Source organism: Zingiber officinale, chromosome 6B (assembly GCF_018446385.1).
Source record: "Zingiber officinale cultivar Zhangliang chromosome 6B, Zo_v1.1, whole genome shotgun sequence".
In the NCBI taxonomy this organism is placed as follows: Eukaryota; Viridiplantae; Streptophyta; class Magnoliopsida; order Zingiberales; family Zingiberaceae; genus Zingiber; species Zingiber officinale.
Genome location: NC_055996.1, coordinates 128,756,811 through 128,828,899, shown reverse-complemented (window position 1 = coordinate 128,828,899; position 72,089 = coordinate 128,756,811). Strand labels below are relative to the sequence as shown.

Genomic DNA, 72,089 nt, shown 5'->3' with positions numbered 1-72,089 from the left:
CACGATTAAGATGGAAAGGAACAAATAATTGGAATAGTCGTAGTGTAATTAGGTATTAGTTTATCTTGACTAATAAATTACACTAGTACACTCTAAGTGTATTGAGTAGGACCATTTAAGGAAAGTTCTTTTTATACTGACTTAATAAAAGAACAAGTCCTTAGTTATTATGGAAGTGTGTGCTCTTAATTCTAATATAATAATAAGCACATATATTTAGTATTCATTTCTTTAACTTATCAAAGGGTGAGATTTAGCTTGATAAATCAAAATGCCCGATAAGTTGGGAAATGATATTACTTATAGTGTGTGTTGTTGATTATAGAAGAAACTGTGTCCTAGTAATCTAGGTTGATAATGTCCCCAAGAGGAGCTCATAAGGATTGTCATGTTAAACCTTGCAGGTGGACTTAGTCCGACATGACGATAAGGTTGAGTGGTACTACTCTTGGACTGAGATATTAATTAAAATGAGTTGTCAGTAACTCAATTAATTAATGGACATCCGACATCTTAAATACAGGGAGACTAACACACTCATAATAAGAAGGAGCCCAAAATGTAATTTGGGATTGGTGCGGTAGTTCAATAATAATTCTTTAGTGGTATGAATTATTATTGATGAAGTTAAGTTGTGTGTTCGGGGCGAACACGGGAAGCTTAAATTCATCGGGAGACCAAAACCAATTCCTCCTCTCGGTCCCTATCATAGCCTCTTGTATATAGAGAATTATACCCACCTTAAGGTAGCTAGTCAAGCTAGCTTGGAGCCCAAGCTAGGGCCGGCCAAAGCTAATGATGGAGCCAATTTTAGGTGGCCGGCCAAAGCTTGGGTCCCAAACTTAGGTGGTCGGCCACTAGAAAATAAAAAGAGTTTTTTATTAAAATTATTTCTTATGTGGATATCATGGTTTTAAAAGAGAGTTTGAAATTTAAATCTTTCCTTTTATAGCTTTCTACAAAAGATTTGAAATTTTTCCTTATTTTTAGATTGAAAGGTGGATTTTAATTTTAAGAAAACTTTCCTTTTTTAACCAGGTTCATGATTTAAAAGAAAGTTTAAAAATTAAATATTTCTTTTATAAGTTTCTACAAAAGATTAAGAAAAGATTTGATATCTTTCCTTATTTGTAGATTGAAAGGAGATTTTAATTTTTAGAGATAACTTTCCTTTTTGGAAATCATCCACATGTTTAAAAGAAAGATTTTAATTTATAAAATTTCCTTTTTACAAACCACCATGAAGGGAAAAATTATTGGAGAAATTTTTTATAAATTTCCAGAAACAAATTAGGAAGTTTTAATTCTTGTGAATAAAAACTTTCCTTGATGGAAAATTAGAGGTGGCCAGCCATTATAATTGAGAAGAGGAAATTATTTTTAATTAAATAAATTTTCCTTTTCATGGCAAAAGAATTAAGGAAGTTTTTATTTAAATTTCCTTATTTGCCAAGACCAAGGATTATAAAAGAGGGGGTAGAGCCTTCATGACAACTCTATTCTTTTTCTCTTCCTCTCTTCCTTGGTGTGGCCGGCCCTAGAAGTTTTCTCTTCTTCCTTTTCTTTCTTCTCCATTGGCCGAACCTCATCATCTCATGGAGCTTGAAGGTGGCCGGATTCTAGCTTGGAGAAGAAGGAGAGAAAGGAAGCATCCCTTGGAGCTTGGTGGTGGTCGAACCTCATCTTTTCATGGAGTTATTGTGGTGGCCGAATCTTACTTGGAGAAGAAGGTGGCTTGGGTGGTTCTCATCTCGGAAGATCGTTGCCCACACAACGTCCGAGATTAGAAGAGGAATACGGTAGAAGATCAAGAGGTTATTTGCTTACAAAGAAAGGTATAACTAGTAATTGTTTTCCGCATCATACTAGTTTTCTTTGTATAGTTATTTTTGGAAATACCAAACACAAGAGGCATATGATTCTAGAGTTTTCGTATTTGTTTTGAATTTGTGTTTCTTTTGTTTTATTTTTCGAATTTGTGATTCGATTGTTCTTTTTGGTTAAACCTAATGTTATTTTAGGAAATTAAATATTGAATTTCTATTAAAGGCTTTGTCGAGGCAGTGGTGGATGATCCCATACCCAAGAAGGCCTAGTGCCTTGCCATGTTTGACCTGGGAGCTGATTTTAGAAAGAAATATTTAATTAACTTTGTAACATTGGTTGGACTTGGATCAATAGTGTTAAGTTCCACTTGCGATCTAAGTCTAAACCATTAAGAACAAATAAGTTAAATTTGGAATCAATAATGTTAAGTTTCGTTTGCGATTCCTAATTTAACTTCTAAAGAACACAATAGGTTGTTTAGGAAAGGTTCGACACTTATACAAAATTTTTGTACAGTGGAACCGGTACGATCTTCCTAGGACCAACTAACAAGGAGACCTCCCAATAAAAATGAGAAATATGTTTGCCCTCCTAGGGCAAGAAAAAGAGAAGGGAACTAAGAAGATTGGTCGAGCTAAAGACCTTAAACAAACGCTTCTTGGGAGGCAACCCAAGGGTTCCTTTAGTATTTTTCAGTTTTAGTTTTTTAGTAGTACTTTTAGAGTTGTGTTACTTTTGTTTTCAGGTTGAAATTTTGCTTCCATGAGCTGGCCATGACTATTTCATGGGCATGAAAGCATTGGAGAATCAGGGAAGGAGTAGAACTATCCTTTGGAGCAAAACAGAGCTTGACCGTGTGTCAAACACAACTGTGTATGACCTGCAGAGAAGGAGGATGCATGGGTCGTGTCTCTAAGACATGGTCGTGTAAGGAGTCCGGAGAAGAAAAGCTATCCGGCCGTGTACCAGACACGGTCGTGCGATGATTCCAAAAGAAGAGGTGTGCCCGACCGTGTCCCACACACGACCGTGTAAAAATCCAGAGGAGGAATCTGGACTGGCTGTGCCATCCCACATGGCCGTGCAAGGCTACCCGAAGAGGAAAAGGACGAGGTCATGTCTCACACACAGCTATGTGAGATAGATCGAGAAGAAGATGGAGGTGGCCGTGCCAATTGGCACGGCCGTGTTGACCAACCCGACAAGGAGAAGGTCGGGGCCGTGTAGATCTACACGGCCCATGTAGAGCCATTTGCTTTGGCCGTGTCTAGAAGACACGACTAGACCTAGGCTGTGTTGGCCATACACACCCCTCATCCTCAAGATATTCCTCTCTCCCAAACTCCTCTCTTCTTCAATCTTTCTTCTAAATCTTCTCAGATCTAGACCTCAAACTCGTTTATCTCCACAAACTTCATCAAGATCTGGATTCTAAGAACACTTCTCTCTTCCCCTATCTTCAAGATCCTTAACTCCTAGTCCCAAAGATCTTGTCTTTCAAGATCTATCCTCACAAGAACTTACTTCTCCAACAAATCAGTACCTTTCCTTACTCAAGCTAAACAATATGTCTAATATTTTGAAGAGACTTCGTAAAAGAAGCGGTGGATCAAGTGGAGAAAGGGAGCCAACCAAAGAAAAAGGGAAGCAACCAGCAAAGGGCAAGGGAAAGAGGATAGCACGCGACGAAGGTAACGGCAATGAATTCAATATTATTTTTAGAAATGAAGATCATAAGTCTAGATTTGAAATTCTTGTCAATAGAAAGATTGTGTGTACACGATATATGGACCCAACTGTTTTAGACATGTTAGGAATTAAGGACGATATAGATTGGATGATTGAGTCCCTTGATTGGAACGATATTATGTATACACATCTACCTACATATCCTCGTATCATACTGGAGTTTTTGAGCTCACTAGATGTTCACTTTGCTAATGAAGATGATTTTGTTGGCAAAATAACTTTTAGACTTATGAACCAAGAGTTTCAGTGGACATTTAGTGATTTCAATAATTATTTTGGATTGTCTACCAGTAACTCTTGTAGGTTTGACTCAATATTTAATTGGAATCATTTCTGGAATTTGATTACTGGATTAGATCAATCTTATGAGCCCTCTAGAGCTAAAGCTTCTCATATGCAAAACCCTATTTTTAGATACTTGCATCGTGTTATGAGTAAAACTATTTTTGATAGAGGGGAAAGTGATGGAGTTATAAAGAAAGTAGAACTTTATGCTCTGTGGGCTATGTTACATAAGGTTGACTTCGATTCTGGTTTTCATTTTTTGCAAACATTGGTGAGAGCTAGGAGGGCATCCTCGGGATCAATTGTTTTTGGTGGGTTGATTACTCAAATAGCTATAAATTTGGAACTTGATCTAGATGGGTTGGAGGTCGTTCATGGCAATGACATGATTGATATTGATGCATGTCTTGCTATGAAAAATGATTTGTTGGGATGAGAATGGTTTTACTTTTCCTAGGAAGAATGGTTTTCCATTACCTCTTCCTTATCCCGAACGCACTTCTATCCGCGACCCTGCTAATTGGGTAATCACTGATAGAGATCCTGAGAATATTTCTTCCATATCCGGAGACACGGAGCCCCACCTTGAGCCATCGTCATCTGGACATCCGCAGCCTTTCGATCATCCAGAACCTGCTAGGCACTCTTTTGCCTATGGTACGGGTAGTTCCAGATTTGATTTTTCTGATTTTCGTGCATCTCTAGACTCGTTTCATGAGAAGTAGGATGCCCAACGAGTAATGTTGGAGGGTCGTTTTTCTTTATCAGATGACCAGTTTAGAGAAGTACAGAATCATTTTCAGTTCACGAGGAATTTTCAAGGTCAAGTGGCCGAATTTGTGCAGGACTATGATACTGATCAAGCTAGAATAAGAGAATTTATGTAGGGCATGAGTATTACTAGTCAACAAGTAGATGCCCTCTATGAGTATCATAGAATCCCGAGTGAGACTCCAGGTTTTCCCAGCTTTCCTATTGGACGTCCACGCAGACCTCCTTTCCCTCGTCCACCTCCACCACCATAATGATTCATCAGGACGATGAAAAGTTTAAGTCAGGGGGGTTTGTAACCTAAAAATTTTTGCACTTTTTTTTTGCACTTTCAGTTTGTTTTTGTTTTGCACTTATTTTGCTTTGTTTGGATTATTTTTGATAGTCATTTGGCTCTCTTTTGAAAAATTATGTGGCATCCCCATTGAAGAAAACATCAATCCTCACTTTTATGCTTACTTGTTCAAAAGTAAAATTGTTAGCATGTTTTCTATCTTGATTCATGATATTGTAAATTATGCTAGTATGTTTAGTGTACCTCTTTTCTCTATCTTGAGTAGCATGATGTGAGCTAAGTATCATATAGAAATAAGTTTGAGCTTTGGCTTAACCTTAAGGATCTTGCCTTCACTTCACTTTACTTGAAGTCTTGAATTTGAATAGTTGATATCATTGAAATAGTCATGATTCATCCTATTTATTTAGTACTTGGTTTCCATGGTGATTTCTCAAACTTCATTTTGGTTACTGGATGAAGCTCGAATCTTGAAACCTCATTTGGAAAAATCACAATATCCCAACTTCTGTTACTATGAAATTATGTGTTTAAGTGTTGCACAATGCAATCACTTAGTAAAAAAAAATGGTGCATGATGATGAAAAAAAAAGTGAGTTGAAAAAAAATGGATATAAAAAATAGTTGTCATAAGTGGAAACTAGCAAGTCACCCATTTGAAACAGAGTTAGGTTACTAGGGAAATAACTTCTATGGTTCTCTTGATATCGAGCACACCTTTGAGACCCTAGGTTGATTGAGAAATATGAACCAAGTGTGTGGAAGGTAAGTATCTACCACCAGAAACATTAAGAACTCAATGGGATGACGACTTGACTAGGACAAAGATTGAAACTTGAAGGGTTTTGAGTTACTTATTTGTACAATGCACAGGAGACTTATGCTTAAGTCATACTTGGTTTGTTTCTATGATCATGCTTATTAATGAAACTTTTAGATAGAGTTAGGAAAGTGCATTAAGGATTATGATGCATTATTGAATACATGAATCTTGATTGCAACATTTTTCTTGAGGACAAGCAAAAGTCTAAGTCTGGGGGTGTGATGTGCGTAGATTTTATACACTTGTTTAGCATGTTTTGACGTACATTCTTATATTTTGTACATGCTTTATCTATGCACTTTCATGTCCCTTGCTTTGCTTTTAGCATAAATATTTTTCTTTGTTCTGAGATATGTTTTTGTGCATTTTATGCTTTCAGGAGTCGAATTTAGAGAAGATTTGATGTTCGTGGCTGATTCTACAACCAAACAGAGGAAAAATTACTTGGGCACGACCTTGCAAAGGGGAATGGCCCTGGCCGTGTGGTCATGACAAGGCCGTGTTGCATCGGCAGCAAGGGAGAATGCCTGGGTCTTGTGAAGGGTGCACGGCCGTGCCACCTTCTTCAGCCAACCAGTGCATGACCGTGTAGCCTTTCCAGTGACAAAGATTGCCCTGGTCGTGTATGATTACATGACCGTGTAGCCTTCCAGAGCCGAAGAGTGGCGTGGTCGTGTGTGCCACATGGTCGTGCAACCCTTCCAGAGACAAGAATTGGTCAGGTCGTGTGGTTTCACACGGCCATGCAAGCAAACAAGAATGAAACATAGCACGACCGTGTAAGGATCACACGACCGTGTGACCTTGGCCGAGAGGAGGAACGCCCTGGCCGTGTGGATCTCACACGGTCGTGTCCTGGGCCATGTGGCACCCAAATGTCCTCCTCTATATATAGTGCTTCTTCCTCTTTAAAAGGGGGAGGCTCTCCCTTTGGGGAGATATGTTCTTGGGTGAATTTTCAGCGTTCGGAAGGAGATTTTTATCCAAGATTCGACTCCAAGAGCGGAGGATTGGTTCCGAATATCACTCATCGTATTGAGATAAGCATTCATTTCTATTCTTCTTCTTGATTTGGATCGAAATGCCTTGGATCTTCTTGTCTTCGATTTTGTCCTCATTCTCTATGGAGTAGATCCTTTGTTCTAGGAAGGAGGGAGTATTTGTGATGTAAATTGATGTAAGATTCATGGATGTGCCATCTTCTTGATTCAAGGATATTGTTATGTTTTGTATTGATCAATTTTGTATGGATTGTTATGTTTTGTGTCTAATTACCATTCTTAATTGGTTGTTTATATTTCTTGTGGAATCTTGCCGAGGAATTCGCTAAATCGTATGACCGAGGTGTCAGTTAGTCCTAGGAAAATCGTACCGGTTCTACTGTACAAAAATTTTGTACAAGTGTCGAACCTTTCCTTAAATAACCTATTGTGTTCTTTAGAAGTTAAATTAGGAATCGCAGACGGAACTTAACATCATTGATTCCAAATTTAACTTATCTGTTCTTAATGGTTTAGATTTGAATCGCAAGCAGAACTTAACACTATTGATTCAAATCTACCTATGTTATTAATTCCATTAAATATTAATTTCCAAAATTGACTTCCAGGACTGCATGACGAGGCACATGGCCTTCTTGGATATGGGAGCAACCACCACCGCCTAGACAAAGCCTTTTAAGGAAAGCTAATATTTAATTTCCTTAAATAACTCTAGGTTAACCAAAAGGAACAATCGAATCACAAATTCGAAAAAGAAGAAAACACAAACTCGAAAAACTAATTAGAAAAACTAGATCTAATGCCTCTTGTATTTGGAATTCTTACAAAAAGAAATAACTAGCATGATGCGGAAAACAATTACTAATTATACCTTCTCTTTGTAAACTAACGACCTCGAGATCTTTTGCCGTATTCCTCGCCTCGCCTTGGACATCGTGTGGGTGACGATCCTCCAAGTTGAACACCACCCAAGAGCTTTCTTCCTCTTCCTCTAAAATCCGGCCACCACCACCACCAAGGAGAAGAGAGCAAAGGGAAAGGAGAATGAGAAGGGGCCAGCCACACCAAGATCTCCAAGCAAGAGAATAAGAGTTGTGCCTCATGAAGCCTCCTCACCCCTTCTTTTATAATACTTGCCAAAGGCAAATAAAGGAAGAATTTTTACAAAAATTAAAATCTTCCCCTAGTTTTTCCTTTTCCCTTTTATTTTCCTTTTATTTCCTCTTGATTGAACCAATCACCAAATCAATGGTTTGATGGATCTTATCTTGGCCAGCCCCTTGCTTGGGCACTAAGCAAGGTGGCCGGCCACTTATAGGAAGAAAAGAAAAAATTTTAGAAAATTTTAAAAAGAAGAAAACCTCTTATAAAATTTTACAAGCTCTCTTTCCTAAAGTGGATGTTAAAAAGGAAAGCTTTTAAAAATTAAAACTATATTTTAAAATCTAAAACTTCTCTTCAAAAATTTCCTTTTTTAACATGAATAGAAAATTTTAATTTTTAAAACTTCTTTTCCTTTTTTCTAAAACCATGAGGATGGTTAAAAAAAGAAAAGTTTTAAAACTTTTAAAACTCTCTATTAAAACATGTGGCCTAATTCAAATAAGGAAAGTTTTAAAAAATTAAAATCTCTCTTATAAAACTTATAGTTTTCTACGAAGAGAAGATTTTAAAAATTCAAAATAACCCTCCTTGCTTGAATTATTGTGGTCGGCCCCTACTAGCTTGGTCACCAAGCAATAGGGTCGGCCCCTATAGAAGAGGATGTGGTCGGCCATTGCTTGGTCACCAAACAATGGACCGGCCCCCTTCTTGTACACCAAGAAGGGCCTTACATTTGGATGGACTTGAGGCTATAATGAGGCTACGACAGGGACCTAGTGGAGAAATTGGTTTTAGCCTTTCGATGAGCTTGAGTATCACGTGCTCGTCCCGAACATACAACTCAAGTTCATCGATAATAACTCATTCCACTAGAGAGTTATTATCGCACTACCGCACCAATCCCAAATTACATTATGGGCTCCTTCTTATCATGAGTGTGTTAGTCTCCCTGTGTTTAAGATAACGAATGTCCACTAATTAAATAAGTTACTATCAACTCACTTAATTAATATCTAGCTCCAAGAGTAGTACCACTCAACTTCATTATCATGTCAGACTATATTCACCTGCAGGGTTTAACATGACAATCTTTATGAGCTCCTCTTGGGGACATTCTCAACCTAGATAACTAGGACACAGATTCCTTCTATAATCAACAACACACACTATAAGTAATATCATTTCCCAACTTATCGGACATATTGATTTATCGAGCTAAACCTCACCCTTTGATAAGTCAAAGAAATAAATATTAAATATACGTGCTTGTTATTATATTAGGATTAAGAGCACACACTTCCATAATAACTAAGGTCTAGTTCTTTTATTAAGTCAGTACAAAAAGAACTTACCTAAAATGGTCCTACTCAATACACTTAGAGTGTACCAGTGTAATTTATTAGTCAAGATAAACTAATACTTAATTACACTACAACTATTCTAATGGTTTGTTCCTTTCCATCTTAGTCGCGAGCAACTATTTATAATTTATAAAGAACCGACAACATGATCTTCTGAGTGTGACACTACACTCCATGTTATCTACTATATAAATTAATTGAACAATTACATTTAACAAATAAATGTAGATATTGACCAAATATGATTCTTTTATTTCAAAAATAAATGTTTACAAAAGCTAGGTTTTTAGTATACATTCTAACACGAGGGGCGTCATGACAGGGTTGCCTTGCTAACGGACCTTTTAGGGAATCACCTTAGGGATAAAGCAAGAACATACAAAGAAGTAGGACGGATTGATATGCTTAATTCTATATCTTAAGGTGAATTGATTAGTGATGCATTTCTATGCCGTATGACCGAGGAGCGTCGTGACAGGGCTGCCCCGCTAATGGACTTCATAGGGATCATAACTCTTTGATTACTTAAGGTTTAGATTTGAGTCCTTGACCGGTATTTTCTGTAGAAGATAACCGGTGACTTCTTACCAATACATTACAATTGAGAACAAGGTTTGGTAGATTGCATTACATTGATGAATATCACAAAGAAACCAAGACTCCTAGAACCTTATTAAAACTGAATTTCTGCATTTGACCCTTACATCTAATCTGTAAATGATCTTTTAATCTTTTGTTTAGCTAATTCACTTTTGAGACATCTTTAGTGATTATAACTAGTCCTGTCGATATGATATCTTTTATTATTACTGACGACGTGACCGTACACTTGTGGTTCGTAACAAGTAGTTTGCCAAGACTCGGCTAGGGCCCCATGGAGTTTCACCTGACCACAAAGGGAAGAGGTGATGGCCGATAGAGGACTTGTAGTGAGGGCAGTTGGTGGATGGAAATGAAGGCATATTTGTTCCGGGGGTGTTCCTTGGCGCGCGAGGAAGAAGTCGGAGTAACCTGGGGAGCAGGAGGTAGCATAGAAGGAGGAGAGGAGTCCCCGGGCTGGTCTCCCACCAGGGCACTAGTCTGCTCTGGTACAAAAGGTGGGATCCACGGAGAGACCATATCCTCTATTGCGGGAGGGGGGAGGGGGACACTCGAGCATGTGTCTTGGCCTTGATCTTAGAGGGGGCTCGGGCAAGAGGAGGCCTCGATGGAGAAGCTTGGACTGATGGAGTGACACGTTTCCTTTTGCATTGAAGACGCAAATGCTTCTCTGGAGGTGGAGAGGGGGCCCTCTCATCCTCGTTCACCTCAATCTCCAAGGTCTCAGTTGTTGGTGCAACCTTAGGTCAAGGTTGACCTGGTTGACCCGACTCAAGTTGACCTGACTCGAGTTGTATTTTGATGTTTGACGAGAACAGAAGAGTTGTATTTTGATGGGAGATTGTTGGTGCAACCTTAGGTCAAGATTGACCTGGTTGACCTGACTCGAGTTGACCTGACTCAAGTTGTATCTTGATGTTTGACAAGAACAGAAACTTGGGAGGTTGTGGGTGCAACCCTTGGTCAAGGTTGACCTGGTTGACCCAAGGTGAGTTGACTTGGCACGGAAAAGTCCTAGCAGGGAGCTTGGCACGGGAAAAGTCCAAGCAGGGAGCTTGGCACGGGAGAAAGTCCAAGTATGGAGACTTGGCACGGAGAAGTCCAAGTATGGGAACTTGGCAAGTGAAAGTCAGAGAGGGCTCGGTAGCTCGTTCTCCGGACTAGGTCAGAGAGGGCTCGGTAGCTCGTTCTCTGGACCGGAAGTGAAAGACGGAGAGGGCTCGGTAACTCGTTCTTCGGACTAGGTCAGAGAGGGCTCGGTAGCTCGTTCTCTAGATCAGGAAGGCAGATGGAAAATCCTGGTGAGTGAAGCCAGGTGAAAATCCTGGTGAGTGAAGCCAGGTGAAAGTCCTGGTGAGTGAAGCCAGGCAGATGGAAAGTCCTGGTGAGTGAAGCCAGGCAGATTGGAAATCCTGGTGAGTGAAGCCAGGTGAAAACCCTAGTGAGTGAAGCTAGGTGAAAGTGAAAGTCCTGGTGAGTGAAGCCAGGTAGTTGGTGAAAGTCCTGGTGAGTGAAGCCAGGCAGTTGGGAAGTCCTGGTGAGTGAAGCCGGGCAAGGAAAAATCCAGATGGATCAAGGCTGATCGGACATCTGGTGTTGTGAAGGTCAAGTAGGTCAAGGGAGTGACCGGATACTTGGCACGAAGAGAAAAGTCTAAGTGGGTCAAAGGGATTGACCGGACACTTGGTAGGGAGTCTTAGCAGGTCAAGGGAGTGACCAGATGCTAAGCATGAGATACCAATAGGTCAAGGTTGACCGGATATTAGTTTAGAAGGCGTGGGACTTGGTTTGGGCAAAAACCAAGAGCTGGATCGATCAGTGGATCGATCCAGTGATCGGTTATCGATCGGTGCGGTGACCGATCGGTAACAAACAAGATGCTATCTTGTATGTTATCGTCTGCATACCGATCAGAAAGCGAACAGAAGGCAAAGAGAAAAGGAGGGGATCGGTCTGTGGACCGATCCACATGCACCCTGATCGGTCCACAGACCGATCAGGAGACGATCAGAGAGTTGGGCGAGTTCTCTGTGAAGAGTGCTGATCGGTCTGGGGACCGATCAGCATAGGTCCTGATCGGTCCCCAAGACCGATCAGGGAGGCCTCGGACCGATCAGGGTGGAGCCTGATCGGTCCAGGTATAGCCGTTATGAGTGACAACGGCTATCTCCGTCTTCTTCGCTGTCTTCTTTGCAGTGCAGGTTATAAAAGGAGATCGAGGGCTTCTACAGCAATACTTCTTCTTCTTCCTCTCCTCAGCTGCTACCTCTTGCTTCTGTAAGAGCTTGCTGTTGCTGAGCTTTGCTGAGCTCTTCTTAGCTGAAGCTTCGCGTGAGCTTCCTCGGCTGGGGTCTCCAACAGTTGCTGCTGTATTTGGCCCGTGAAGTTGCTGCTTCATCAACAGCCGACGAGAAGGCAAGATTGTTTGTTTATACATTCATATTGTTGCTTCTTCTTGTGTATTCTTGTACTCCTATTCTTGCTGGTGCAAGAAAGATTGTGGCGAGATTTCTCCACCCAGAAGGAGTATATATATTAGCCGGTTCTCCGGGGACTCATCCACCGACGGATTGATAGGCTTCGTCCACCTTACGGACACGCCGAGGAGTAGGAGTATATCTCCGAACCTCGTTACATTGACGCGTGTTGAGGTTTGATTTCTCCGCTTTCGTTTCTATTATTTTTATTTCCGCTGCGCTAACTTGATTTGTAGAAAGAAACGCGAAATTGGGGTCGGCTATTCACACCCCCCCTCTCTAGCCGCATCCGAAGGTCCTAACATCAGTTTCCCCGGATGGTTGGGAAGAAGTTTCTGCTGCGACACCAACCTGAGTGGTTGGAGGTACCTCATAACTTCCTAGAAGTTCTCACCCCAGTTCCTTCAAAATAGGAATGGGCAACTTGGAGGAATCAATAGAGTACGCACGGAACATGGCGGCTTCTGCAAAACAACAAGGAGATACCTCAGTTAGCGAAGACCTGGAGCAAAAGACATGAGATCTTACCAAAAGGAGCGCCTATAGACGCCCGGCTAGGGCTAAGCCTGAAAGCATATAGTATTCTCTCTCGCAATATCACAGAAAGTTGAAGTCGGACTCCTTCTAGTTTCTCCAAAGATGTGAGGCAGTTCGGCTGATGCTGGTGCTCTCACAACTCGGAGGGCGAAGGAAGATGGTAGCGTTATTTAGCGGGCCAAGTTGCAGACTCAGGTAGCTAGGCATAGAAAAAAACGGGACTTCCAGCCCTTATTGGAAGAAGGCATTCCCGCGAAAAACTTATATCCTATATGGGATTGTACCATGAAAACACCTGGCTCTGAGCGCTTAAGGATGTAAAAGTGGTGGAAGAGCTGAGGAGTTAGGAGAATTTGATATAAGATCAACGGGAGGGGAGGACAGATGATCATGAGGACCTGGAGGAAGGAGCTTGTAGGCATCGGAAAGTTTCAGACTAGAACGGATCGAATTAAGATCGCTTCTGTCTAAGTCAGAAAGAAAGTACGAAAACCAGGGCATTTCCTTTTCACTAGCCATTAGAGAGACCGAAATGGGGAGGGCAGATGAGGAAGGAAGAGTACTTACAGTGGAGGGACACGAAGAAGAAGGCGAGCAATAGAAGGCAAAAAAGCAAAGAAAGGTTGAAAGAGGACAAAGTAGTAAGAAGTAACGGCGGATAGCGTTTAGGGTTTATAAATCAAAACCCTTAGGAAACATCGAGGAACGAGCCAGACAAACAAAACAATGCAACACACGTTAGTCGTCAGATCAAGAAGCGAGAGCGATTTAGGGAAGCTTATGAAAAAAAACATGCGTCATACATTATGAAGAGTTAAGGTTGTGGGACACGTGTCTGTTGGAACCCCAAGGTCGTTTTGGTGTGATCAACAAATTAAATTAGGTCCTGTGTGTTTCTAACCTTGTGTCTAAGTGTGTAGCAGCTTAGGAGCACAGGTACTCGAGCGGAAGACGCAACTAGCGAGAAGGACGGCACACGGTGCGTCCGAGGGACGAGGTGCTGCGAAAGAGTACCCCGGTGGACGAGAAGGAAGCGTGCGGTGGTTCCGAGGGACGAAAGCCGGAGCGGAAGATTGCTCGGGGAGCAAAAGACGCAGCTAGCGAGAAGGTTGGCACGGGGTGCGACCGAGGGACGAAGACTGCAGATGATTACGCTGGTGGACGAGAAGGAAACACACAGCGATTCCGAGGGATGAGAAGCCGGAGCGGAAGGCTGCTCGAGAAGACCAGAAGTTGGGTTCGGGTGAGCCCTTTTCCGGATGGCAGAGATCACCCAAGCGAACGGATTCGGAGTAGAAGACCCGGACCGAGCCGAACCAAACCGGAGCAGTGGTCCCGAATAAAAAGTCAACACGAGTTGACTTTACTGGTCCGGGGCGCCCGGACCAGCCTTTTGACCAAGATCGAGTTTTGACTCGATCTGATTGTTGGGGGATAAAGTTTATCCCCCCAGGGCGCCCGGAACCCCTTCCAGGCGCCCTGACCAAGGCTATAAATATAGCCTTGGTCGAGAAGCTTTTAAAAAACGAACTCCTGTAATTCATTTCCAACGCTTGTGCGCTTTAGTTTAGAGTTAAGCTTCTGTTTTCTGCGCTTCATTGCTGTACGAGGCTTCTTCGCCTGAAGGAGATTGATAGTGGGCTTTATCTTCCATGGATTAACAATCACATCGGTTGTAACCAAGTAAATACTGGTGCCTCATCTTTTTAATGTTTGATTTACTTTCTGCTTATTATTTATGCAAGTGTTAGCTTAAAGAGTTCGAGGAAGGTTGTTGTTTGCTTTTTGTGTTTACAGGACAATCCAACAACCATCTCCTAGTAGACCCAACGGTCCTACAAGTGGTATCAGAGCCAAGACGCTTCAAGAAGGACTAACCACCGTCTAAAGCAACAAAACGATGGCCGGAGCTAGCGACTACCCACCAGCATTCGAGGGGGAGTTTGCCGTTTGGAAACAAAAAATAGAGGTATATCTAAACTCAGATATTGGTATTTTTCTAATAATGAAATCTAGTTATGAAGCACCAAAGACAATGAATGGAGAAGAACTCGATCTACGCCTCTAGAACAAGAAGCAACGTGACGAGTCAATGGCAAACGGTCGGGCAGAATTTCACATTCTAACCGTAATACCAAATGAAGATCTCAATAGAGTTGGAGAGTACAAAAGCGCAAAAGAACTTTGGGAAAAGTTCTTAATGATTCATGAAGAATCAGAAGAAGCCAAATCCGAGACTAAAGAAATTGCCGAAATAGCAATCATAGCAGAAGACCCACCTAAAGATGAAGAAAGCTCAACTGAGATGAGCATCAAGAAAGGGGAGAGTCTTCAGAAGAAAGTAATTCAACAGGGGGTGAACCAACAGCCGATGAGGTAAGTAAGGTATGACCTCTACCCTCAGAACAACTGGTTAATTCAATAGAAAAGTTGTCTGGAGATTATTGTGATTTAAAAATTAAATTATTGAATAATTCAATAGAAAAGTTGCCTGAAGATTTTTGTGATTTAAAAATTGAATTATCGAAAAAGTGTTTTGGTTTACCAATCATTTTGAAAGAATTTTGCAAATTAAAAAATATTTTGGCAAAAGAATTTTACAAGTTAGAAATTTTGCCGAAAGACTTTTGTGAATTACAAAACATTTTTTTGAAAGAATTATGCAAATTAGAAATATTATCAAAAGAATTCTTTGAATTGCAAAATGTTTCGATGAAAGATTCTTACGAATTACAAAATATTTTGATAAAAGAATTTTGCAAGTTAGAAATATTGTTGAAAATTTTCTTCGAATATTCTTTTGAATTACAAATTATATTATCAAATGAATTCTTCGAATTGCAAAATGTTTCGACGAAAGATTCTTACGGATTAGAAAATATTTTGATAAAAGAATTTTTCAAGATAGAAATATTGCCGAAAATTTTCTTCGAATATTCTTTTGAATTACAAATATGTTATCGAAAGAATTTTGTGAAGTAAAGTCTATAAAGTTAAAAGAAATAGCTTGTCGATTAAAGTATCTCAACAAACTATTAATTAACATGATACAATTCGTTGCATGTTTAATATTTGTTACTTTAAATCTGAAAAAGTGTGATTTAAGAAATTATGATAAATTAAAATAGAAATTTAAAATTTTCTGGTAAAAACATTAGAATAAAATAAAATTAAAAATAAATGCATAGAATTTTTTTGCTACATGTTCCAAAAAAAATTTTATGCATAAAGTTTTCTACTGAGAAAACTCTTAATTTTCATGACGAAAACTTAGAAATTTTCCAAAAGTTATTTTTAACTTAGAAATTTTCTCTGATATTTTGAGATTGCTTTTGTGAAAGTTATTGCAAAATTTTCAAAGTTCTTAATAACTTAGAAATTTTCCTTGACTTAGAAATACTTTCTAGAAAATCTTTGAAATAGATCTTTATAAATTCTCTAAGTGTCAATCCTTAGATTTTTCTTGCAACCCCAATTTTTTATGTGATCAAAGGGGGAGAAGAAAAAGTATAAGTCTAGGGGGAGGTAGAAAATTAAAAAATTTGAAATTTAATGTTTCTATCTTGAAACTTAATGTTTTTATCTTATTGCACATTATTGCAAAATAAACTGTTTAATTTTCATATCTATTATTAACCCTAGCTTAACTTGGGTTGATCACATCAAAAAGGGGGAGATTGTTGGAACCCCAAGGTCGTTTTGGTGTGATCAACAAGTTAAGTTAGGTCCTGTATGTTTCTAACCTTGTGTCTAAGTGTGCAGAAGCTTAGGAGCACAGGTACTCGAGCGGAAGATGCAGCTAGCGAGAAGGACGGCACGCGGTGCGTCCGAGGGACGAGGTGCTGCGGAAGAGTACCCCGGTGGACGAGAAAGAAGCGTGCGGTGGTTCCGAGGGACGAAAGCCGGAGCGGAAGATTGTTCGGGGAACAAGAGACGCAGCTAGTTAGAAGGTTGGCACGGGGTGCGACCGAGGGACGAAGACTGCAGATGAGTACGCTGGTGGACGAGAAGGAAACACGCAGCGATTTCGAGGGACGAGAAGCCGGAGCGGAAGGCTGCTCGAGAAGACCGAAAGTTGGGTTCGGGAGAGCCCTTTTCCGGATGGCAGAGATCACCCAAGCGAACGGATCCGGAGTAGAAGACCCGGACCGAGCCAAACCAAACCGGAGCAGTGGTCCCGGATGAAAAAGTCAACACAGGTTGACTTTACTGGTCCGAGGCGCCCGGACTAGCCCGGGGCGCCCGGACCAGCCTTTTGACCAAGATCAAGTTTTGACTCGATCTGATCGTTGGGAGATAAAGTTTATCCCCCCCAGGGCGCCCGGAACCCCTTCCAGGCGCCCCGACCAAGGCTATAAATATAGCCTTGGACGAGAAGCTTTTAAAAATCGAACTCCTATAATTTATTTCCAACGCTTGTGCGCTTTAGTTTAGAGTTAAGCTTCTGTTTTCTGCGCTTCATTGTTGTACGAGGCTTCTCCGCCTAAAGGAGATTGATAGTGGGCTTTATCTTCCTTGGATTAACAACCACATCGGTTGTAACCAAGTAAATACTGGTGCCTCGTCTTTTTAATGTTTGATTTACTTTCTGCTAATTATTTATGCAAGTGTTAGCTTAAAGAGTTCGAGGAAGGTTGTTGTTTGCTTTTTGTGTTTACAGGACTATCCAACAACCATCTTCTAGCCGGCCCAACGGTCCTACAGTGTCACCTCCCTATGAAAGGGCATTTATGATAGAAGTGACAGGAAAATCATAAGGAAGGATATGCGAGGAGGCGCGCCTTACTTCATGAAGACCATGCATCGAAGATTGGAAAGTCTAGGCGGGGGCCTCGGGAAATGAAGACGGCGACAGGAAAGTCGATCAAAATTCGACGCCTTTACACTGCCTCAAAATTAGAGTAAGGTTTAAATTTAAGGGTCTTAGGTAACGCACTCTGTGATTGCATAGCCCATCTCCTTCTGAGCCACAAGTGCTGCCATCAGAATCAAATCCTAGTCAAATACCTGGTCAGGCCTCCAGAACACTTCCTGATCAAACATCCAGAGTACTTCCTGGTTAGGCTTCTAAAATACTTCCTGGTCAGGCTTCTAAAATACTTCCTGGTTAGGCCTCCAGAGTACTTCCTGGTCAGGATTCTAGAGTACTTCCTGGTTAGGCCTCCAGAACACTTCTTGGTCAGGCCTCCAGAACACTTCTTGGTCAGGCCTCCAGAACACTTCCTGGTCAGACCTCCAAAGTACTTCCTGGTCAGGCTTCCAGAGTACTTCCTGGTCAGACCTCTAGAACACTTCCTGGTTAGACCTCCAGAGTACTTCCTAGTCAGGCTTCTAGAGTACTTCCTGGCTAGGCCTCCAGAACACTTCCTGATCAGACCTCCAGAGCAAATCTTGGTCAGGTCTCCGGAGCATCCCCTAATTCAGCCTCTGTAGCATTTCTCGGTCGGGCTTCCAGACTCTCGCCCCAGTGTGAGTTATAAGTGAGCATGCTCTCATAACTAACAACCTCTCCGTCGGGATTCCAAACTCTCGCCCCAGCGCGAGTTATAAGTGAGCATACTCTCATAACCAATGACCTCTCGGTCGGGATTCTAGACTCTCGCCCCAGCGCTAGCTATAAGTGAGCTTGCTCTCACACCTCTAGACTCTTGCCTCAGCGTGAGTTATAAGTGAGCATGCTCTCACGACCAACGACCTCTCGGTCGGGATTCCAGACTCTCGCCCCAGCGCAAGTTATAAGTGAGCTTGCTCTCACACCCAATGACCTCTCAGTCGGGATTCTAGACTCTCACCCCAGCGTGAGTTATAAGTGAGCTTGCTCTCACGCCTTCAGCCTCTCGCCCTAGCGCGAGTTATAAGTGAGCTTGCTCTCACGCCTCCAGACTCTTGCCTCAGCACGAGTTATAAGTGAGCTTGCTCTCACGACCAAAGACCTCTCGGTCGAGATTCCAAACTCTCATCCCAGCGTGAGTTATAAGTGAGCTCGCTCTCATGCCTCCAGACTCCCGCCCCAGCGCGAGTTATAAGTAAGCTTGCTCTCACACCTCCAGACTCTCGCCCAGCGCGAGTTATAAGTGATCTTGCTCTCACGCCTCCAGACTCTCGCCCCAACGCGAGTTATAAAAGAGCATGCTCTCACGACCAACGACCTCTCGGTCGGGATTCCAGACTTTCGCTCTAGTGCGAGTTATAAGTGAGCTTTCTCTCACTCCTCCAGACTCTTGTCCCAGCACGAGTTATAAGTGAGCATGCTCTCATGACCAACGACCTCTCGGTCGGGATTCCAGACTCTCGCCACAGCGCTAATTATAAGTGAGCATGCTCTCATGACCAACGAGCTCTCGGTCGAGATTCTAAACTCTCACCCCAGCGTGAGTTATAAGTGAGTTTGCTCTCAATACCAATAACCTCTCGGTCAGGATTTTAGACTCTTGCCCCCCTTGAGGAACTGGGAAAAGATGCAACAGTTGAAAACGAAATGGGGAAGCAAGTAAATGAGAGCCTGAGTCTAGTCAGTCAGACTTGGGCCTCCTTCGACTAAACTTGGGGGGAAGCTTATGATACGGTGCATGATGATGGTGTCCGATAAAGATGTGGCAGTCAGAAGTCAAGGGTACGTGGTAATCAAAAGTCAAGGGTACGTGGTAGTCAAAAGTCAAGGGTACGTGGCAGTCAGAAGTCAAGGGTAAGTGGCAGTCAAAAGTCAAGGGTACGTGGTAGTCAGAAGCCAAGGAGACATGACGGTCAAAAGGTCGGGAACGATGTCAGCAACCTGATTCTCGGTCGGATTCCAACAGATCGGGAATCCAGACCTGAAACACCTAGGTATACAGTCGGATGACACCTGACCAGAATTTGACGGGTTGGGCCCTCACGCCCTGGTGATACATAAACTCGATGCTCCCCAGTAAGTTAAAGTTCTCGGTCAACCAACTCTTGGCTAGCACCAGGACTATCTCTCGACAACCTCGGCCTTCCAAGGTCTAGACTAGGTATTATACCCGGCTGGTCATCCAGGGTTGCCCTATTCTTTCCCGGTCGGGAAAGAAAGCGCTACAGGACGACAAGGTCAGAGAATCGTAACCGCCTGTCAGAGAATAACTGCCAAGTGTCAAGGAATATTCCATAGGTCGATAGTCGCTTGTGAATGGAACCCTCTTTTAGGCCATCAGAGGATGCCATGTGTCCTCCCTCACCCGACAAGACCTGACACCCGACATTCTCTGACATCGGTCAGGCTCCAGAAGGTACGCAGTGTCATATAAAAAGGGAGGTCCTCTCCCTCACGAAGGTACACTCTTTCACACATTCGCACTTGTCATATACTTTTCTTCTGCTTCGTACACTGTTCTTCTGGGGGAAAGTACCTGACTTGAGCGTCGGAGGACCTACTCTGGGGACTTTTTCCCTGGTTTCTGGCTTCTAACGCCCGTGTGACTGTTTGAGTGTGCGCAGAGTTCAGGTACTGCCGGCGCATTTATCATCATCCATCAGTACCATGCAGGAGTCCATTTTTGGAAGCACGTACAAAAAAGGCATATGAGTCGCCCCTCCATCAGCGTCCGCAACAGCTTACCCGCCCCTCGTCTGACTCAAATTCCGGACACGATTTTCCTTCCTCTTCTCCCGTGCCAAATCTCTCTCAACGGTTGCCTCGCGTAGCCGTGAGTTGCGAGTTGCCCTGCGTAACCAGACATGTCTAGCATATTGGTTGAGTCAATCAATGTAGACAAGTCAACAAAGTTGGCTGAACCAATTCAGCCAATTAAATGACCAAATTGGTTGGTTTGGCCAAGCAAAGTCTCAGAAATCTACCAATAGCACGGTAAACAAATCAAGCCGAGCCCAACTTTCTAATATTCAAATTTATTTGATAAGATAATTAAATCAAGATAAGTCGAACCTATAATGAACTAAACTGTTGAAATAATTATTTAAGCTTAACTTGATTTATTTTTTATAAGCTTAAGTTTGGTTCAAGACTTAGTTCATTTATATATTATCAAACTCGCAATTCAAGTTTGTTTAAAATTTTTATATTTTAAACTTATTTGGTTGATTATTAACTTGATAATACAGACATATTTATTCATTTTGAAATTTTCTTTATTTATTTAACATATTGATAAGAGTCTTATTGATAAATATGCATGGTTCACGAATATTGTTCATAAACATAGTTTACGAGCATTATTCACAAACATTGTTGATGAATGTTGTCACGAATACTATTCACAAATATTAATAAGTTAAACACATGTGTTCAAACTTATTTGTTTAGTTTAACGAATTATTTAAATTTGTTTATTTAATTAATCTTGTGTATATTGAACGAACATAAACAAATTCTTATCAAACTAAACACCCAGCTTGATCACAAACATCCGATTCATTTATAGCCCTATCTCCATGTCTAACCGAGTTAAGTCAATTGGTTTAGCAAGCCAGTTAGCTTAGTAGGCCTTGTCAAACTAGACAAATTAGGCAAGCTAGGTAATCTAATAGGTTTAGTTAGGCTGAACAAGCGAATTAGTTTGATCAGAGCGATCTAGTTGATTAGGTCAAACAGGAGCCCAGAAGAATCAATCAGATTAGGCGAACCAATCAACTCAATCGGCCTAATCAAATTAGAGAAGTTGAACATGCTAGAAAATCTAATAGGTCTAATTAGGCCGCACAAATCAATTAATTTGACCTGACCAAACAAGTCGGTCAGGCGCACAAGAGCTAATTGTTCTGATCCAACAACAGGTCAAGCAAATAAAATAAATTTGATTATCATATAGACTTGCAGTTGATGAAGATTGCTCTCCAAGATTTCCAAATACATGTATCATCAACCCCACGGGCTAATATAATTGGTATTTATATGTGATGGCGCTGTAATAGCTCATAAGGTCAGTTCACAGTGCATGCAAAATTCATCACGGGTCACTTGACCCCTATATAAAGGGTTATTTTTATTGGGGCAATCGACCTCTAGACTTTTGATGTTTGACAATATACCTTAGTCTGGTCAGTTTGACCAAGGGTTGATCTAAACAGGACTTGACGTTTAAAAGAAAAAAGTCTAGTCAGGATTAGATGACTAACACGGGTAAGTCCTAACTGGAGATTAGACAAGGGAAAGTTCTGGTGAGTGAAGTTAGACCCTAGTAAGTGAAGCTAGGTAGTGGAAGTCGTGGTGAATGAAGTCGGACCCTAGTGAGTGAAGCTAAGTAGTGGAAATCCTGGTGAGTGAAGTCGGCCCCTAGTGAGTGAAGCCGGACCCTAGTGAGTGAAGGTAGGTAGTGGAAGTCCTGACCATTAAAGCCAGGTTCTAGTGAGTGAAGCTAGGTAGTGGAAGTCCTGGTGAGTGAAGCCATGCAATGGAAATCTTAGTGAGTGAAGCCGGCATCCCTAGGGGGAAGGTAATCTTAGGGAATATGTGATTGACTAGTTTTTGGTCGACCGCCTACAGTCGACCAAACCAGCAAATTATTAATAATGCTAACACTATTTTGTCTTTACCATTTTTTATCTATAGTGCTAACTCAGTGTTGTAGGCAAGTCTTAGTAGATCAGCTTGATCAAATACTAAGGTCAGAGAAAGTTCAAATAGGTCTAAAGGACCAGATGTTTGGCAGGTAAGTAAAAGTAAGTCACTGGAGGAGAATGACTCGGTGAGGACATGTCCTGATTGAGGGATAGTAGGCGTCGGTCCAGTTTAGGTCTATTTCGGATCCCTAAACTAAGACCTTGACTAGATCCTGGTCTCGGGGAGACAATGTCTAATTATTACTCAGTATTATTGTGCTAACACTTGTCTTGCAGGTTATTATTTGGTTTATTGGACTAACACGTTTTGCAGGGCAAGAAGAGCACCAAAAGCCTCGGGTAAACAATACCCAAGGCGCCTTCAAGCATTGGAAGGCGCCTTCGCATTGTTCATAGAATGTGCCTTCAGTTCATCGAAGGCGCCTTCCGCAGGATAAGAATCAGACCTCGTCGCGGATAAGGGCTAGCTTGTTCAGGATCAAATTTGTCAGGTTAGAGGCACCTTCAAGGCCTTTGGAGACACCTCCCACAACCTTTATAAAGGCTTTTCGGCCTAAGCTTCAATAACAACATCCATACAAGCTTTTATGTGTCCATTTGAGGATCCAACTGCTCTGGCTTCCTGCTGTGGCTCTGCTATGACGCTGCTGCGCCCGACTACTACCAAAGAGCCGACCGACACCGAGCCTAAGCTAACAATCTTCGAAAGTGTTGGGTAATAAATTTATAATTGGTGCACTTTACTACTTGCAAAAGAACAAGTGCAGGGTATTGCACTTGTTCCGTCTTTCTGTGTACTCGATTCCCTTTTTCGGAGGTATTGGAAAAGGTATTTTAGTGAATTATCCATTGATAGGTCCACGAGACCTGGGTCTTGAAGTAGGAGTCGTCGTAGGCTCCGAACCAAGTAAACTGACTGTGTTTGCTTTGTTGTTCGCTTGTTCTTTTACTTCGCTTTCTGACTTCCTTTCTCCGCTGCGTACTTTGCTTTTAGTTTTACAAAGAAAAGACAAGTTTTCAAAACCACATGATTCAACCCCCCTCCTCTCACGTGCGACTCGATCCAACAACTTTGTTAGGCGAAGCCCTCCGTGATTTACCTTCCTTCTTATAAGGTAGTTCTAAAAGGCCTCCGGGGTGAAGATTAGCAAAAGCACCTTTTGCTGCAAAAGACACGTATCATCACCATTTGATGTATCAAATAAATCCATATTTGATCTTGATCTCGACTAGCTTCCGATACCATTGTTCATGTCTACGTGCTATGTGTGCGACCCTATAGGTTTATACACGAAGGTAGTGTAAATTCATACACAGACTAAGATAACCATCTAGCAACAGTTTTTAGCCACCCAACGCGATAAAATTAATATCAGTCATAAACTGTAAACCACTATGAACCGATTACTGTGTAATTCAATCTTTTCATCTAAGCCTACATCCCAATTAATTCGGTATATTATGTATCATTATCAAATTAATTGTTTTACTTGATTTCCAAGATATAATAGACTCCTCTTGAATGATAAATCATTCCTCCCATGACCATGGATTTTGAGTCACTAATATCTCTATCAAGCGGCCAGGATGTTAACTCCTAATCCAAGAGAGCGATTAATCATCTATTGACTCAACACTATTCTCTCTATGCTTTGTCATACACCCAACTACCGTATTAATCACAATCCGATTAAAGACCACTTTTAACGACGTCAAAGTACATAACTCCATGCATAGAATAAATGAAGATTTCAAGTCAAAAGATCAGTTACACTCGTTCATAAGAGGAATAACTAATGATGCTTAATATGTGGTCTCCTCTTGAATGGGTCATGTCCAGTGTACTTCTAAACTCAAGGCACCCCCAAGTACAACTTGGATATCCATCCCTCGGTCTATCTCGACCTAGTCATACTCAGCGTTGATTTAGATATCCATGTCCCCTCTAGATATCTATCCGATTAAGGACTGTTTTCATATTAATATACTCATTAATCTATGGGACTTTATCATTAATCATATACGTATAGAAAAATAAATAATTAATGATAAATTCTTACTTTTATTAAAAAATTATCCACAAAATACATAAAAAGTATCTTGGCACATAAATACACACACTAACAGACCTATCACAACTCGATTGATAATCTAAGATCCGAGATGTGCTCTAAGAGTGTGGGGAGTCCAAATCTAACTTTATTTTTGGTTTTGAAGTCCAAAAAAATTATCAAGGTGCCACACAACCTGTGTCTTCAAGACAATTCATTTCAATCCAAAATTATTCTTTAATTAGATCACACATTACGAATCAAATGGCATATCCTTCTTATCTGTCAAAAATAATAAAATTTCAATCGTCGAGAGAATTAGAAAGGAAAAAAAATGGTAAATTGGCAGGTGCATGATTTGTGAATTATTAAAAAAAGTAGATACAGTGAGTTGGCAATTCTAAAAAAGCGAACGAATTGAGAGGACGAATAATGACTTGGCAACATTGAAAAAAAAATATGGAATCGTCATATCAGCGATCCCTAGAGTCGATTCCATAGATATGAAAGGAGGTAAATACTGATACACAGCTGAAAGCGTATAGCCGGGATGTTAATCCCAGGTAATGACACCCCGAGGATCGAATCCTGTACCTTTCGATCACGAAATCATACGCCCCCAGCTGTACTACGCCCTGGGGACTGACTTGGCAACATTGAAACTCGAATGGATAGGCGTGAACAATAACTTGGCAATATTGAATAGAAGGGCATGAACAAGAAACTTATCGATATTGAAGCGACGAATTGATACCTGGAACCTACAGATGTAGTAATCATCTCCGAATGCAGACCGCAAGTGCTCAAGTGACTTCCTTGTTGGATTCCGAGGGGTGAAGGCTTGGCTCAGATTCACCATCGCCCTCACCTTGTCCGGCCGGAACATACTCAAATTCCACGCGACCATTGAACCCCAGTCATGCCCCACAACAAACACATGATGTGCACTCACTGAAAACACAATGTCATGCCAACAGCAAGAATCGGGGCTTTGGGAGGGGAGCAAGAGAACAAAAAATCAGCGGAACAATTTGATCTTGGCCGAGGTTATCAATAAGCTCAATCAGATCGCCGACAATATGGAAAATGGAGTAATTGTTGTACACAAACAATCTAGTGTCGGAGATTTATGGGTATTAGTTGAATTTAAGTTACACTGAATTAAATTCAACTTACAGTTGAAATGAACTGAGCGGATAATCTTAGGCTGCCAGTAAGGGCTGATTTCTGTAAAGTGCAGAATGAAAGACCAGGTCTGCAGAGCGGAAGACCAGCAGAGTGGAAGACCAGGTCAGCAGAGCGGAAGACCAGGACAGCAGAGCGGCAGGACAGGTCTACAGAGCAGCAGACTAGAGCTGCAGTGCGGAAGATCAGAGCGGTAGACCAGAGCAGCAAGGTAGGTCTACAGAGCGGCAGACCAGAGCAGCAGATCAGAGAGGCAACGCAGATCTGCAGAGCGGAAGACCAGAGCGGCAGAGCGGCAGGACAGGTCTACAGAGCAGCAGACTAGAGCGGCAGGACAGGTCTACAGAGCAGCAGACTAGAGCTGCAGTGCGGAAGATCAGAGCGGCAGACCAGAGCAGCAAGGTAGGTCTACAGAGCGGCAGACCAGAGCGGCAGACCAGAGCAGCAGATCAGAGAGGCAGCGCAGATCTGCAGAGCGGAAGACCAGAGAGGTAGAACAGGTCAGCAGAGCGGAAGACCAGGACAGCAGAGCGGCAGGACAGGTCTACAGAGCAGCAGACTAGAGCTGCAGTGCGGAAGATCAGAGCGGCAGACCAGAGCAGCAAGGTAGGTCTACAGAGCGGCAGACCAGAGCAGCAGATCAGAGAGGCAGCGCAGATCTGCAGAGCGGAAGACCAGAGAGGTAGAACAGGTCTGCAGAGCGCCAAACCAGAACTGCAGAGCGGAAGACCAGGTCTACACTTGATCTGGCAAAAGACAGATCAGGCGAGGAGACTGGACACCGGGAAAACTGACCGAGGCTTGCAAGAGTCGCAGTTTCCTTGAAACAGATTCGCCCACCTCCGGCTGTGCTTCGAGGCTTACAAGGGTCGTCTGTTTCCCAGGATATAACGGCAGACCGTGAATCCGACCAAGCATTGGTGGTCATGATGAACTGAATGACATTCGATTACTATCACGGGCACTCCGTTGAGCAGGAGTTACTGTGCTGGATGAGCCTCCTTATAAAGGAGCTCGGATCATCAATGGCCAGAGTTAATGATCATATTAGCCGAGCAGTGAAACGCCGTTTCACTCATTATTACTCGGTCAGTTTTATTCTGCATTAATCTCGAATTTAATGCATCCGTTTCACATTTGCCCCGACCAGTCCGACATTCGTGTGCGCAAGTCGCGCGCGCACACAAATCAACTTGATTCAGTGCAAATCCGCGCCCTGGATTTGCACCCCCCCCCCTCCGCACCCACGCGTGAGAGAGAGCCTCTCCCCATGCATTTGTTCACAACCTCAATGTATGTGAATCAATATAAACCAACAAAGTGCCTTGAAACTTCCAATGTGGGACTAAAGTCCCATTCACAATGGAGCCTCTTTCCTATTCAATTTCTTCTCCATTCACTTATTCAACAGTAATCCCTGTGGTCGGCCGGGGCCTCGGTGTCGCCGAACCCGCGGAGGTCGGGCGCGACGGTGCGATACCTTAGCGCGGCGAGGCGGTGCATCTGGTGACGCCAAGTGTACCACAGCTCCGGGAAGCCGTGGAGGAGGAGGACAACCGGCTCGTCACCCTTTTCCGAAACGTGCATGTTGATGTCGTTCATGAAGACGGTGCGATGCGTGATGCCTTCGCCGAGTCGGCCGTTGTTCGGTGCGGAGGGGGCCGCAACGGCGAGGACACGACTACGGCAGCATAGGCAGGAGCAGAGGCCGCGAGCGAAACGCAACATTGAGGCGAACTTGCGGCAGGGACGAGTGCGCCATCAACTTAAACAGAACAAATCCTTAGCATCGTGCGTTCGGTTGGTGGAATTTGTACCGGAGTGAGTGGCAGTGAAGCAAGGAATGAAGGAGATGGCAAGATTATGGCCAGGAACATTCCCCCCCCCCCCCCCCCTCTCTCTCTCTCTCTCTCTCTCTCTCTCTCTATATATATATATATATATATATATATATATATATATAAGAAATGAGTAATTTTTATTAAAAAAACACTCAAAATATTTTCTATTTTTCATTCTAAAAATATTTTTACGTTTTCTATAATTTTAAATAAAACTTCTACATACTCTACCAATTTTAGTCAGAGCTGATTTTATTTAAAATTATTATAATATAATTAAATTGAATCAAAATTACCTGCTAAAGTTAGGATTTGATCAAAAGATTTTACCTACATATTATAATAACTCCATCTAATAATTTTGTAAAAGTAGCCCTCGGGAGTATATTATAATAACTCCATCTAATAATTTTGTAAAAGTAGCCCTCGGGAGTATATTATAATAACTCCATCTAATAATTTTGTAAAAGTAGCCCTCGGGAGTATGGTGCAGTGATAAGATATTCAGGTTGTTATTTAGATATCCGTGATTTAAATCTTAGCTATAACGGGGACACCCAATTAAAAAATACTGGACTCTTGGGCTGCTCGCTTAATTTTTTTTTTCATCTAATAATTTTGATAATCATATATAATAATTTTGAGTAAGTAAAAATAATTTTTACTTTACGTTTTAGCTAAAGGCTATAAGAGCAATCCAATCCTCTTAATCATTTTTTTATTGTACAGGGGATGATTCCTTAATATAGATGGGTGGAGATAAATGGTCCCACCTATTTTATTTTTAATTTAAAAATAAGATAAGATATTGTTTTAATATTCTTCAAATTTAAGACATTATATATATATATATATATAAAAAAAATCATTCAAGCAATTCGAAGAATAATTCATTATTCAAGATCCAATTTATTCAAATAAAACACGATTGATCGATGACTAAAAGAAGGGAAAATTCCACCTGATCGGTCAGACGAACCTTATAGGATACACAGGCGTCTTATCCGGGTAGAACAGACCGAAGAACTTCTCTATCTCCGCCGGACCTTTTTGGTTTTCATTGAACATGGCGAACAAGTAGGTCTCGATCGGAACCCCAGGCCTCCTCGGCGTCCCTTTGGACGCATGGTTGATCAAATTCTTGTTAAAGACGCGGGCGCTGTCGGCGTTCGCCCCGAAGCCGCCGTTCGACGGCCAACCAATCTCGGAGACCACCAGGCCCACGTTCCCTCCGCCGGCTTTCTCCAAAGCCGCCACGAGCGTATCCACCATCGCGTCGAACAAATTCTGGTACCCTAAGTTCCCGTCGCGCATCACCACTCCGGTGGAGTTGAACAAGGCGTAGGACAGCGGGATTTGATCCGGCTGGCTCGCGTAGGCATAGTAAGGGTAGATGTTGACGAGGAGCGGCGACCCGTGGGCGACGAGGAACTGCACGATGGGGTTGAGGATCGCTGCCGCCTGGTCGTGGAAATGGCCATTGGAGGGCGGGAAGGAAGCCCCCAACACGCTGGCCGACACCGAGGTGCTGACTTTGATGTGGTTGATGTTGCTGGAGAAGAGCGCTTTCTGGACGTTGTTCATGGCGGGGAGGATGAACTGAGCCAACGGGTCGGGGATGATCTCGTTGCCGATGTTGATGTAGCGGAAGTTGACGGTTTTGACGTAGGGTTGGATGTGGGCGGCCACCCATGCTTGCGCCGCCGCATAGTCGGCGGCCATCGATCGGATGTCCTGGTTCAAGGGCCCGATGGTCAGGGCGATGCCGGAGCCTGCCAGGGCCCCCAGTATATCGTGGTTGGGGTCGTAGATCCTCATGCTGCCGATTCCTTTGGATTTGAACATGGCTACGACCTCGGCCGGCGGCGGCAAGTTGTCGCCGAGCGTCCCATAGCAAACGCCGATGGATTCCACTCCTGTTGCAAAGAAAACATATCATTCATTTTACTCCTCGTATGTTATCTACTTTCCAAAATTCTCCTTCTAGTTTCACTATTACCATTTCACTACCCTACTTTTGAAAGTCCATTGCCCTTACTTATCCACATTTAGGAAAGTTATAATGAAATAAACAAACTAAGAGAGCTAGATTACTTGTGGAAATCGTAAAAATAGCTGAGACGATTAGTACTATGAGGCAATAAGCCTTTTGAGCGATCATGGTTCTGATCTCACTTGCAATCTTGAGTTTGCTGCGAAGGAATGCGAAGAAGGGATGATCTACATATGTTTATATAGGGGGAAAATGAATTGAAAATATTAATGATGGCTCGTTGCCTCTACGGATTCGATTGATTCTTTTCCATAAGAGAGGCAATACAAAAACAGCAGGGAAATAAAGGTAATAGAAGGGGAAAAAAATCATACGTTACTTTTTCTTTTATTTTTATCCATGATTTACCTGTTTTACGTTGGCTTGACAGGGGACGAACGAATCGTATATTCAATGCATGCAATCAAATAAATAGCAAGTACAAATTGTTTTCAATCCGTACATAAAATTGTCTCATGGATATTAGACAATTAGTCTTGATTTAGACAATTGAAAAAAACAGGAAAGTAGAAATGGAAATGAATGGGTTGAAACGGTGTAAAAGCCTTCTATTTGGGCGAAAATGAAAGGGAATCTAATATATTTTTTTATACCGAGAAATCCTTATCCTATTTTGATCATTAAATGGCCATAAAAAATAGTTTAGCAACCATTTAATAGTTTTTAAAATATTGTATCAACTACTAATAGTTGCTATTAATAAGATTATATTGGCCGGCACTAGGGGGCCGCTAAGGTAACGGATCTATCTTTTATTAATAAGATTATATTGGGTCCCGGGGTCACGGTACCGTAGTAGAATATTGAGATTATCATTCAAATATTCACGGTTTGAATATCAGCTATGACGTATTTGTAGAAATTTTTCCTCCAAATATAAGGGTATAATCAAAGTATATTGGGCCTACCGCGTGCGCTTCTCGATTTATCTTGGTGACCGGTGAGAAATTTTCGTGGGATCGGGCCGGTCATCCCTAGGAATAGTCAATGAGGCTAACTGGAACTATCATTTTTTTTATAATAAGTTTATATTGGTCTCCGGGGCTATAGTATCGTGATAGGATATTTAAATTGTCACCCAGAAATTTATAGTCTGAACTCCAACTACGATGTATTTATAGAAATTTTTCTTTCAAATGGAGGGTGCAACTAAAAAATGCTAGACTTCTGAGTTGTCTGTCGCATGCGCTTCTCGATTTACCCTGGTGGCCGGTAAAAAAATTTCGTGGGATCGGGTCGGTCACCTAGGGATAGTCAATGTGGTTAACTGGGATTATTACTTTGTTCCCGAAGCTATCATGTCACGGTAGGACATCCAAGTTGTCACCCAGGTACCCATGGTTCGATCTCCAGGTATGACGTATTTGTAAGATTTTTTTCTCTAATTAAGATTAACTGAGGTTATCATCGGTTCTAACTTAAAAGATGCTGATCTTTTAGTCTAACCGTCCTATGAGGCAATAAGCCTTTTGAGCGATCATGGCTCTTATCTCACTTGCAATTTTGAGTTTGCTGCGAAGGAATGCGAAGAAGGGATGATCTATATATGTTTATATAGGGGGAAAATAAATTGAAAATATTAATGATGGCTCGTTGCCTCCACGGATTCGATTGATTCTTTTCCATAAGAGAAGCATTACAAAAACAGCAGTGAAATAAAGGTAATAAAAGAAAAAAAAATCATACGTTACTTTTTCTTTTATTTTTATCCATGATTTATCTGTATTACGTTGGCTTGACAGGGGACGAACGAATCGTATATTCAATGCATGCAATCAAATAAATAGCAAGTACAAACTGTTTTCAATCCGTACATAAAATTGTCTCATGGATATTAGACAATTAGTCTTGATTTAGAAAAATTGAAAAAAAAACAGGAAAGTAGAAATGGAAATGGATGGGTTGAAACGGTGTAAAAGCCTTCTATCTGGGCGAAAATGAAAGGGAATCTAATATATTTTTTATACCGAGAAATTCTTATCCCATTTTGATCATTAAATGCCCATAAAAAATAGTTTAGCAACCATTTAATAATTTTTAAAATATTGTATCAACTCCTAATAGTTGTTACAATAAATTTATATTGATCCCGAATTATGATGCAGCAGTAAAGATATTCATATTATCATCTAAATATTTGTAATTTGATCGTATCAATTATGATAAATTTGTAAGAATTTTTTCTTTAAATGGGGTACACAACTAAAGGATGCTGAGCTCTTGAGCTGTCCGCTGCGAGCGCTTCTCGATTTATCCTGGTGACCGGTGGGAAACTTCCGTGGGGCCGGACCAATCACCCCAGGCTAAACGTTACCCAGCCTAATTAATTATTTTTTTACAATAAGTTTATATTGGGTCCCGGGGTCATGGTATCGTGATAGGACATTGAGGTCATCATCCAGATATCCATGATTCGAACTTCAACTACGACGTATTTACAGAAATTTTTCCTTCAAATAGCGGAGGGGGCGTAATCAAATGATGTTGAGCTTCTGGGCTGGTCGCCGTGTGCGTTTCCCGATTTACCCTGATAGCCGGTGGGAAACTTCCGTGGGGTCGGGTCGATCACCCTAAGAGATAGTCAATGAGGATAACTGAGATTATCATTTTTTTTACAATAAGTTTATATTGGTCTCCGGGGTTATACTATTGTAATAGGATATTTAGGTTGTTACTCAGATACCTATAGTTTGAACCACAGCTACGACGTATTTATAAAAAATTTTCCTCCAAATGGATGGTGCAACCAAAGGATTTTGGGCTTCTTGCTTCTGGGCTGGCTGTCGTGTGCGCTTCCCTATTTACCCTGATGACCTGTGGAAAACTTTCGTGGGGTTGGATCGGTCAACCCCAGAGATCCTCAATGATAACTGAGATTATTATTTTTGTCCCCGGGGCTATGGTGACACGGTTGGACATCCAAGTTGTCACCCAGGCACCCGCGCTTCTATCCCAGCTATAGCGTAATTGTAAGAATTTTTCCTGCAAATAGAGGTCATCAGGGACGGATCTAGAAATTAGAAGTGACCTGGGCTGATCTCAAATTGATTGAGTCAGCTAAGAACACCATAAAAGAGGTCCAAATTTACTTCGCGGGCATATTATCATCTTATCTTTTCGTATATTTTACCAAATTTTAAATTTTAATTAAATATATTATTTTCATTATTTAATAAACTGTTAAGTTATTTTACCGATAATAATATTTAATTCGTAAATGTTGAAAATTTAAGAGTGATCATTGCCATCGATGTTAGAGAGTGTGCCGTAGACTTTGAGCTAAAGGTAATCAGTCCACGAGCGTGACGTGAGGCCATACTTGAGTGTCTCGTGCAAGACCTCAATTCATAGTTGCTTCTGGTGTCGACATAAAGGCATGCCAGTGTGGACGACACCTCAATCCGGTCATGATAGTCAAGGGTAGTTATGTTGACGAATACGCCTCTGGAGGCGAGGGCCTGGCCACGAAGGGAGTGGACGTGGTTGTGAGTGCCAACAAAAAAATTATATGAGGACGAGTAAGCGAGGCAATAGAGGAAGATAATATCAAGGAGGACGGGTGAGGACGATGAACATAGTTAATTAATTTGAAAGTTCATTGTTCCATATGTTGATTAGAATAAATTCATACATTCAATTTATGTTTTTTTATTAATATAATAAAATTATTATATGATTTGATCGTTTATATGATGGATAGATTTTTTTAAGGAATTATTTTAAAGGAAACAATAATTAAAATATTATTTTTATGTGATTTGGTGAAGAAAAAAAAATGAAGTGATTTATGATTTTCTCACCTAATTTGTTTGGACTGACATGTTTTGATTTAATATTAATTAACTAGCCCCTACAGAAATGAATCATCATTTCACATGCATGCACCCCTAGAAGAATTACACCATTTGGATTAATGGTATACTTGGGCGGGGCTACAGCCCAGGGCTGCCCAAATATAAATCCGTCTCTGGAGGTCATAATCAAATGATGTTGGACTCTTGGACTGTCCGTCGGGCGCGTTTCTTGATTTATACTGATGGCTGATGAGAAACTTCTATCGAGACGGACCGGTCATTCCAGGTATAATTAATTAGACTAATTGAGATTATCATTTTTTTTATAATAAATTTATATTGGATTTATGTTTAACAATGTGTTTCTTGCATCTGTTGGAAGCTCACTTTGCTAGCTATATATGCTGTGCGTAGTGTTCAATTTCGCATTTCATGGAGTTTAAAGAATTCATCGTCAGCTCTCCAGGAACAACTCCCAACTGATCTGGATTAATTCCGGATGTTGGCGACTTGTGTGTGACATAGTTTCATTGGGAAATACTTTTGGAGCAATGAGTCGCTTATTTCAAGTGGTCAAGTCCCACGATAAGATATATGTAAGTAAATCAAGAAAAATATTTTGCCCTATCATAATAGCTCTTTGTATTAGGTTAGACATCCAATTAGGTATTTTACACCCGTTGAAAATTGATCATAAAACCTATTCGAGCATGTTGGTGCAATCTACCTCAAATCAAGATTGACCAAGCTCAGGTTGATTCGAGTTTAGATTTCAATATTTGGTCAATATATTATAAGATGTCAAGTAGGTTAAGGTTGATCAGATACTGATGGTAAAGAAGTCAAGTATGTTAAGATTGACTGAATACCAAAAGTCCAATAAGAAAGTCCAAGTGAAAAATTGGCAAGAGAAAAATTTAAGTGAGTCAAGGTTGACCAAACATTTAATGATAGAAAGTCAAATGGGGAGTCGACAAGAGGGAAGTTCAAGTGGGTCATGAAAGACCAGACACTTAGCACGAGACGAAAAATTCAAGTGGGTCACGGAGGACCGGACACTTAGCACGAGGCAGAAAATTTAAATGGGTCATGCATGACTGGACACTTAGTGATGAGGCGTGAAGTCCTGGAAGGTAAGGTTGATCAGATGCTAGACAATAAGGAAATTTCAATAGAGCAAACTTCCGTATGTCATAATTTTTTACTCAGATATCAGAACAAAGCTATTTTTGATGTAAAACATGTTGGATCAAAAGCGCTAGAGAGGGGGGGGTGAATAATGCTCGTGCCTATTTCATTCATTTCTAAAAACTATCGAGTAAATATGCAGCAGAAAAGTAATAAACACAGAATCAACGCTAACACTGTTTCTTTTATTTGGTTCAAAGCTTGTGGCGACTCCTACTCCAAGGCCCGTGATCGTTGATCGCTTTCATTGGACAATCACTATAGATCTGAAATTCTTTACAGGAATGTAAGTACAATTACAGAATAAAAAATGATTATACGAACAATACAAAATGAAGAAAGTAGTTGTCGATTATCAGAACAGCAGAGCGTTGTTGAGGCGTTCGGAGCAGCGCACAGGAGCACAAGTTGTTCTATTTTTCATTGTCTTCGAAGTGCTGCCCGAGGCTCCTTTTTATAGCCTCTTTAGATCTGATCCAGATCCTCGAAACTCGGGATCAGGTTTGACCTGAAGCGGATCGGTCGATCGATCCCCATGTTCGGTCGACCGATTAGATGATCTCCTCCTCATCCAATCTGATCACCCCGCTTCGATCAAGTCAACCCATATCCTTGGTTTGGTTGATCGATCCCCGGGTTCGGTTGATCAATCCCCGGGTTCGGTCGATCGATCCCTCGATCGAACCCGGCCTGCAATCTAGAAATCTAATCCAGTTGTGCTGGGGTTCGATCGACCGATCTGGCTGTTCGGTCGACCGATCAAGGCTAAGTACGACCCTGCAGAATAGTTAGTTCCCTGCAAAACAGAGTTAGACAAGTAGCAAATAATATCAAACAAATAAGTTGACAGCCTTTAGACCGTCCGGTTCTGACTTCGAATTTCCTCCAGAAACTCTAGGTCGAACTGACGCCTACTGTTCCCTCATCGGGGAGCGCATTTTCACCTACTCTACTCAGGAGAGTATACCTGTTGCCAGTTGATCCTCCAGACCAATTGGACTTTTGCTCAGCACTCGAGGCTCCAGGATTTTCTGCTGGACGCCCGCTCCACGACCCGCCCAATCTTTCACCTGATTCGCGACACTAGGACTTTCCACCTAGAGTCCTTAACTCTAGGACTTTTGCCCGAAGCCCTCGACCCGCTAAGACTTCCCGCCTAGGGTTACCACCCCCTAGGACCTAGGGTTACCACCCCCTTGGGTTTTCCACCTGATTAACCACAGCTAGGATTTTTGCCTAAGTACACTTAGGACTTTCTTGCAAGCTCATTCAAACACATTAGATAACAAATAACCTTAACTTTGAACTCTTTTCCATTATCAAAACTTAGGTTCGATCGTCAGATGCTTTCTGCACCAACAATCTTCCCCTTTTGATTATGACAATAAAATTCAAAGTTAAGTAAATCAAAAGTACTCAAAAAGTATAGATGCAGTATTAAGAATCGAGTAATTGCAACTAGACTTAACATGTTCTAGTTTTCGCTTTTATTTACATTTACTTACACTTTTACTTTCACTTTCCTCTCCCCCTTTGTCATATATCAAAAATATAAAATATAAAAAGAGATGAAAAGAAATGATAGTTTGCTCCCCTTGGAAGGAAGCATCTGTTGTTTGAAATCAGTAGTTAAAGTAATGGCTTAACAAATATTATGTAGTCAAAAATTTAAAATAATAGGTTTGCAAGTTAAATTAAATTCAGGATTAAAATCAAGTTAATTTAAATTGAAGTTTTAGTGAGTACTTAGTCAGAATTGAAAAACATTTTGAAGAATATTAAGGTCAGATTTTTAATTCAGACTTCAAAATAATTTAATCAAATCTTAAGTATAAAATTATTTTTAAGTTCAAATCAAAAATAATTTTTAAATCCAAGTAAAATGATTTGAAATTCAAGTAAAAATAATTTTCTAAAAAAAATATAATTTTCAAGTTAAAATAATTTTGTTTTAAAATCACGAATAATTTTAAATTCAAGTCAAAAATAATTTTAAAATTAGATAAAACAATATATTATTATTATTATTTTTCTCACTCCCCCTTGAGTCCAGCCAACTAAAGAAAATTTAAAGTCTTATAGTCCAAGCATGAATAACCAAATTGTTTACTAACAACCAACTGTGTAACCTTTAGTTACTTGCTATTTACCAAGAGGTACTAACTTTCACTTGGTTAGTTAAGTTAAGTAAATGTTCTAGTTAGTTTTGACTAAGTATGGATCACTTAACTTGATTAATATGATTTTAGTATTTATTGCCCAGACTTATGTTGATGCACAAACATAAGCATTCTTAAGTCCAGGCAGTACCCTATACATTTCACACCATTCTATGTGTTTTTCATACACAAGCAAGGTAATCCTAGTGTGCTTGTGAGATGCTCTGGCTGAAACTAGGAGTACATTCTTTTTAGGGTTAAATTCCTAGGCTAATATTTTGAAAAACTAATAAAATTGTGATTTTGAAAATATTTTTCCTAGGATTTGAAATCAAAGTATTTTGAAATTGAAAACGAAGAATCAATTTTTAGAAACAACCTCTATTCTACTAAGCACATCCCTATTTGCCTTCTAAGTGTACTAAACTCAAGTTCAAGTAAGGGTTTTATGAAAATGTCAGCCATGTTGTTGGGACCGATGTGCCCGCTAGAGGGGGGGTGAATAGCGTTTCGTCGTGCTTGCGTCGGTTTACTTTGTCTTGTTGTTGTGTAGCGGAATACTCGAAGACAAACACTCACAATGCTAAAAACTATCATTTACTTGGTATCCACCTCAATAAGAGGTGACTAATCCAAGGATCCACACACTGTTGGGATCTCTCGTACGGAGGCTAGAGAGGGGGGTGTGAATAGCCGACCCCAATTCGTCGTTTCTTTCTACAAACTAGGGTTAGCGCAGCGGAAACTAAATGCAGAAAGAAAACAGGAGAAGAAATCAAACCTTAACGCAAGGATGTAACGAGGTTCGGAGATGATACTCCTACTCCTCTGCGTGTCCGTAAGGTGGACGAGCCCTATCAATCCGTCGGTGGATGAGTCCCCGGAGAACCGGCTAATATCAACTCCTTGTGGGTGGAGAAACCTCGCCACAATCACTTGCAACAGCAAGCTAAGAGTACAAGAGAATACAAGAAGTAAATACAATGAATGTAACAATACAAGCTTGCCTTCTTGTCGTCGACTGAAGTCCTGGAAGCAACAACTTCACGGACGAATGCCAACAAGCAACTCAGCCGAAAGAAGCTCACGCGGGGCTTCGGAAGTGAGCTCAACAAAGCTCAGTTGAAGCTGAAACTTCAGCAGCAGAACCGTAAGTTCTAAGGAGGAAAAGAGAAGAGTTTTTTGTGCAGCAGCAGCCCTCGACCCCTTTATACCTGCGAAGAAGAAGAGCAGAGAACTAGCCGTTGCGTCGCAACGGCTAGATTCCTGATCGGTCCATGGACCGATCAGGGAACCTCCTGATCGGTCCACAGACCGATCAGGGAACCTCCTGATCGGTCCACAGACCGATCGGCTTCGTCCCTCGCCGATCGGCGTCTCACGATGCGTGGACCGATCGAGGCTCCGATCGGTCCATAGCCGATCATTCCTCGACCAGCGATCTATGCACGATCGGTCCGCCGACCGATCAGTAGTATGGATCGGTCGGCAGATCGATCAACGGCTTTCTTCGCGAGGTTGCGTTGCCTCGATCGGTCTCGGTGATCGATTCAATCGTGAGCCAGCGATCGATTACGATCGGTCACGGCCGATCGAGGCAACCGATATCACCGGATCGGTCACGGACCGATCCAAACTTCTCGACCCTAAACCTAAGGCTTCCACACCAACATCCGGTCAACCTTGACTGTTGGTACATCATCCTAGCATCTGGTCACTCCCTTGACCTGCTAGCACTCCCCGCTAAGTGTCCGGTCAATCCTTTTGACCCACTTAGACTTTTCCCCACCAGATGTCCGATCACCCTTGATCCATCTAGATTTTTCCCTTGCCCGGCTTTACTCACCAGGACTTTCCACACTGCCTAACATCCCAGTTAGGACTTTCCCACTGCCTGGCTTCACTCACCAGGACTTTCCAACTGCCTAACATTCCAGTTAGGACTTTCCCACTGCCTGGCTTCACTCACCAGGACTTTCCAACTGCCTAACATCCCAGTTAGGACTTTCCCTCGTGCCAAGCTCCCTGCTTGGACTTCTCCGTGCCAAGTCTCCATACTTGGACTTTTCCAGTGTCAAGTCTCCATACTTGGACTTTTCCCGTAGCCAAGTCTCCATACTTGGACTTTTTCCCGAATCAGGTCAACCAAGTCAACCTTGACTTACGGTTGCACCAATAATCTCCCAAACATCTATTCTTGTCCCATATCAAGAATAGAACTCTCTCACGAGTGTCAAACATCAACATGCAACTCAACTAGGTCAACCTTGACCTAAGGTTGCACCGACAATCTTCCCAAGTCAAACATCAAAATACAACTCGAGTCAAGTCACCTCGAGTCGGGTCAACCAGGTCAACCTTGACCTAAGGTTGCACCAACAATCTCCCCCTTTTTGATGTTTGACAAAACCCATAATCAAGTTAGGTTAACCTGATAACCTAACTTAGGTTTTCCAACCATCTTCCAATGTCCAATGTTCTTTCCTTGAACATTCTCTGGACATTCTCCCCTTAGGTTAACCCGATAACCTAACTTGGGTTCTCCAATAATTCTCCCCCTTTTTGACACACATCAAAAAGAATTCCAATGTTCTTCCTTGAACATTCCTTGACATTCTTCCCCTAGCTTAGGTTAACCCGATAACCTAACTTAGGTTCTCCAATAATTCTCCAATGAACACTCTCCCCTTTTTGACACACATCAAAAAGAAAAAGGAGGGTATCAAGGTCAAGAGTTTCTTCCTAATGAAAGTCTCATACCTTTCATTGAAACTCTTAATTTCCCCCTTGATACTAAACTCAACAATCAACTTAGTGATAATCTCATATCACTAATCCTCAAAAGTCTTAAGGAGTAAAAACTCCCCCTAAAAGTCAACTCTCCCTTGACAATTAGGTAAAACTCCCCCTAAAGGTCAACTCCCCCTTGACCATTGCACCAACAATGTCTTGGAGAGTTTCAAACCTTTAGAAACCCGAAACTCACTCCCAAAAACTGAAATTTCAGACACCTACTGAAAATCGGAAACTGGCACGCACTGATCGGTCCGCAGACCGATCAGAAGCCCCCTGGATCGGTCCCCAGACCGATCACCGGACCGATCAGGACGTCGATCGGTCACCAGACCGATCAGCCTTCCCTGGATCGGTCCGGTGACCGATCCAGCCTCTGAAATCAGAGATTTCTGATTTTCTCCCCGGGAGAAGTTCAGAAACTCACAGAAAATTACAGAAAATTCTAAAAATTACGAAACTTTGAGGATACATTCCTCATATCATACACTATCATGGAAAAATAGTTTTCTATGAAAATAGCTTCCATTTTCAAATCTTGATACAAAGTTCAAAAACTTTGAAATAGTTCAAGTTTAACTCAACTTTGTATCATAATGTTCAATGATGAATGCTATCACTAGAATGACTTCATCAAGGTTTTTCAAATCAATTTCAAAATGATTTTAAACCTTTTAATTTAGGACCATAATCTTAGGGCTAAATGTACATGACTTGTACACAAGCTTTCCCTATGATCCTCCATTTCTTGAATTAGGCTCATCTAGGTACAAGAACTATGCACCTTGATCCTAATTCATGATCCTAATATCTCACACACATCTAAAGTGTATCAAACACATCCATGGCAATTTTGATGTGAGATATGGGTTTAGGTATCTTAGACTAAGGTCTCATGCATTTTCTAAACACAAATTTGATCTCAATATCAAAATGTGTTTTTCATCCTTAAATCAATTCAATTGATTATTAATGCAAGAGATGATGACATGGCATAAAATGGTATCATAAATGAAAATATGTGCCAATGTCATGATGTCATGGCATAAAGTTTGAAACTTAAATAAACATGACATAAAAACTAGCCTAAGCATTATCATGACATTTCAAATGATAATAAAACTAAACATGATGTCATGACATGTGAAGGCAAACAATCATGGCAAGATTTAGCATAAATAAATATACCTAGATTACCTATCTAAGTATCCTTAACCACTTGGCTAACTTCACATTTAATCCTAGATTGCCCCAAAATGCCAAAATCCTAATTTTGACACTTCTTGAACTCTAGATTAATTCATGCCACCTAAAGATCAAATTTATCCTCAAAACTTGGCATGTTTCATTTTTCCTCGAGAGTTCTCTAGATTTTCCCAAATTGTGCCAATTGAGATTAAAAATGAAATTTCCAATCTTTTAGGCACATTTAACTCTTCAAAGGAGTAAATGATAATTCCATTTCATTTTCAAAAGTTCTCAAACCTTGAAAATGCTCCTTGAGTGTCAATTTCCTCAAAGTTGGGTTAACTACCCTTCTAATCGGAGTTGACACTCTCTAACCCATCTATGGGGTAGAGAAGATGCTCCTAGGAACCCAATACCTATTAGAGCTCATTGGGTTCACTAAATATTCACTAGGGATAACTTCCCTAGCAACCCTCCTAATGACCCTCTTAGGCTTTAAAGCCTTGGTCATTTGGGTCTCATCAAGGTCAACTATAGGGGTGACTCCCCTTGTGACCTTGGTAATGGTCTTCCTAGCCCTAGGTTTTGTTCCATAATCGAATGAAACATTATGATAAGTGGGCTTGACCAATTGGGACTTAGGTTTGTGACCCAAACCTTTCTTGTCCTTGGACTTGGGTTTTTGACCCCTAGACCCTAGAGTCAAATCCTTAAGAGCCTTTTCTAGAGAGTCAAGTCTTGACCTCAAGACTTGATTTTCTTTCTCTAATACCTCAAGTTTTGATTTATCATTTTTCTTTGAGGTATTCCTAGGCATGTGTCTAGATGATTTGGGATTTCTATCTAGATTTTCCTTAGCCTTAGATGAGTTAATTCTAGGGTTAGGATTTCTAGAATTATTCTTATCTAGGCTAACATGCTTGGCTCCTAAGCACATGTATCGATTTCTAGTGTTAACATGCTTATCATTATTGACAATGGCAATAAGACTACTAGCATGCATCCTACTAGAATTGCAAGAATGAGCTTTAAATGTTACCTTAGGGTTTGCCTTAGCTCCCCCTTTACATGTGTTTGGCCTCTTGTCCTTGTGAGGTTGCCTCCCCCTTGGACATTGACTCCTATAGTGTCCCCGTTGCTTGCATTGGAAGCACACCACGTGCTTCTTGCTCTTGCATGTCGGGACTCCGGCTTCCTTGACCTTTGGTGCCGGTGGAGTCTTTCTAACCCTCTTTGGACACTTACTCTTGTAGTGCCCAAACTTCCTACACTCAAAACACATTATGTGTAATTTGCTTGAAATCACAGTGTTTGAGTTACCTAGGGTTGTGGATGTAGATGAGCTTTCTTCTTCATCCCTTCCGGAGGTAGATGCCTCTTCTTGCTCCGATCTTGAACAAGAGCTCTCCTCCTCTTCTTCCTTGGATGTTGAGTAGCCCTCAACTCCCAATTCGCTTCCTCCATGATGTGAGCTACTTGGCTCACTAGGCTCCTCTTCATGGAATTTTGTCAAATTGTTCCACGATTCCTTGGCGTTGTTGTACCTATCTATCTTGCACAAAACATTATTAGGTAAAGCAAATTCAATAATTTTTGTTACCTCGTCATTGATTTCGGATTGTCGAATTTGCTCGTTCGTCCACTCCTTCTTCTTGATAGGTTTTCCTTCCTTATCCATCGGAGGGGAAAACCCTTCTTGTACACAAAACCAATTTAACATATTAGTCCTAAGAAAATACATCATCCTTACCTTCCAATATGTGAAGTTGTCGTGAGACTCGTAGAAGGGTTGAATCGTGACATCTTCTCCATAGAGATCCATCTCTAGCCCGTGCTCCCCCGGGTGTTGATCCGTCGAAGAGCGGCCTCGCTCTGATACCACTTGTTGGATCTCTCGTACGGAGGCTAGAGAGGGGGGTGTGAATAGCCGACCCCAATTCGTCGTTTCTTTCTACAAACTAGGGTTAGCGCAGCGGAAAATACAAAGAAACGAAAGAGAAGAAATCAAACCTTAACGCAAGGATGTAACGAGGTTCGGAGATGATACTCCTACTCCTCGGCGTGTCCGTAAGGTGGACGAGCCCTATCAATCCGTCGGTGGATGAGTCCCCGGAGAACCGACTAATATCAACTCCTTGTGGGTGGAGAAACCTCGCCACAATCACTTGCAACAGCAAGCTAAGAGTACAAGAGAATACAAGAAGTAAATACAATGAATGTAACAATACAAGCTTGCCTTCTTGTCGTCGACTGAAGTCCTGGAAGCAACAACTTCACGGACGAATGCCAACAAGCAACTCAGCCGAAAGAAGCTCACGCGGGGCTTCGGAAGTGAGCTCAACAAAGCTCAGTTGAAGCTGAAACTTCAGCAGCAGAACCGTAAGTTCTAAGGAGGAAAAGAGAAGAGTTTTTTGTGCAGCAGCAGCCCTCGACCCCTTTATACCTGCGAAGAAGAAGAGCAGAGAACTAGCCGTTGCGTCGCAACGGCTAGATTCCTGATCGGTCCATGGACCGATCAGGGAACCTCCTGATCGGTCCACAGACCGATCAGGCTTCGGTCCCTCGTCTGATCGGCGTCTCCTGATCGGTCTGTGGACCGATCAGGGAACCTCCTGATCGGTCCATAGACCGATCAGGCTTCGGTTCCTCAGCCACTGATCTATGCCTGATCGGTCTGCCGACCGATCAGGGTATGGGTGGATCGGTCAGCAGATCGATCAACGGCTTTCTTCTCGCGAGGTTGCGTTGCCTCCTGATCGGTCTCCAGACCGATCAGATTACAATCAGTGAGCCACTGATCTGATTCTGATCGGTCACCAGACCGATCAGGGCAACCGCAGTATCACTGGATCGGTCACCAGACCGATCCAAACTTCTCAGCCCTAAACCTAAGGCTTCCACACCAACATCCGGTCAACCTTGACCTGTTGGTACATCATCCCTAGCATCTGGTCACTCCCTTGACCTGCTAGCACTCCCCGCTAAGTGTCCGGTCAATCCTTTTGACCCACTTAGACTTTTCCCCACCAGATGTCCGATCACCCTTGATCCATCTGGATTTTTCCCTTGCCCGGCTTTACTCACCAGGACTTTCCACACTGCCTAACATCCCAGTTAGGACTTTCCCACTGCCTGGCTTCACTCACCAGGACTTTCCAACTGCCTAACATCCCAGTTAGGACTTTCCCTCGTGCCAAGCTCCCTGCTTGGATTTCTCCGTGCCAAGTCTCCATACTTGGACTTTTCCAGTGCCAAGTCTCCATACTTAGACTTTTCCCGTAGCCAAGTCTCTATACTTGGACTTTTTCCCGAATCAGGTCAACCAAGTCAACCTTGACTCACGGTTGCACCAATAATCTCCCAAACATCTATTCTTGTCCCATATCAAGAATAGAACTCTCTCACGAGTGTCAAACATCAACATGCAACTCAACTAGGTCAACCTTGACCTAAGGTTGCACCGACAATCTTCCCAAGTCAAACATCAAAATACAACTCGAGTCAAGTCACCTCGAGTCGGGTCAACCAGGTCAACCTTGACCTAAGGTTGCACCAACACACACGACACACTATCTCCACTAAGAACAACTCCTTCTCGGTCGCAACCGGAGGCGGAGAAGCCTCGTACAAACTCACACTACAACACAACACTTCCACAAGAAGAAGAAAGACAAATACAAATGAATACACTCTTCCTCTAGCTTACTTGTTGCTTGTAGTAGCCTCTTGAAGCTTGGGGATGCAACCCAAGAGTCTTCAAGAACTGGCTGTAAAGATCTAGAGAAATCGCTGTGAAAATTGGAGAGGAATCGCAGGAAAGAACGCAAAGTTCTGGCGAAGAAAATGCTCCGCCCAAGCTATATACAGTGCTCCCAATCGATTGAAATCAACCCTAATCGATTGCCACGTCAGTACCGCTCCATCGCAGTAGTCCATCACCTGCATCCTACGCAACGGTCACTTCCCAATCGATCGATCGATCGATTGGGACTGCCTGAATCAATCGACCGATTGATTCAGCGCCTTTCTGTGCTCTCGCGATCGCACGAGAGCTTCTGCTGCCCAATCGATCGACCGATCGATTGACAGCTCCCAATCAATCAGTCGATCAATTGGGAAAGTCTCTGTGCTCGCGATTTCACATCCCAATCGATCGGTCGATCGATTGAGCCTTACCACAATCGCAACACAGTCCAAATCGATCGACCGATCAATTTGGATCTTGTTCAATCGATCGACCGATCGATTGAACACTCTGAACTTGACTCAAGCTTAAGTCCAAAGTCCCAAACCTAACTTCCAGTCAACCGTGACATGTTGGGTCTCCCATGCCTAGCATTTGGCCACACCCGACCAACCTCGAACTAGCCTTCTAGCCTCCTCCATCAGCCTTGCGTCCCTCAGATATCTCCCCATCTTTCACGCCTTTCCTTCAGGAGCTTCCTTCGACCTCATCCTAGTTGTCGGGTCTTCCTTGCCAAGTCACACTAGGACTTATCTTGCCAAAACCACATGCTTGGACTTACACCCTTTGCCAAGATCACACTTGGACTTTCCAATTGCCTGGCTCCTCACCAGGACTTTCCAGTTGCCTGGCTCCTCACCAGGACTTTCCAATTGCCTGGCTCCTCACCAGGACTTTCCAGTTGCCTGGCTCCTCACCAGGACTTTCTCCTGCCTAGCTCCTCAATAAGACTTTCCAAATACCTAACATCCAGTTAGGACTTTCCTAGTCAAGTCTCCTGTCAACCTTGACCTACTTGATTTGTATTCTCATCAACCTGGTCAACCCTTTGATCATCTCCATAACCAGACGATTGCTCCAACAATCTCCTTATACTGTCAAACATCAAAACTCATATCCTGACTCAATCTTGACTCAACTCAAACTTAGTCAAACTGGTCAACCTTGACCTAGGGAAATTGCCCCAACATGTTTGACTTGGACTCAACATAGTTAAGCACAATGTCACTCTTAGCTACATGATCCCTTACAAAGTGGTGTTTAACTTCTATGTGCTTAGTCCTTGAGTGGTGAATTGGATTCTTGGTTAAGTTAATTGAACTTATGTTATCAATTAAAAATTTTGTGTTTTTATATTCTAGTTGATAGTCCTTTAAGGTATGCATCATCCATAATAGTTGAGATGCACATTCCCCTAGGGCTATGTACTCAGTTTCAGTAGTGGATAAGGCAACACAGTGTTACTTTTTGCTCGACTAACTTACTAGGAATTAACCTAGAAACTGGCAGCTACCACTTGTACTTTTTCTATCTAATTTACACCCGGCATAGTCTGAGTCAGAGTAGTCGATTAGGTCAAAGGTGCAAGTTCTAGGGTACCAAAGTCTTACATTTAGGGTTCCCTTAATATACCTAAGTATTCTTTTAACATTTGTTAGGTGTGACTCTTTTGCACAAGATTGGTATCTTGCACACATACCTACTACAAATAGGAGGTCCAGTCGACATGCAGTTAGGTAGACTAGACTTCCTATTATACTTCGATAGTATTTTAAGTCTACTAGTTTTCCTTCTAAGTCAGAGTCAATTTTAACATTTGTAGCCATTGGAGTACTTATATTTTTTGAATTTTTCATTCCAAATTTTCTAATTAATTCCTTGGCATATTTTGTTTGAAAGATGTAAATTCCATCTTTGGTTTGTTTAATTTGTAAGCCTAAGAAAAAGTTGAGTTCTCCTACAAGGCTCATTTCAAATTCACTCTTCATTAATTTGGTAAATTCTTTTAAAATTTTAGTGTTGGTTGAACATCAAATTATATCATCTACGTAAATTTGGACTATAAAAATATTTTTTTTCTAAGGTTTTTACAAATACGGTTTGATCTATTTGGCCTTGTTTAAAACCTTTAGGTATTAGATAATTTGATAGTCATTCATACCAAGCCCTAGGTGCTTGTTTTAGTCCATATAGGGCCTTTTATAGTCTAAAAACATAGTTCGGGTGGTCCGAGTCCTCAAATCCTAGGGGTTGACTTACATATACCTCTTCTTTGATAAATCTATTTAAAAAAATAGATTTTACTGTTAAGGTTCAATCAAAGTCCCACATTGGAAAGATTTGGTAAAGATCACGGGGTTAAAAGGATGCATGATATCTCCATTGGCATGAGACCTTTTGGGGAGAGCCCAAGAGTAAAGCCATGAGGGTCTAAGCCTAAAGTGGACGATATCATTCTATTGTGGAGATATGTGGACATCCTTTGGGCCTAACAAATTGTATCAGAGTCATGGTCCGGACCAAATGTCATGTGCGGTGGCCTTAAACGAAGTTGAGGGTGGGCTCGAAGTAGGTCAGGATGACTGGATGTTTACGGGGAGGCTTGGAGTAGGTCAAGGTGACCGGATACTTGCAAGGAGGCGAGTAGGTCAGGGTGACCGGATGCTCACAGGGAGACCCGAAGCAGGTCAAGGTTTGATCTGATGTTCACGGATAGGCCTGAAGTAGGTCAAGATTGACCAGATCAAGCTGCTCGCGGGGAAGCCCGAAACAGGTCAGGATGACCGGATGCTTGTGGGAAAGGCCCTGAAGCAGGTCAGGGTGACCGGATACTCGCGGGGAGGCTCGGAACAGGTCAGGATGACTGGATGATTGCGGGGAGGCTTGGAATAGGTCAGGATGACCAGATGCTCGCGGGGAGGCGAGTAGGTCAGGGTGACCAGATGCTCGCAGTGAGGCCCGAAGCAAGTCAAGGTGGCCGAATGCTCGTGGGGATGCCCGGAATAGGTTAAGATGACCGGATCCGGATGCTTGCGGGGAGGCCTAGAGCAAGTCAGGGTGACCAGATGCTCTCGGGAAGGCCCAGACCATGAGAGTAATTGTGGTCCTTCGTTTGAGGGGAGGATTGTTAGGGTTCAATCAAAGTCCCACATTGGAAAGATTTGGTAAAGATCATGGGGTTAAAAGGATGCATGATATCTTCATTGGCATGAGACCTTTTGGGGAGAGCTCAAGAGTAAAGCCATGAGGGTCTAATCCCAAAGTGGACAATATCATGCTATTGTGGAGATATATGGACATCCTTTGGGCGCAACATTTACTTCCATTTGGAATAACTTGAATCCTTTGTGTGCTGCATAGGCCAGCAACATCCTAATGGATTCAAGTCTGGCTACAGAGGCATAGGTCTCATTATAGTCTAACCCTTCTACTTGACTGAACCCTTTAGCTACTAAGCTAGCTTTATTTCTTATAATTTTACCTTTATCATCCAATTTATTTCTAAATACCCATTTAGTGTCAACTATGATTTTATTATTGGATTTGGGCACTAAATTGGTCTAACTCCTCTTGCATTGCTAATATCCAGTCTGGGCCAGCTAGGGCCTCTTCTATAATTTTGGATTCAATTTTTGAAATGAGAGCTATTTGACTTAGGTTCTTATAAGATGATCTAGTTCGAACTCTTAGGGTTGGGTCACCCAAAATTTGGTTAGATGGGTGATTGGTACTTGTTCTTGTTGGTCTTATATTAGAATCAATAATTGGTTCCTGTGGTTGACCAAATTTTATTTGAATATCTTCATCATCTTCTATGTTTCTTGAATTAATATTTTCTGTGTTTTGATTAATATTTTCATTTATTAAGTTAGGTAAATTATTTTCTTCATCAAAAATTATATTAGTTGTTTCTTCAACTTTTAAGGTATTTTTGTTATACACTCTATAGGTCGTACTAGTTATGGAATACCCTAAAAAGATTCCTGGAATTGATTTTGATGTGAATTTTTCTAAGTAGTCCTTAGTGTTTAATATATGAGTTTTACACCTAAAAACTTTTAAATAATTTAAGTTAAGAATCATGCTGTAATATAATTCATATGGAGTTTTATTTTTTATTTTATTAATCAAAATTCTATTTTTAATGTAACAGACTATATTAATTACCTCAGCCCAGAATTGATTATTTAAGTTGTATTCATTTAACATGGTTCTAGCGGCTTCTTGTAGGGTTCTATTTTTCTTTCTACTAGACCATTTTGTAGGGGGGTTCTAGAGCATGAATATTCATGTTTATATCCATTAATCTCGCAAAATTTAATAAATTTTAGGTTTTCAAATTCCCCCCATGATCACTTCTAATTCTTTTAATTTTAGTATCTTTTTCATTTTCTACTAAGTTAAAAAAAAGTTTTAAAGATTTCATAGATTTCATCTTTAGATTTTAGAAATTTTACCCAAGTAAATCCTGAGTAATTATCAATTATTACTAAGCAATATTGGTTTTTACTTAGTGACTTAGCCCCATGTGAATCAAACAGGTCTAAGTGTAGAAGCTCAAGTATTGAGTCAGTTTTACTTAAGTTGGCTGATTTATGGGTTGACTTAGTTTGTTTACCTTGTTAACATGCATTACAAATTAAATTTTTGGTAAATTTTAATTTGGGCAAGCCTCTAACTAAGTCATTTTGACTCATTTTTGAAATGAGTCTGGTATGAGTGTGACCCAGTTTTATGTGCCATAACTTAGTTTCCTCTTGTTATGTCAATAGACACTTAAGTGAGGAGGTTGGTAGATTAATTGAATAGATGTTCTTTTTCCTAATTCCTTTAAATGTGATTTTAGGATTTTTCAAGATTTTTAATTAAGCATTCAAATTTTGAAAATGTGACTAAGTACCATGAGTCACATAATTGACTAATACTTAGTAAATTAAAATTCAATCGATCAACCAATAAAACTTTTCGAATATAGAAATCGAAACTTAGTTGGATATTAGCTATTTCGATTACCTTGAGTGTTCCGTCGTTACCGAATGCGACGAACCCTAGGTTCTTGAATTTCAGCTTAGTGAATTTTAATCTATCTCCAGTCATGTGCCTAGAGTATCCACTATCTAGTATCCATTGATCCAAATCTTTATATTCCTACACTTAAAGTATTTGATTTAGTTCAATTTGTCGGATAGAAAGATAGTTTGATTGAAATTAACTTTTTAATGTTCCATCTCACCCAGGCTAGGTTATCAAACATGATATCTCTATGAGTAATTGTGAGATGATTTTATTGAGTTAAACAATTTTTAGTTAGATTAAATTAATAAATTAATTGATTAGTTGATTAAGTTAAATTGATTAATTTAAATTTAAATTGATTTAATTAAGTTATGTTGATATTGATTTGATAATTAAATTGAAATTGATTTAATTAAGTTAAAATTGATTTATTTAAAATGAAATTGATTTAATTAAGTTATGTTGATATTGATTTATTTAAAATGAAATTGATTTAATTAAGTTAAAATTGATTTATTACTTTATTACTTTATTAATTTATTAATTTAAAATTATTTTAATTTAATTCTAAATTTTACCTAGGCCCATCTCACATATTTCTAAATTATCAATCAGGGAACCTTAGGATTTTGTGAGATGGTTAATTTTATCTTTGATTTAAGTTATGTCTAAGGATTAATTTACATTTGGGTTAGACTCAAATTTTTTAATTGGTCAATTAAATACACATTTCAAAGATTAGCTTCCAAGCTGTAGCGAGACACTAGGCCTTCTTGGGTATGAGATCATCCACCACTTCTAGACAAAGCTTCCCAAGGAAATTGGATATTTAATTTTCATTTTGAAATCCCTAGGTCTAAGTAGCCAAGTGTAAATTACGCCTGAGTCCTTAACTAACCTAAACTAAGCATGTATAATAAAAGTAGAAAACGCAATCATCAAACAATTCTAAGAATGGTCTTCCTATTAGCTCCCCCTGGATCATAGCCTCGATATGGTCTATCAAGGTAATGGATTTGATCCTTGGGGACCCAATATTGTCCAAGTCCAACTTGATTAACCAAGTTTGACTTGAGGACCCATGCTTAGACTAATTTCTTATTATTTCTATTAACCAGAGATAAGTACGACTTATATTTTCTTTTAGCCTTGAATCCAAGTTCAGATCGGTTGTAAACTGCTCGTTGTTTTCCAAGAATCAGATCAAGATTCTTGGAATCCAGAGTAAACCGTTCCAACATGTCCTTTAGTTCCTTGACTTGATTTTTCAAACTAGAATTCTCTTCCTCAAGCTTTTGGACTTGAGTTGAGGTTCCAGTTTGATCGCGATTAGTCAAGGAGCTAGGGTTAGTCACTTCTTTAAGGACTGTTACTTCCTTTTGAAGTGACTTGACCCAGACATTTGATTTAGCTAGCTTACGTAACAAATAATTAACTAAACTATATAATTTTTCTAACTGACAAGCACTTACAGTGGGTTTTAACCCTTCGGAAATGGATATGGATCCGTGGCTTCGCTCGAACTCGGCTTCCGATTCGCTCTCGGTCTCCAATTCGTCGATGTGTTCTCGGGTCATCAGTGCAAGGAAACTCATCTGCTCGAGCTCTTCGTTGGAGTCTTCTGAGGAGGACTCGTCCCATGTGGCTTGTAGTGCCTTCTTCTTCCTCTGCTTCTTTGCTTCTTTTAGTTTGGGACAATTGGCCTTGATGTGTCCCTTTTGATTTCACTTATAGCAGGTTACTTTGAATTTAACCTTTGAACTTGTCTTGCCGTTTTGGACTGAACCACCTTCTTGATATCCTTCTTTGTGAGCCCCTTCTTCTTTCTGTAGAGCTTGCGTACTAGGTTGACGAGCTTGGCTTCTATCTCGTCATTGTCATTATCCGAGTCTAGTTCTTCTTCGAACTCGGGTTCGATCTGACGCTTCTTTCTTGCATCCTTTGTCCTGCTTGTACCTGCAAACAATGCAACACCTTTCTCAACTGGCCGAGCATTAGTCTGTTCATGTAATTCGAATTCAGAAAATAACTCATCTAATTTAATTAAACACAAATCCTTAGAAACTTTGTAGGCATCCACCATGGACGCCCACAAAGTGTTCCTCGGAAAGGCATTAAGCACGTACCTTATAACGTTGCGGTTCTCCACTTTCTGTCTGATTGTGTGAAGCTCGTTCAGTAGATCTTGAATTCGTGCGTGGAGATGGCTAGCTGTCTCTCCTTCCTGCATTTTGATGTTATACAATTTATTAAAAAATAAGTCATGCTTACTTACCTTTGTGTCGGACGTGCCCTCATGCAGCTCGATCAGCTTCTCCCACAATTCTTTTGCGCTTGAGAATGGGCTAACTCGGTTCAGCTCCTCCTTTGTAAGTCCACATTAGAGGATGCAGGTTGCTTTTGCGTTGACTTCTACCTTCTTTATTATGCTAGGGTCCCAGTCTTCGTATGATACGGATTTTCCTACGTCGTCAAGTGGGAGCGAGATGTCGGTCTTGATGAGCATTCACACCTCGAACTGAGTTTGGAGATAGGACTCCATTCAACCCTTCCAGTAGCCGAAGTCTTCTCTAGAGAAGAGCGGTGGTCGGGCTATGCTATAGCCTTCTTGATGGCCTATTGGAATCTAGCACAAAAAAGAAAAAAACTTCGTTCCAAGACTCGGTGTTGGATTAGTAGTGTTGGAGTGTATACTGAAAGCCTAAGCTTTGTAAACATTCATTATGAATAAAGAATCACATTTGGTCTAATTATCTACATTTGTTTGTAGTTGTTCATTTAATTTATATTGTAGATAACATAGTATGTGGTGTCACATACAGAAGATGATGTTATCAGTACCTTATAAATTATAAACAGTAGCTCACGACCAGAATGGAAAGGAACAAACCATTAGAAGGTCGTAGTGTAATTAGGTATTAGTTTATCTTGACTATATAATTACACTAGTACACTCAGAGTGTATTGAGTAGGACCATTTGAGGTCGTTCCTTTTATACTAACTTTATAAAGGAACAAAGATCTCAGTTATTATGGAAGTGTGTGCTCTTAATCCTAATATAATAACAAGCACATATGTTTGATATTTATTTCTTTAATTTATCAATGGGTGAGATTTAGTTCGATGAATCAATAAACCCGATAAATTGGGAAATGGTATCACTCATAGTGTGTGTTGTTGATTATAGAAGGAAACTGTGTCCTAGTGATACTAGGTTGATAATGTCCTCAAGAGGAGCTCATAAAGATTGTCATGTTAAACCCTGTAGGTGGACTTAGTCCGACATGATAATAAGGTTGAGTGGTACTACTCTTGGACTTAGATATTAATTAAATGAGTTGTCAGTAACTCACTTAATTAGTGGACATTCGATATCTTAAACACAGGGAGACTAACACACTCATAATAAGAAGGAGCCCAAAAATGTAATTTGGGATTGGTGCGGTAGTTCAATGATAGTTCTCTAGTGGAATGAATTATCATTGATAAAATTAAGTTGTGTGTTCGAAGCGAACGGGATGCTTAATTTTATCGGGAGACCAAAACCAATTCCTCCTCTCGGTCCCTATCGTAGCCTCTTATTTATAGAGTACTATACCCACATATATCCACCTTCTATACCCACCTAAAGGGGGCCGGCCAAGCTAGCTTGGGAACCAAGCTAGGGCCGACCTAAGCTTGGGTTTAAGGTGGCCGGCCCTAGCTTGAACCCAAGCTAGTAGGGCCGGCCATAATTAATTAAAAAGAAAATTTAATTTTAATGTTTATTATTATGTGGAAGATTTAATTTAAAAGAGAATTAAAATTAAAATATCTCTCTTGTAAAAAATTTACAAAAGATTAAAGAAAGAGATTAGATCTCTTTCCTTATTTGTAGATTGGAGAGATGTTTTATTTTCTCTTTAAAATTATTCACATGTTAATAAAATTAAAATTATAGATATTTCCTTTTATTAACCATGAAGAGATTTTAAAGAGAAATTTTATTTTTTAAAATTTCCGGAAACAAATAAGGAAAGTTTTAATTATTGATTGAAACTTGTCCAATTTGCTTCCTATTGATTTGGCTGGCCATCATTGTTTAATTGGGGAAATATTATTTTATTTTTCTCAATTAAATCATGTCAAGGAAATTAAGGAAAATTTATTGTAATTAAATTTCCTAATTTACCTAGGCCAAGGAATATAAAAGAAGGGGTGAGGGTGCCTTCACAAGACACAACATCTATTATTCCTCTCCTTTTGTTCGTGTGGCTGGCCATCATCTCCTTCTCTTCCTCTTGTGGTGGCCGAACCTCTCCCTCTCCCTTGGAGTTCTTGTGGTGGCGGATACTACTCGGAGAAGAAGAAGAAGAAGGAGAGAAAGCTAGCATCTCTTGGAGCTTGGTTAGTATTTTGGTTTTCTCCTTGGTGAAGCTTTTCTTTTGTGGCCGAACCTTGCTTGGAGGAGAAGAAGGTGGTTTGTGGTTTCTCATCTTGGAAGATCGTTGCCCACACAACGTCCGAGGTTAGAAGAGGAATACGGTAGAAGATCAAGAGGTTTTTTCTACAAGGTATAACTAGTAATTTCTATTTCCGCATCATGCTAGTTATTTATGGAAATAATACCAAATACAAGAGGCTTACGTTCTAGTATTTCGAATATGTTTTTTCGAAGTTGTGTTCTTTTGTTTCTTTCTTTTCCTTGTGATTTGATTGTTCTCTTTGGTTAACCTAAAGTTATTTTAGGAAATTAAATATTAGCTTTCTATTAAAGGTTTTGTCTAGTCGGTGGTGGTTGCTCCCATATCCAAGAAGGCCATGTGCCTCGCCACGCCATGGGAACCTTTATGGAAATTAATATTTAATGGAATTAATAACTTAAGGAGACTTGGGTCGAACGTGTTAAGTTTCGCAGAGATCCAAGTCAAAACCTAAAAGAACAAATAGATTAAGTTTTGGATCAAACGTGTTAAGTTCCACAGGAGATCCAAAATTTAATTTAAAAGAACACATGGTAGCTAGGAAAAGGTTCAGATCTTTGTACAAAATTTTTGTACAGTGGAACCTATAGGCTTTCCGAGTAGCAACCAACAATTGGTATCAGAGCTAGGGTTTTGCCTCTGTGTATTTGGTATTAGTTTAATTATGCACATGTCATACATAATTTAGGCAGGTTAATAGTAGGATGTGCTAACTCTATGGATGCAGGATCCAACTATTATGGCTTTTAGTTATTATGTGTGTGATTGGACCCTTGGACATGTCAAGGGCAATTTATATATGTGTGCATGATTGTATTAAAATACAGCAGGAGCTGTATTTAGTTTTATTAGGATTTTATTTTTGATCTAGATACATGTACATTCCTTTTATGGAATATAGGATCAAAAATGTAAAATTCTATTTATGTCGCGGATCGAATCTTGCAAAGCGTGGAACCTTCTAAGGACCAGAGGCGCAGCGGAACTAGGAGCAAGATGGATGCGACAGCTAGACCCGGTGGCGGTGGCCAAATATGGCAGCAGCTTGGGATGACAACACACGGAGGACAATTAGAGATAAAAGCCATAATAGTTGAAAATTAAATTTTCTATTTATTGCTTTTATATTGTGTGTGCATGTTAGTTTACAAGTTTAAGTAGGCTAGCATAGTTAAAATTCCTCATTTATAAATAACTAAGTGGGAGAGGGATTTTTAAATCCCATGGTCTCCATTACTGGTTTGTAAGTGATGCAAACAAGCTTGCGCGTTGGCTCTGAGTGCCTTCCTCCATAACGGATGAGCTTGTTTGCGGATCACTAGAACAGACTTCCATTTTTGGATGACTATAGGAAGTTAATTAAGAGCGTGTGATCTTCCCCAACGGAAGGGGCATAATCTTATTAATGGACTTAGTGTCAAGTAATGGTATACACTTAGACACATCTAATAGTATCCTCCCTAACGGAGTCACTGCTATTATTTGTGTGACCAAATGATACCAACTATTAATTTTATTTGTCAAAAAGTTAGGTTGACAAGATAATAAAATTAATGGGTTAAAATCCTCCTTTTACAAATGTTGAATTTGTATACGTCCACACTAACGTGGCATACAAAATTCACGGTGTTTTAAGGTGTTGGTTAATTTAAAATAGTATTGTTTGAGGATCAATATTATTCTAAATTTAGAGTTCTGACCAAAAGTTATTTGTGATTCTTAGGATGTCTTTCAACCCACTGTCCATCATACTTCAACAAAATAGACTTACTGGACCTAACTACATAGATTGGAAAAGAAACCTGGACATTGTTCTTACTGCTGAAAGCTATAAATTTGTACTGACTGAGCATTGCCCTGATGCACCTACTGGTGAATCTACCCAAGAGGAGATTGAATATCATAGGAAATGGGTAAAAGCAGATGAGATGGCACGGTGTTACATTTTGGCTTCAATGTCAAATGTATTGCAACATCAGCATCAAGATTTACCAACAGCCTATGATATCATGAACAATCTCAAGGAACTCTTTGGTCATCAGGATAGGGCTTCTAGGCAAGAAGCCATGAGAAAGATAATGACAACCACCATGCAAGAGGGTACTCCTGTAAGGGATCATATCCTAAAGATGATGGCTTATCTGAACGAAATACAGATCCTTGGAGGAGAAATTGATGGGGAAACCCAGATCGATATAATCCTCCAAACCCTACCTAGAAGTTTTGAGCAGTTCCGCCTGAACTATAATATGAATAAAAGGATTTATTCATTAGGGGAACTACTGACAGAACTTCAAGCAACAGAAGGGTTATTTCGTCACAATGCTCAAATTCACTATGCTGAAAATGGTTCTACTTCTAAACCGAAAGGAAAGAAGAAGAAGAAACAAACTGGTTCAGCAAAGAAAGTGAATAAATCTCAGAGTACGGGATTTAAAGCTGGAATGAAGAAGCCGAAGGGCAAGTGCTTCATCTGCAAGCAGGCAGGACATTGGAAGGCGGACTGTCCTCGTAAGAACCAAAACAAAGGTATATCTCATACTCTAGTTGTTGAAACATGTTTAGCGGTGTTATCTACCAGCACCTGGTGTGTAGATACGGGAGCCACTGATCATGTCTGCAATTCCTTGCAGGGGTTCCAGGAAACCCGACGACTATCTGAAGGGGAGATTACCGTCTACATGGGCAATGCTACTAAGGTGGCAGCTGTTGCAGTGGGAGACGTCTACTTGTCTTTTAGTAGAAATAGAAATTTGGTTTTAAGAAATTGTCTTTATGTACCCAGTTTTAGAAAGAATTTAATTTCAGTTTCTAAACTGTTTTTAGATGGATATTCAGTTTCTTTCAGTAACGATGTAGTTATTAAAAGAAATAAAGTGATTATCTGTTCTGGTGCATTAGTTGGCAATTTGTATATTTTAAATCCAAATTCTTCCACAAAGCAAAACATGGAAATTTATAATTCATCTTCTAATTCTAATAAGAGAAAAGAACCTTCAGAAATGAACCAAGCATATCTTTGGCATCTAAGGCTTGGTCATATTAACTTAAGTAGGATTCAGAGGCTTATAGCCGATGGACTTTTGGGTTCATTAGAGTTGGAAAATTTTCCAACTTGTGAATCTTGCTTAGAAGGTAAAATGACCAAGAGGCCGTTCAAGGCCAAGGGGTATAGAGCCAAAGAAGTGTTAGAGTTGGTTCACTCTGATTTGTGTGGTCCTATGTCTGTCCAGGCAAGAGGAGGTTTTGAATATTTTGTCTCTTTTATAGACGATTATTCAAGATATGGATACATTTACCTAATGCGCCGCAAGTCCGAGTGCTTTGATAAGTTCAAAGAATACAAGGCTGATGTGGAGAAACGATTAGGTAAAAGTATCAAGACACTACGATCTGATCGTGGTGGCGAATACCTCTTAGGAGAGTTTAGGAATTACTTATCAGAGGCTGGGATTCAATCCCAATTGTCTGAACACCCCAACAGAATGGTGTAGCAGAACGAAGGAATAGGACTCTTATGGAGATGGTTAGATCGATGATGAGTTATTCAGAATTACCAAATTCGTTTTGGGGATATGCTCTGGAAACAGCAGTATACGTTCTGAACTTAGTACCTTCTAAATCAATTTCTTCTACTCCCATAGAATTGTGGAATGGGCGAAAACCCAGTCTAAGACATATTCGGATTTGGGGTAGTCCAGCACATGTGCTGAAACCAGATGCTGATAAGTTAGAATCTCGTACAGAAGTTCGCGTGTTTGTAGGATATCCCAAAGGAACGAAAGGTGGTTTATTTTATAGTCCTAAGACCGAAGGTCATTGTTAGCACCAATGCCCGCTTTTAGAAGAAGACTATATAATGGATCACAAGCCCAGAGTAAAGTCGTTTTAGAAGAACTTAGAGGACATGTCTACTTCAAGACCAGTACAAGATGAAGTTCCACAAGAGACCGCAACACGTGTCACACATGATACACAACCACGCATGCCTCGTCGTAGTGGGAGGGTTGTGACGCACCTGAAAGATTCATGTTTTGGGAGAGTCTTCGACTTGATCCCGGGTAAACATGAACCGATCCCATATGATAAGCACTCCAAGATATAGATGACATCTTGGCAAAAGGCAATGAATTCAAATAGAGTCCATGTACTCTAATAAGGTCGGAGCTTGTAGAACCACCGATGGTGTAAAAGCCGTTGGATGCAAGTGGATCTACAAAAGGAAAAGAGGGACGGGAAGGTAGAAACCTTCAAAGCTAGGCTTGTTGCGAAAGGGTACACTCGGAAAGAGGGAATCGATTATGAGAAACTTTTCACCGGTAGCTATGCTTAAGTCTATCCGGATACTCTTATCCATTCCGCTCATATGGATTATGAGATTTGGCAAATGGATGTCAAGACAACTTTCCTTAATGGAGGTCTTGAATAGAACATCCATATGAAGCAAACAAAAGGATTTATTGAAAAAGGCAAAGAGCATCTAGTATGCAAGCTCAATCGGTCCATTTATGGACTGAAGCAAGCTTCAAGGTCTTGGAACATCCGGTTTAATGAAGTAATCCAATCAGGATGAGTCCTGTGTATACAAAAAGTGTAACGGAAACGTGGTGGTATTTCTTATACTATACGTAGATGACATTTTGTTAATTGGCAATAATGTCAAGGTGTTATAAGATGTAAGGGTATGGTTGTTTAAACAATTCGATATGAAGGACTTAAGAGAATGTGCACACATTCTTGGGATCAAAGTCATAAGGGATCGCAAGAAAAGGATGTTGTGCCTATCTCAAGCTTCATATATAGATACAATCCTTGCTCGTTTTAGCATGCAGAACTCCAAGAAAGGTTTCTTACCTTTTAGGCATGAAATAGCTTTATCCAAAGATATGTCTCCAAAGACATCAAAGGAGATAGAGGACATGAAGGCAGTTCCTTATGCTTCGGCTGTGGGAAGCCTAATGTATGCAATGCTGTGTACGAGACCGGATATTTTGTCGTAGGCATGGTCAGCAGATATCGAGTAACCCTGGACAAGGACATTGGACTGCGGTAAAGCATATATTAAAGTACGAGAAGGACTAGGGATTATATGCTAGTTTACAAAGCGGATGATTTGCTCACTGTGGGTTACACGGATTCATTTTCAATCGATAGGGACAATAGTAAGTCTACATCAGCTATGTGTTTCCTTTAGGAGGTGGAGTCATTTCATGGAGAGTGTAAGCTAAATGCGTTTCGGACTCAACCATGGAAGTCGAGTATGTAGCAGCCTCTGAGGCCTAAAGAAGCGGTATGGCTCGGGAACTTTCTAATGGACTTAGATGTGATTCTGGTTTGCCCAAGATCATCACAATTTATTGTGATAATAGCTATGCAGTTGCAAACTCGAAGGAACCACGAGCTCATAAGGCGAGTAAACATATAGAGCGCAAGTACCACGATACGAGATATCGTGAAGCGAGGAGAAGTTGTCATCGCCAAGATTGCATCCGGATAACCTGGCATCCTTTCACTAAGGCCCTTAAAGCTTTCGATCGACATGTGGAGGAATGGGAATCGGATGTATGGTAGAAGATATGGCGACTTAGTCATTAGTATAAGTGGGAGATTGTTGGAGTGTATATTGAAAGCCTAAGCTTTGTAAACATTCATTATGAATAAAGAATCACATTTGGTCTAATTATCTACATTTGTTTGTAGTTGTTCATTTAATTTATATTGTAGATAACATAGTATGTGGTGTCACATACAGAAGATGATGTTATCAGTACCTTATAAATTATAAACAGTAGCTCACGACCAGAATGGAAAGGAACAAACCATTAGAAGGTCGTAGTGTAATTAGGTATTAGTTTATCTTGACTATATAATTACACTAGTACACTCGGAGTGTATTGAGTAGGACCATTTGAGGTCGTTTTTTATACTGACTTTATAAAGGAACAAAGACCTCGGTTATTATGGAAGTGTGCTCTTAATCCTAATATAATAACAAGTACATATGTTTGATATTTATTTCTTTAATTTATCAATGGGTGAGATTTAGTTCGATGAATCAATAAACCCGATAAATTGGGAAATGGTATCACCCATAGTGTGTGTTGTTGATTATAGAAGGAAACTGTGTCCTAGTGATACTAGGTTGATAATGTCCTCAAGAGGAGCTCATAAAGATTGTCATATTAAACCCTGCAGGTGGACTTAGTCCGACATGATAATAAGGTTGAGTGGTACTACTCTTGGACTTAGATATTAATTAAATGAGTTGTCAGTAACTCACTTAATTAGTGGACATTCGATATCTTAAACACAGGGAGACTAACACACTCATAATAAGAAGGAGCCCAAAAATGTAATTTGGGATTGGTGCGGTAGTTCAATGATAGTTCTCTAGTGGAATGAATTATCATTGATAAAATTAAGTTGTGTGTTCGGGGCGAACATGGGATGCTTAATTTTATCGGGAGACCAAAACCAATTCCTCCTCTCGGTCCCTATCGTAGCCTCTTATTTATAGAGTACTATACCCACATTCTATACCCACCTAAAGGGGGTCGGCCAAGCTAGCTTGGGAACCAAGCTAGGGCCGGCCTAAGCTTGGGTTTAAGGTGGCCGGCCCTAGCTTGAACCCAAGCTAGTAGGGCCGACCATAATTAATTAAAAAGAAAATTTAATTTTAATGTTTATTATTATGTGGAAGATTTAATTTAAAAGAGAATTAAAATTAAAATATCTCTCTTGTAAAAATTTACAAAAGATTAAAGAAAGAGATTAGATCTCTTTCCTTATTTGTAGATTGGAGAGATGTTTTATTTTCTCTTTAAAATTATTCACATGTTAATAAAATTAAAATTATAGATATTTCCTTTTATTAACCATGAAGAGATTTTAAAGAGAAATTTTATTTTTTAAAATTTCCGGAAACAAATAAGGAAAGTTTTAATTATTGATTGAAACTTGTCCAATTTGCTTCCTATTGATTTGGCCGGCCATCATTGTTTAATTGGGAAATATTATTTTATTTTTCTCAATTAAATCATGTCAAGGAAATTAAGGAAAATTTATTGTAATTAAATTTCCTAATTTACCTAGGCCAAGGAATATAAAAGAAGGGGTGAGGGTGCCTTCACAAGACACAACATCTATTATTCCTCTCCCTCTTTTGTTCCTTGGTGTGGCCGGCCATCATCTCCTTCTCTTCCTCTTGTGGTGGCCGAACCTCTCCCTCTCCCTTGGAGTTCTTGTGGTGGCCGGATACTACTCGGAGAAGAAGAAGAAGGAGAGAAAACTAGCATCTCTTGGAGCTTGGTTAGTATTTTGGTTTTCTCCTTGGTGAAGCTTTTCTTTTGTGGCGAACCTTGCTTGGAGGAGAAGAAGGTGGTTTGTGGTTTCTCATCTTGGAAGATCGTTGCCCACACAACGTCCGAGGTTAGAAGAGGAATACGTAGAAGATCAAGAGGTTTTTCTACAAGGTATAACTAGTAATTTCTATTTCCGCATCATGCTAGTTATTTATGGAAATAATACCAAATACAAGAGGCTTACGTTCTAGTATTTCGAATATGTTTTTTTGAAGTTGTGTTCTTTTGTTTCTTTCTTTTCCTTGTGATTTGATTGTTCTCTTTGGTTAACCTAAAGTTATTTTAGGAAATTAAATATTAGCTTTCTATTAAAGGTTTTGTCTAGTCGGTGGTGGTTGCTCCCATATCCAAGAAGGTCATGTGCCTCGCCACGTCAGTACTGGGAACCTTTTATGGAAATTAATATTTAATGGAATTAATAACTTAAGGAGACTTGGGTCGAACGTGTTAAGTTCCGCAGGAGATCCAAGTCAAAACCTAAAAGAACAAATAGATTAAGTTTTGGATCAAACGTGTTAAGTTCCGCAGGAGATCCAAAATTTAATTTAAAAGAACACATGGTAGCTAGGAAAAGGTTCAGATCTTTGTACAAAATTTTTATACAGTGGAACCTATAGGCTTTCCGAGTAGCAACCAACAAGTAGTGCGGGATTAAAAGAAATTAAAGTACGAGCTCGAGTGGTGTTGCACCAGCTTCAAGCAAAAATTTTGATTATGAAAAACTAGATCAGAAGGCGACAATTCTATTGATTCCGATTGACTCCGAAAAATTGAAAAATACCACAAAGAAAAAATGCTTGAATGGTGGTTGCACCAATTCGAAGCGACCCCACTCTGATATCAATTGTTGGATCAAAAGTGTTAGGGGGTGAATAGCGCTCGTGGCTATTTCGTTCGTTTCTAAAAACTATTGAGTAAATACACAACGGAAAAGTAATAAACACAGAAGCAACGCTAACACTGTTTCTTTTACTTGGTTCGGAGTCTGTGGCGACTCCTACTCCAAGGCCCGCGATCATTGATCATTTTCGTTGGGCAATCACTATAGATCCGGAATTCTTTACAGGAATGTAAGTACAAGTACAGAATAAAGAATGATTATACCGACAATACAAAATGAAGAAAGTAGTCGTCGATTGTCGGAACAGCAGAGCATTGTTGAGGTGTTCGGAGCAGCGCACAGGAGCACAAGTTGTTCTATTTTTTGTTGTCTTCGAAGTGCTGCCCGAGGCGCCTTTTTATAGCCTCTTTTGATCTGATCCATATCCTCGAAACTCGGGATCAGGTTTGACCTAAAGCGGATCGGTCGACCGATCCCTATGTTCGGTCGACCGATCTGATGATCTCCTCCTCATCTGATCCGATCACCCCACTTCGATCAGGTCAACTCATATCCTTGGTTCAGTCGATCGATCCTCAGGTTCGGTCAACCGATCCCTCGATCGAACCCGGTCTGCAATGTAGTGTTGGACCCCGTGGTCGTTTTGATGTGATCAACCAAGTTAGGTTAGGTCTTGTTTGTTATTTGATCCCTGTGTCTAAGTGTGCAGGATCTTAGGAGCACAGGAAGTCGAGCGGAAGACGCAGCTAGCGAGAAGGATGGCACGGGAAGGGAGCCTACGGGCTCGGTGCGTCCGAAGGACGAAAGAGCTGCGGAAGAGTACACCGGTGGACAAGAAGAACGTGCGTGGAGTTTGAGGGACGAGAAGCCAGGACCGAAGCCTGCTCGAGGAGAAGGCCAGAAATTGGGCTCGGATGAGCCCTATTTCGATTGGCCACAATCACCCAAGAAATCGGAGCTTCGGAAGGAGTAAACAAGTCAAAAGGAGCTAGAAAAGCTAGCTAAAGGTGCCTTCAACGAAGTGCTGAAGGCGCCTGCACTTCCTGCAGGCTTGGAGGCGCCTCCATTACCTTGAAGGTGCCTCAGACCTGTCCGAGGCGCCTTCAAGGGCATTGGAGGCGCCTCATACCCAGTCTAGTGACCGTTTACGAATCAGATAAAGCTTTATCTGGTCAAACTCATTGGAGGCGCCCTCAACCCTCTTGGAGGCGCCTTCGACACTCGAGATAGACTTTCCATGAGATATATAAAGGCCCCTGGAGCTAGGAATTATTCAATTCAACTCTGTATTAAGTTTCTAGCAACTTCTAAGCATTCTTAGTGTGTAAAAAAGGCTTCTCCGCCTACAGTGAAGGAGACATCTAGTGGAGTTGTTTGACTATCTTGGATTAACAACCCCCTAGGTTATAACCAAGTTAAATTTCTTGTCTCTCTTGTATTACTGTTATATTTTATTGTTGCTATCATTTTTGGAGTTGAAAAGTCTTGAGGAGGGTATTCTTTATTTGTAGGCAATTCACCCCTCCCCTCTTGCCGATCCCGCTGCACCAACAAGTGGTATTAGAGCCAGACCACCTCAGAAGGACTGACCACCGTCTAAAGCAATAAAGATCAAGACGATGGCCAGAACAAGCATTCATCCCCCAAAATTTGACGGAGACTTCGCGACATGGAAACACCTAATGGAGGTATTCTTTAAGACTGAATTTGATATACTTCTAATCATGAAATATAGTTTTTCAGCCCCCGAAGACAAGGAAGAATACAACTGGACGAAGAAGGAGCAAGCCGATTTCGTGGCCAACGGAAAGGCGGAATTTCATCTGCTCAGCGTTCTGCCGCCCCAGGAGGTAAGTCGGATCGGAAGCTACGACTTCGCCAAAGACCTCTGGGAGAAATTCTTAGAGCTCCACGAAAGCACTTCAGAAGCGAAGTTAGCAAGGCGGGACATCCTCCGGGCTCAGCTGACGAATCTCCGGATGAACAACGGCGAGAAGGTAATGCAACTCCAAGCGAGGATCAAAGCGCTAATAACTCAGCTAAATAACCTCGGAGAATCGGTAACAAACTGAGACTCGATCCGGTACGCGCTCAATGCCTTCCCAAGATCTCCAGAATGGGCATCCTTAGTAGATGCATATTACATCTCTAAGGACTTTGAGGTAAGTACTTTAGAAAATTTGTTTTTTACATTTGAACTTCACGAATCTCTAATTGCAGAGCCTAAACAAGTAGAGAAGTTAAATCTCAATATTGCCCTACAAGCCAAAAAGGTCGATCTCGACTCTGAAGCATCGATCGATGAAAATGAAGAGGCGCTATTGGTAAGAAAGTTAAATAAGTTTATTAAAACTAACAAATTTAAATCACAGTTAAGAAAGCATCAGTGTAATAGAAGGACGGTTTGATGCTACAACTGCAATGAGGAAGGACACATTAAGGATGACTGCCCAAAACTAAAGAAAAGGGACAAAGAGAAGTCTCAAAGGTCGACGCCCTCAAAGCGCAAGAGTCTGAAGGCTACATGGGATGAATCGTCATCCTCGGAATCAGAAGTCGAAGCATTCTCAGGGAATCAGAAGTTGAAGCATTTTCAGGAGTGACATTGATGGTCAACCATCTTTTCTAAGAAACCAGCTCGAAGATGAGCATAGTGAAGGGGGAGGATCATCAGAAGAAGAAAGTTGCGACGAAAGGGGAGCATCAGAAATAGAGGTAAGTGAGGTACATAATCTGACTCCCAAGCAGTCCTTTCAATTCATAAAAGTTCTCACTAAATACTTAGTTAAATTAGAAAAGGAGAATAATGAGTTGAAGTTAAACTTAGCAAAAGCATGTCCACTAGAAATGTACGATAATTTAAAATTAGAGAATGAGAAATTGAAAAATGAAGTTGAAAAATTGAAAAATGATTATGCATGCTTAAATAAATTTTCAAAATCAAAGCTTAGGATATATGGAAAATTAAATTGGTATATTAGAAAACATCAGGGATAACTTAGAAAAATTTCTAAAAGTTATATACTCCCTAAGTTCTTGATTAATCCAGTAGGAAGGAACCTTTACTTGGTTTCAAAATCTTGTCTAAACTAATTTTTTTTTAGTTAAAGCTTTCAGAAAGAAAATTCAACGTTAAAATTTCTTTATGAGGCTTTGCCTAAGGAAGTGGTTGTTGCTCCAATAACCAAGAAGGTCTAGTGCCTCGCCACGACCTGGAAGTCAAAATATTGAAATAAAATGTTTAATTAACTTTCTGGTAAAACATTAAAATTAGAATTAAATAATACTTTAAAAAGTTTTTTTAAAACATTTTTTTTCAAAAATATTTTCATACTTAGATTTTTTCATTTATAAAAACTCTCAAAAATATTTTTGCCAAAGGTAAAGATTTTTTCTGAAATCAGAAATTTTTTCTCAGAAAATTCTTAAAGATTATTTTTTGTTTGACTTAGAAATTTTTTTCTTAATCACAAAAATAATTTTACTTGAAACAATTTCTCAAAAATAATTTTTGCAAAGTTCTCTAAACTAAGAAATTTTGAAAAAAAAATTTGATGTGATCAAAGAGGGAGAGTTAGTACAAGTTCAGGGGCTCAGGGGGAGTTACAATTTTTTTAAGTTTTTTTTTTTTTGAATTTTAATAGATAAATTAATTCTATACTTAATATTACAATTTATTTTTAATTACAAATTTTATGCTTAAACTGTTAGTTTAGTAATTTCTATAAATTACTATTTGTCTATTTTTTCCTAACTTGAACTTGGGTTGATGCACATCAAAAAGAGGGAGATTGTTGGACCCCGTGATTGTTTTGATGTGATCAACTAAGTTAGGTTAGGTCCTGTTTGTTATTTGATCCCTGTGTCTAAGTGTGCAGGAGCTTAAGAGCACAGGAAGTCGAGCGGAAGACGCAACTAGCGAGAAGGACGGGATAGGAAGGGAGCCGACAGGCTCGGTGCGTCCGAAGGACGAAAGAGCTGCGGAAGAGTACACCAGTGGACGAGAAGAACGTGCGCTGTGTTTAAGGGATGAGAAGCCGGGACGGAAGCCTGCTCAAGGAGAAGGTCGAAAATTGGGTTCAGGTGAGCCCTATTTCGGTTGGCTGCAATCACCCAAGCAATCGGAGCTTCGGAAGGAGTAAACAAGTCAAAAGGAGCTGGAAAAGCTAGCTAGAGTCGCCTTCAACGAAGTGCTGAAGGCGCCTGCGCTGCCTGCAGACTTGGAGGTGCCTCCAATACCTTGAAGGCACCTCAGATCTGTCTGAGGTGCCTTCAAGGTCATTGGAGGCGCCTCAGACCCAATTTAGTGATCGTTTGAGAAGTAGATAAAGCTTTATCCAGTAAACTCATTGGAGGCGCCCTCAACTCTCTTGGAGGCGCCTTCGACACTCGAGATAAACTTTCCAGAAGCTATATATAATGGACCACAAGCCCAGTAGCAAAATTGTTCTAGAAGAACTTAGAGAGTGCACGTCTACTTTAGTACCAACAGTACAAGATGAAGTACCACAAGAGACTGCAACACGTGTCACACATGATACACAACCACCGACAGTGCCTCATCGTAGTAGGAGGGTTGTAAGGCAACCTGAGAGATTCATGTTTTTGGGAGAGTCTTCAGACTTGATCCCGGGTAAACATGAACCTGATCCCCGGACATATGACGAAGTACACCAAGATATAGATGCAGTATCTTGGCAAAAGGCAATGAATTTATAAATAGAATCTATGTATTCTAATAAGGTCTGGGAGCTTGTAGAACCACCTGATGGTGTAAAAGCCGTTGGATGCAAGTGGATCTACAAAAGGAAAAGAGGGACAGATGGGAAGGTAGAAACCTTCAAAGCAAGGCTTATTATGAAAGGGTACACTTAGAAAAAGGGAATCGATTATGAGGAGACCTTTTCGCCAGTAGCTATGCTTAAGTCTATCAGGATACTCTTATCCATTGCCGCTCATATGGATTATGAGATTTGGCAAATGGATGTCAAGACAGATTTCCTTAATGGAAGTCTTGAAGAAAATATCCATATGAAGCAACCAGAAGGGTTTATTGAAAAGGGCAAAGAGCATCTAGTGTGCAAGCTCAATTGGTCCATTTATGGACTGAAGCAAGCTTCAAGATCTTGGAACATCCGGTTTAATGAAGTAATCCAGTCATATGGATTTATTCAGTGTCCGGATGAGTCTTGTGTATACAAGAAGTGTAACGGAAACATGGTGGTATTTCTTGTACTATACGTAGATGATATTTTGTTAATTGGCAACAATGTCAAGGTATTATCGGACGTAAGGGTATGGTTGTCCAAACAATTTGATATGAAGGACTTAAGAGAATGTGCACACATTCTTGGGATCAAAGTTATAAGGGATCGCAAGAAAAGAATATTGTGTCTATCTCAAACTTCATATATAGATACAATCCTTGCTCATTTTAGCATGCAGAACTCCAAGAAAAGTTTCTTACCTTTTAGGCATGGAGTAGCCTTATCTAAAGAGATGTCTCCGAAGACATCAAAGGAGATGGAGGATATGAAGGCAGTTCCTTATGCTTCGGCTGTAGGAAGCCTTATGTATGCAATGTTGTGTACGAGACTTGATATATGTTTTACCGTGGGAATAGTTAGCAGATATCAGAGTAACCCTGGACAAGGACATTGGACTGCTATAAAGCATATATTGAAGTACCTGAGAAGGACTAGAGATTATATGCTAGTCTACCAAGCAGACGATTTGCTCCCTGTAGGTTACACGGATTCGGACTAGATAAGGACAATAGTAAGTCTACATTAGGCTATGTGTTTACTCTAGGAGTTAGAGCCATTGAATGGAAGAGTGTTAAGAAGAAATACGTCTCGGACTCAACCATGGAAGCTGAGTATGTGACAGCCTCTGAGGCAGCCAAAGAAGTTGTATGGCTCAGGAACTTTCTAATGGACTTAGATGTGATTCCTGGTTTGCCCAAGATCATCACAATTTATTGTGATAATAGCGGTGCAGTTGCAAACTCGAAGGAACCACGAGCCCATAAGGCGAGTAAACATATAGAGCGTAAGTACCACCTGATACGAGACATTGTCAAGCGAGAAGAAGTTGGCGTCGCCAAGATTACATCAGCAGATAACCTGGCAGATCCTTTCACTAAGGTCCTTCCGGCAAAAGCTTTTGATCGGCATGTGGAGGGGATGGGAATCAGATGTATGGAAACAGATATGGCAACTTAGTCTTTTAGTATAAGTGGGAGATTGTTAGAGTGTATACTAAAAGCCTAGTGATCCTGTCCGAGCGCTGAATCAACGGACGCTGGGGACGTGGTGCTCCCTGCTGTCTCCTCGTACGCTCCGGTGATCCTGCAGCAAAACCGAGCCGGGTGGGGTTTCCCGGCGATGGTCCTCCGACGATCAAGTCAGGCAAAGGGGAAACAAGGAGGTGGCTCTGAAGATCCAAGATTGCATACCTCCAGCGAAGTCTGAGGGCTCTTATATAGAGCTATGGTGAGCTTGGCGCACACACATCGAGGCGTACATATGTCCTGCACCATACTTCAATATGGGCTTGTCAGAAGAGCGTGCCTAACGCCATACTGCTACAGTCCGTGCACCTCCTTGATGGGACAGAAGAACCTTCCATCGTACGATTCTGCGTATGGTCTGGTCATCGAACATGCCTGTTGTCAGCGACAAAGGTTACTAGGATGACGTCCCTACTGTCCCGTGTCTTTTGGTTTCATCCTCTCGAGCCAAGCGTCCAGCTGCTCGGCGGCTTCTTATCTTCGACCCGTCGTAGATGTTGGTCCGTCCGGGGGAGATTCATGGTCCCCTGCTCGGACGAACACTCTTGTCTTGTTGCCTGACTCCTTGCCCGAGCGGACAGACCGCTTGGCCTTGTACCCTTGCCTTGGGCCACGGCCGAGCGGACCACCCGCTCGGCAATATAGCCTTTTTACCTTGGCGTCTAAAACCCGGGCTCATGGTCGGGTTACAGTTCCTTCGGCTGGAGGACCTGGCCGGGCGATCAGCATAGGGTGCCCGCTCGGCGAGCCCACGGGGTTGACCCCCCTTGAATCCTAACCCCTACGTGTCGTTGACCCTTTGCCCATGAGGACCCCCCGGCCTTATCACCAGATCACTTGCCTTCCCCTCAAGTTTAGTCGAAGGAGGCGCTAAGTCCGACTGACTGGACTTCCGGTCTGACAGAGTAACGGCACTCGGACGGCCCGTGGAATGCTCGTCCATTCGGCTTACATTCTTCACCACGCCCGTTCGGCGCTGTTAACGGATGGATGGTCAACGCTGATGCCTTTGGGATCCCCTCGAAATGTGTGCCAAATCCTTCCCATTAAAGCCGAGCACACACGCTATGCGCGGTAATGGTGCTCATTAAATGCGCCCCAGGCGGTAGCGCCACGTGGCGTCTCTGATGCCGTCAGCGTACGGCGGCGGCGTTACCTCCAATGGGACAGTCGATGTTTGGAATGGACGGTTAGATGCGGACATTGATTCGCGTGACCTGCATCTAACGGCTTAGGCTGCTCGGGCCTATCCCTATAAAGTCTTCTCCTTCTCCCCTTGCCGCATTTCTACCTTCGCGTGTTTCACAGCTCTCCTTCCTCTGGCGACCTTGTTTTTCTGCCTCCCGACGATCTCCGGCGCCCTCGCAGCCCACTTTTCCGATCGCCATCTCCCCTGTAAGCTCTGCTCTCCTGTTATTCCGCCATTCCTCCGCGTCTTTCCTTAGCTGTTCCTCCTTCTGCTTTATTTCAAGTATTCGTCATCTATTTCCTCGCTTCTTTCCGTCTTTTATTTCTCTTACTCTTCCGACCATGGCGAGCACTTCACAACCGCCTACCTCCGCCCCTGGTCTTTGGTATATGGCCACGGAGAGCCGGTTTGATGAGGAAGATGCCCTACGCATCGTTCGTACTTATGAGTTCCCCACTGACCTTGAAATAATATTAGCCACTCCTTCCGACTGGCCCAATAACCCGCCGTCCGGCACTGTTTACTTTTTCTGGGATCAATTTTTGGCTGGCCTGCGGTTTCCTCTACATCCCTTCATCTTGCAAATATGTAATTACTTCCGCCTCCCGCTCGGCCAACTCGTTCCGAACTCCATTAGGCTGCTGTGCGGGGTGGTGATTCTTTTCAAGCTAAATGACATCCCTCTGGACCCCAAAATCTTCCATTACTTCTACTATCCAAAACAATCTGAGTGGGGCACCTTCATTTTCCAAACTAGGATTGGTTTTGTTCTTTTTAGCAATATGCCGAGCTCCAACAAGCACTGGAAGGAATACTTTTTCTATACGCGTTTCCCCGAGCCGCCACCTTTCCGAACCAAGTGGTAGACTGCGGTGCCGACCCAACCAGAGCTCGGCAAATACAAGAGCGATCCGGCCTACCTCCATGTAGCTAACCGCCTGGTCAGCCAACGATACGACATTGATAAGCTGCTCCTTAAGGGAGTGATGTACTTGTTCGGCTTATCTCCCGTTCGGGCTGGCATTCCCTACAGCATGGGTAAGGATTACTCTTTACCTTTCTCCTTTGCTCTAACTGATTTATTTTTCTTTTCTGCAGTCGAGATCATGTGGTGTGCTAAAGCTACCAAGCACCTGAAGTTGAGAGCCACTGAGATTGAGGCGGCTACTGAAAAGGAGGCCGCTGCGCGGGGGCTTGTCCCAGCCAGCTCGGGGGCTGAAGGGACACAGTCCGCCCCTGAAGTATCAGCCGCTCGGGCCCCCGTACACGAAGCCGTGGGTGACGCTACTTCATCTGCCCCGGTCGGGGTGGAGATTCTTCCTATTAATGACGCTCCACTAAGGACCCGAAAGAAGCGCCGGACGGACCCACCGCCACCATCGGTCCCTTCTGGTGAACAGTTTTATGAGCGGAGTGGTATTCCTCCCGACCGGGAAGGAGGGGCTCCGGCGTCCGTTGAGGCGCTCTCTTCGGATCGAACACCCTCCCAGCTTGGCTTTCCCGCGGCGCTCCCCGAAGTGGAACCTACTTATTCTCTCCCCCGCACCCGCCGTCGCCTTAGGCGCTTGGGTGACCTTTCTACTATTGGGGGGGCCTTCCGGCCAAGCCGCCGAGACCCAGGATGATCCGAGCGGCCTTCGGGTGATCAAGACCATTCTGCGCTTTCCCTCAGAGGAATACCTTTTGGCGGTCGATCGACCCGCGAGCCCCGAGCAACAAATTACCCTAACAGGGCCTCTTGCCAAAGTTTGGGAGGATGCCCGGCTTTGCGTCGCGCTCATGACTCCTAGTCAGTTGGGAGACAGCAATCTACAGCAGGCCACCGGGGTATGTTCTCCCTCCCCTGGTGTTCCTTTTTAATCAATCTTTGACATCCCTTCTTCTGCGCAGACCTGGGTAGAACAGATTGTAATTAGCAATCGCCTGGCTGAGCTGGAAAACGAGCTGAAAAAGCTCAAACTCTTGGGGGAAAGTCAGGGGCAGTCATCCGCCGAGCTGGAGAAAACTAAAAAGCTTTTGGAATCCGAGCGGCAAAAGTCCTCCGAGCTGACGGCGGAGGTGACTCGGCTTGAAGCTGTGGTCAAGAAGCACGACCACGATATAAAGCTTGCGACCAACCGGAAGCTTCAGGCCATCTCAGACCTGGATATTATGAAAGTGGAGAATCGGGGATTGGATCAACGCGTCAAAGACTTAGACGCCCTCTTGTCCACCGAACGGGATGGCCGCTCGGCTGAGCGCACCAAATTTGAGGGGGCTCTAAAAGGTCTCCAAGACTCCGTAGAAGCCTCCCGCACTACCTTGAAAGAATATAAGGATGGAGAATCGAGCCGTTTGGCCGCGGCGCGGCAAGCCTTCGTCCGTTCGGATGAGTTCGGCGATAAGTTCAGCAACAAGTTGGCCCTAACGTTCGAGGAAGCCATGAAGGTTGTTGTTGCTCATTTGAAGACGAAGGGTCATATTCCCGCCAAGCTGTCCATTCCCCCTGAAGAACTGGCTTTCTTGATGGGCGCAATCCCGAATGCCCTTTTCAATTTCGAGGATAGTGAGTGAGGAGTCTTT

General features: G+C 41.4%; 2 protein-coding genes across 2 annotated transcripts; both read right to left on the bottom strand.

The window, feature by feature from the left end:
• Window positions 1-25,046: 25,046 nt before the first annotated feature.
• Window positions 25,047-27,331, bottom strand: LOC121991518 (bifunctional epoxide hydrolase 2-like). The gene is made up of 3 exons (XM_042545512.1): window positions 27,027-27,331; window positions 25,461-25,522; window positions 25,047-25,369 (listed from the first exon to the last, which is right to left on the bottom strand). The coding sequence occupies exons 1-3, from the start codon at window positions 27,329-27,331 to the stop codon at window positions 25,047-25,049; spliced, it is 690 nt and encodes a 229-aa protein (XP_042401446.1).
• A 1,082-nt stretch (window positions 27,332-28,413) lies between these two features.
• On the bottom strand, window positions 28,414-69,726 carry LOC121991517 (glucan endo-1,3-beta-glucosidase-like). Its single transcript, XM_042545511.1, has 2 exons — window positions 69,630-69,726; window positions 28,414-29,360 (listed from the first exon to the last, which is right to left on the bottom strand). The coding sequence occupies exons 1-2, from the start codon at window positions 69,724-69,726 to the stop codon at window positions 28,414-28,416; spliced, it is 1,044 nt and encodes a 347-aa protein (XP_042401445.1).
• Window positions 69,727-72,089: the final 2,363 nt, after the last annotated feature.

Excerpts from the sequence above, each read along its gene's own strand:
- LOC121991518 (XM_042545512.1), bottom strand. The coding sequence starts at position 27,331 with ATGTTGCGTTTCGCTCGCGGCCTCTGCTCCTGCCTATGCTGCCGTAGT. Across the intron at positions 25,523-27,026 it reads GACACCGAGGCCCCGGCCGA|GTACAACAATTACTCCATTT; the intron begins CCACAGGGATTA and ends TAGATTGTTTGT. Across the intron at positions 25,370-25,460 it reads TGAGCTTATTGATAACCTCG|TGAGTGCACATCATGTGTTT; the intron begins GCCAAGATCAAA and ends TTGTGTTTTCAG.
- LOC121991517 (XM_042545511.1), bottom strand. The coding sequence starts at position 69,726 with ATGGCGATCGGAAAAGTGGGCTGCGAGGGCGCCGGAGATCGTCGGGAG. Across the intron at positions 29,361-69,629 it reads GAGCTGTGAAACACGCGAAG|GAGTGGAATCCATCGGCGTT; the intron begins GTAGAAATGCGG and ends TCTTTGCAACAG.